General features: G+C 39.6%; 1 protein-coding gene across 1 annotated transcript; it reads right to left on the reverse strand.

The window, feature by feature from the left end:
* Positions 1-14,223: 14,223 nt before the first annotated feature.
* Positions 14,224-54,926, reverse strand: LOC126184864 (phosphoglucomutase). The gene is made up of 11 exons (XM_049927480.1): positions 54,561-54,926; positions 53,443-53,605; positions 51,262-51,380; positions 48,296-48,452; positions 48,023-48,213; positions 47,783-47,937; positions 37,061-37,171; positions 32,725-32,865; positions 28,063-28,246; positions 19,365-19,493; positions 14,224-14,409 (listed from the first exon to the last, which is right to left on the reverse strand). Exons 1-11 carry the CDS (start codon positions 54,801-54,803, stop codon positions 14,320-14,322), a joined length of 1,683 nt encoding a protein of 560 aa, XP_049783437.1. The 5' UTR covers positions 54,804-54,926; the 3' UTR covers positions 14,224-14,319.
* Positions 54,927-72,089: the final 17,163 nt, after the last annotated feature.

Consider the following 72,089-nt stretch of genomic DNA (forward strand, 5'->3'; position numbering starts at 1 on the left):
ACAGTTTCTTTCCATCCATTGTTGTTCTCATACCATTGCTTGGCAGTGCCCTCCAAATAGAAAAATATGTTAGCCAAACATATGGTGTCATCCCATTTGTTAAACTTTGCTATACGCTCATATACCTTCAGTCACTTGTTTGGATCTTGTCCATCGTCACCAGAGAACCCGGAAGGATGTCTCATGTGGTGGCACACACTTGCTGGTTCAGATTCATGTAAGAAATGTGATTCTTTCCAGATCAAAGTAGTGACCTTACCAAATGACAGTTCATTCATCTCACAGAAAGACAAACATTTGAGGATTGCTGTGTGTGCACGTAAAGGCTTGCAGAATGATACTTTGCTTGCTAAATCAAATGATAATGTTAGTTATAACATTTGACCTGATGAAAACTTCGCCTACACCCGTATTGTCAACAGGGGTACGCTACTACAAAACGCAAATGTGGACCTATTGCCTTGGTATTCATAACATAGGGAATGATGATGGTCACATGTTTCTTTGGAACAAGTTGATAGCATCTAGAGGTCCTCAGGAGATTGGCTCATATTTGTTGTACTATGTGAACCATTTTGTGAAGTCTTCCTGGTTAATTATGTACTCTGATCAGTGTGGAGGTCAAAATAGAAATATTAAACTCTCACTCATGTGCCAGTAAATAGTTTCCAATTTTATTTACATAGTAAATGAAATTGATCACAAATTTGTAGTCAGCGGTCATTCATATTTACCTTGTGATCAAGATTTTGGCGTGATTGAAAAACAAAAGTATTTTAAAAATCTTTACATTCTAGAACACTGGAATGAGATTATTGAGATTGCTAGGAAGAAAAAGCCTTTCAAATTAGTTCACATGGATAAAGATGAGTTTTTTTCAACAAAAATGCTTGAAAGGAATATTACAAACTGCAAAATATCGGTTGATCAAACCAAAGTAGAGTGGTTCAGGATCCAGTGGCTACGATTTGTGGAAAATCTGCCTTTTGATGTACTTTCTAAATATTCCAATGAAACGCATGACATATTTAATGAAGTCGATGTGTCCAAAATGACATCAACTCTTATAAAGGAGTTAGAACGGCTGTATCCAGAAGGTAATGCAATGAGTGAACTGAAGAAGAAAGATTTACTGAGTCTACTGGACTTAAGTTCACCATGATTTTTATAAGAACCTGACGACAGCTGTTGGCAAGCCTGCAAATATGTTGCCCGTATCGTATCTTGATACTGAAGATTATGATGTGCAATAACAGTTTCTGGAAACCTTCGTGGTTGTTGTAATTGCATCATTTCATTACACCATTTCTTAAAGCTTTTCAATGCTGTAAACAAACTATAGATCCTTTTCCTCTACAATAGTTTATAAAAAACAATAACTATTTGTATTCACACTATTTTGTAGCTATTTCAATGAATATGTTATATTTCATTCCTCATTTTATTTGCTTGTTCATTTGTTTCATATATATTACTTTACTTTCTTTTCCAATGTTGATGTTTTCATACTTGGATTGCAAAGTACACAATCTGAAATATGTTTGAATCCAAAAGTAAATGGAAATCCTTTTGTGAAAGAGGCTGTACACCTAATGCAAAAGTGGACTAACCCACATAAAAATTGGGAAATTTAGAGGTCAAGATGTAATTTGGTTGTATAATCCACTTATGAGACCTACAATACTGCTAGAAGCTAAAAGTTGTAACATACAATAACCGAGTAAAGAACAGAATATTGCCGCAGAAGAAGCTGAGTAGCACCGTGGTGTAGTGGATATGATACTAAGCTGCTACATCGAGGGTCGTGAGTTCAAAACTCACCTGGACTGTGCAATTTTAACTTCTATATTCGGTTTGAATACATTCTAGAAGTATCTACAAATGGCAAGAATCATTGTACTGGAATGTCCTGTAGCTGTATATATACCATGTGTGTTCTGGCCGGTGTCAGTTCACTCTGCACTCCTGTATGTGCAAGTGCTGAAAAACCTTCGTTAAGTAAAGTTTGTGTTCATCATTCATCTACTTACACCTTCATCTACGTGACAATATGTTTGCTAAATCCAGTATCTTTCTACCTTGATTATCACTGTTGGGGGAAGGTTGGGGTTAGTCCACTATTGGTCTCAGTGCCTCATATGCAGACTGAAGTGATGAATGAAAATTTCTACCAAGGCTGGGATTTGTCCCCACGTCTCCAGCTAACTAAGCAGATGTGCAAACCACTGGGCCACCCTGGCACTAAAAATATGATTTTGTGGTATCAAATACAAGATCCAGGTTGGTTGCTTGGTTGGTTTGTGGGAATAAAGGGACCAGACTGCGATGGTCATCGGTGCCACAAGATCCAGGATAAGGTATCAACAGAGAGTAACAGGGGCCATATCATATGTAATAGTGGGACTAATGTGATATTATCAGCACCAGGACACTCTGTTTCAGTCAGATCTGTGTGTGTTATGTGGCCATTTTATGACAAATGAGCACCCCATGAAATATGAATCTCAATCTGTGCTACGCGTGGGTGAGTCTGAATGACAGCTTTTGTGGGAAACATTTGTGGCATGTCACATTTTAGGCATGTTGGTTGGTTGGTTTAAAAGAGGGAGCAGGGACCAAACTACAAGGTCATTGGCCCCTTGTTCCTAATAAAACAATGTCACAAGAATAAAACAGACGAGACATATTTTTGTGGCGGCGTTCGTAGCGACAAACACTTCGCTGTAGAAACGGCTTACGAAGTCACCGCCACACTTTTAATAGCGGGCCGACCGTTCCGCTGGAACAGTGAACAGAAAGATGAAAACCCAAACACTCTGATTAAATAAAAGTCGGTACTTATCTTTATTAACGAAGATACAGAAACACAGTAGTGAACTCCGTGTCTACAGAAATCTGTCTAGTTCGAGTCGGAGTGGCTAGGTCAGCGTCGGCTGATAACAAACAACAACTCTGCTGTGATGAACACACAACTAACTAGCAAGTACACAAATCGGTGGTGAGTATACAACTGAGCGGCGAATACCGAACTGTCCTAGCGCTCGCGACTCCAGCGCTTAAGAAGCCAGAAGCCAGCGGTGGCGCGCGCAGACTTGCGGCGATTTCCTGTATCGCTGGCGCTGCTTATGCGGACGGCGTCCGGACTTTGATGCTGCCAACCTTTTTGGCAGCGGGCTTGGTTGGCATTACTGGCTAGGATATAACACATATAACACAAAATGGAAAGAAGGGAAAAACCATAGGAACGAAGGAAAGGCAACGAACACTAAAAGGAACAAAAGAGGACAAGAAAACAACAGAGAGACACTAGAAACAAGACAGTAAGACAAGAAAGCAGATTACAGTGGCTGGTCGACCACAAGAATAAAAAGGAAAACCAGCCACTCTGCAGCACATTAAAACCTCCACCCTAAAAGCACTAGGGTGGAGGACACAGAGGGACACAAGACATGCTAAAACTTTTATCAAATGATAAAACCCACCCTCACGAATAAAACGTAAAACTAAATCCGTCAATTGTCAGATAAAATAAGCGGCAATGAGTCTGGTAATCCAAGATTTCGTCGCTGGGCAGTCAAAGTGGGACAGTGCACCAGAATATGGGCCACTGTCAGCCGGGTGCTGCACCATCACTGAGGTGCGTCTTGACGGTGCAGGAGGTAACCATGGGTCGCCAAGCATAGCCAATGTGGAGCCAGCAGAGGACAACTGATTCCCTGCAAGAGGCCCGCATGGGAGACTTCCACACATTCATAGTCTTTGTAATGACACGCAGTTTGTTGTGTGTACTGTTATGCCAATCCGTCTCCCAAAGCCGAAAAACCCTGTGGTGTAAGTCAGAATGCAGGTCAGGTTCAGAGATGCCCATTGCCAGAAGCGTAGCCTGTTTGGCAAGTTTGTTGCCTGGGATGCCGATGTGTCCTGGGTTCCACACAAACACCACTGAATGACGGGACTAGTCCAGGGCATAGATGGACTTGTGGAAGGACGCCACCAAAGGATGTCGAGGGTAGTGCTGGTCGATAACTTGTAGGCTGCTCAAGGAGTCAGTACACAGAAGAACATGAGCGGATATACTGAAGTACATGAGATATGGCCACGAGCTGTGCTGTGAATACACTGCAAGGGCAAGGAATTCTGTTCAATATGGCCTCTGTGGGCAAAGGCGAAGCCAACATTACCATCAGCCATTAAGCGGTTGGTGTAAACCACTTCAGAGCCCCGGAACTCTTCGAGAATCGAAAGCAAGTGACAGCAGAGAGCTGCACGGTTAATGGAGTCCGTAGGGCCACATGAAAGGTCCAGGCGAAGCTTCAGCCTGCAGCTACACCACGGACATGTACGTGAATAGACCTTGAGGAGAGGTGGTAAAGGGAAGGACTCCAGTTCAGACTGAAGCGATCACACACGAACCACAATTGTTAGCCCTGACCTGGTTCTCCAATGTGGGAGGTGAACCACCATGGTTGGGAAAAGAAGACGGTAATTAGGATGTTCAGAAGAGCTATAAATGTGTGCAACATAACTGGCGAGCAGTTTTGCATGTCTAATCTTCAATGGAGATACTACACCAGTACGCTTATCATCGGACTCATCCTAAAAGCTCCTGTCGCTAGTCGAACTCCGCAATGGTGTAATGGGTCAAGCAAACGCAATGCTGAGGGCGCCGCCAAACCATAAATCACACTCCCATAGTCAAGGTGGGATTGAACAAGGTGTAGCAGCACTACTGTAGGAAAAGACAGTTTTGGTGCAGTACTTCGGAGCGCACAAGTTACAGTCAGGTGCGGGCCTGTTTACAGTGAGTTACGCTCACCAGGAGTTGCAAAGTAAAATAGACGCCACCAGAAAAAGTACACGCAACGGTTTGCATGGTGCAAGTTACAGGCAGAAAGGGCCCACTGGCCTACTTAGGTGTTATGAGTACGTGACTCGGAGTGGCGTGTTAGCAAAACAGAGGTGCACAGCTGCATATAAATAGGTGCCAGTTTTCTAATAAGGCATTCAAGTGTGGCAGCTCTCTCCTGGACGGTGGGGTGTGTCACACAACCAGCTACACACAGCAGCAGATGGGGTGCCAGCGTTCCAGTCCCTGGCAGATCACTGGTTCGACCCTCTGAGGCTGACGCAGGGTCCGTGGGCAGCCAGCGACGGGCCACTCCACGGCTCACTACCGATGGCAGTCGTCTTGGCTCCCGATATGCACTGGAGACATCCAGGGTGAGGGCAACAGATTCGGATGCCGGATCGTGGGCGCTTGTTGTCGCCGCATTCTCAGTCACACCGACGAGGTAGCGTGTCGCGGGTCGCCTTGCAGCGGGCGGTGCTGAGGCGGCAGAGTCGAAGTCCGCTGAATCAGCTGCCGGCGCATCCTGATGACGACGCAACTCCACTGCCGTACAAGGCCGACACACAGCAGTGCGTGCATGGGTCTCTGAGGCAGCCATTCTGCACCAAGCCGTTTCGCAGACAGCGAATTGGTGTCCTCAGCATTGCAGGACCCTGTGACGCAGACCAAGAGGAATGGGGGCGCTGTAGTTGGGTACAATAAATGACTTGGGAAGCTCAAACAAGTCTTAATACGGTGACTTCTACCTCTTCCTGCTACATTTGGTGTTGCTGTTACATTTGGTGGCAGAAGTTGCCGCTACAAAGGGCTCTGTAGAGCTACAGCAGCGTGGAGCAATCTGCACCCCAGTTGGTGTTGATCAGGCAGTGGGGGACGTTGAGGTGCAGCCAACACTTCCATTTAAGCCGACGAAAATGAGGAACCCAAGTCAAACGAGTGTTGAAAACCAGACCTAAGAATCAATATGTCTCCACTACAGTGAGTGGACCGTCATTAAGGTAAAGTGGTGGTTTCTGATGAATGGCATGCCACTGACAAAAGCATGACACAAGTCTTCAAGGGGGAAAACTGGAAGCCATGGACTAGAGCCCATGACTGCGCCTTGTGGATGGCTCCCTGTAGGCAACGCTCAACGACACCAGTACTGGTGGAGCAGTAGGAAATGCAGAAGTCGTCTGCATACAGAGAGGCTGAAACGGACAGCCCTACAGCTGCTGCTAGACCTTTAATGGCCACTAAAAATAGAGACACTCAATACAGATTCCTGCGGGACCCTATTCTCCTGAGTATGGGGGGAACTATGGGAGGCACCAACTTGGACATGGAAAGTACGGAGCGACAGGAAGTTTTCGATAAAAATCGGGAGCGGGCCCCGGAGACCACACTCATACAATGTGGCAGGGATATGATGTCACCAGGTTGTGTCGTATGGTTTACGTAAGTCAAAAAAGATGGCAACCAGCTGTTGGCTTCTGGAAAAGGCTGTTCGGATGGCAGACTCGAGGGACACAAGATTATCAATGGTAGAGCGACCATGGCGGAAGCCGCCCTGGCATGGAGCCAGTAGGCCCCATGACTCCAGGACCCAACTGCCGACACACTATACATTCCAGTAGCTTACAAAGAACGTTGGTGAGGCTGATGGGCTGATAGCTATTCACATCAAGCGTTTTTATACTGGGTTTGGGCACTGGAATGATGGTGCTCTCCCGCCATTGCGATTGAAAGACACCATTGCACCAGATCTGGTTGAAGATGATAAGGAGATGTCACTTGAAGTCATATGAGAGATATTTAATCGTCTGTGGACCCAATCTGTCCCAGGAGCTGTGTTGGGCCAACGTGCAAGGGCACTGAGGAGCTCCCACTCTGTAAATGGAGTGTTATAGGATTCACTGTGGCATGTAGTGAATGAGAGGACTTTCCCTTCCAGCCGCTGTTTGAGAGTGCAAAAGGCTGGGGGGTAATTCTCCAATGCAGAGACTCGAGGAAAGTGCTCAGCAATTGCATTTGCGTCAGTAGATAACACGCCATTTATGGGAACACCTGCTGGGATCTGGTACCTGAAAAGACGTTTGATCTTTGTGCAGACTTGGGAAGGTGACGTATGGCACCTAATGGTCGAGACATATCTCTCCCAACATTCCTGTTTCCGCCTTTTGATAAGCTGGTGGATGCGGGCAAGGAGCTGTTCAAAGGCTATGAGGTGCTCCAGGGAAGGGTGCCACTGTAAAGCTCGCCGACGCTCCTTAATTGCTTCATCGACTGCCGGAGACCACAAAGGGACTGTCTTATGCTGGGGGCACCCTAAAGAGCGAGGAATCACGTTTTCTGCCACAGAAACAATTGTTGTAGTCACCTGCTGAACCATGACATCGATGTTACCATGTGGGGGAGATTCAACGGTAATAGCAGAGGTGAAAGTTTCCCAGTCCGCCTTATTTAAAGCCCATCTGGGCAGGCGTCCTGTGCCTGACACCGGGGCAGTGACAGGAAGATGGGACAGTGGTCACTACCACACAGGTCGTCATGTACTCTCCAGTGGATAAAAATGGAAATGAGCGTTAGGCTTCTTTGGCCGGGAGGCCGCTTACGAGGCAGGTCCACCTGCCTTGGTGCAGGTCTTATTACATTCGACGCCACATTGGGCGACCTGCGTGCTGGATGAGGATGAAATAATGATGAAGACAACACAACACTCAGTCCCTGAGTGAAGAAAATCCCTGACCCAGCTGGGAATCAAACCTGGGCCCCCTTAGAATGGCAGTCCGTCATGCTGACCATTCAGCTATCGGGGCAGACTCCAGTGAATAGATGGGAGAAGTCCTGGGCTGCAAATTGATAAATCAATGGCCAAGTAACTGCCATGAGCCACACTGAAATGTGTGGCGGCCCCAGTATTTAAGAGGTAGAGGTTGAATTGAGACAGTAAAGTTTCGACATCTCTGCCTCGGCCAGTAAGGACGGTGCCACCCCACAAGGGGTTATGGGAATTAAAATCTCCCAGGAGGAGGAAAGGTTTAGGGAGCTGATCAATCAGTGCAGCTAATACATGCAGGGGGTACTGTACTGTCTGGAGGAAGATATACATTGCAGACAGTTATTTCTTGTGTCGTCCTTATTCTGACAGCCACAGCTTCAAGAGGGGTTTGAAGGGGCACAGTGTCGCTACAGTCTGAGTTTAGGACATAAATGCAAACTCCACCTGACACTCGATTATAGTTGCTACGGTTCCTGTAATGTCCCTTATAACTGTGGAGGGCAGGGATCCACATTGCCGGGAATCAGGTTTCCTGCAGGGCAATGCAGATAGCAGGTGTAAAGCTTAACAGTTGCCGTAGCTCAGTCAGGTGGTGGAAAAAACCGCCACAATTCCACTGGAGGATTACGTGTTCGTGAGACTGGGAAGGCATGGAACATTCAATGAGGCAGACGCCTCAGGGTCACCTGCTGCCACCGACTTATTGCCTGAGCAGTCTCTATCCATTGTGTCTGAGCGTCTGGTGAGATCTAGATCCTCAGCAGACGCCAGGATCTCCACTGCATCCTCAGAAGCAGAGCTTGTAGGTAGCGGTGGTGTGGGTGCCACTGCAATTTCCTTGGTCTTAGGGGTCTTCTTTTTTTATTTCTCTCACTGCTCCTTGGGTTTCCCTGGCTGGGAGTACTTCACTGATTCAGTCTGCGGGACTGAGGATGAGCATGAAGCCATATAACCAGCTGCTTTTGAGCTGCTCAGTCACTGGCGGGGGTCTTCCTTCCCAATAGCAGAAACCTGGGAAGGGAGTGACCCAAGGGACCCCTTCCTAGTGAGAGAAGCCGAAGATGACTTACACTTCTCCAGCTTAGAAGTGGGGACAGACGTCCCTGATGGTTGGGGGGGGGGGGGGGAGGGGGTGTTGCTCCCAAAGTAGGTGGTGCGGGAGCAACAGGGAGGGAAATGCCCCCCCCCCCCCCCCCCACCATCAAGGGGGCAGGTGTAGTCTTCCGGCTCTGAGAGGTTACTGGGGTTGGCAGAGCTGATGGGGCCAGAACTGTTGTAGCAGCGGCCTAAGATGATGTCATATGTACAGGATGTAGGCATTCAAATTTTCTCTTAGCCTCAGTGTAGGTCAGTCGGTCCAGCGTCTTGTTCTCCATGATTTTTCTTTATTTCTGGAGAATCCTGCAGTCTGGCGAGCAAGGCGAATGGTGCTCTCCATAGTTCACACAGATGGGAGGCGGGGCATATGGAGTATTGGGATGTGATGGGCGTGCGCAATCTTGACATGTGATGCTGGAGGTGCAGCCAAAAGACATATGGCCGAACTTCCAGCACTTAAAGCACCGCGTCAGGGGACGTATATAGGGCTTTATGTCACACCGGTAGACCATCGCCTTGACCTTCTCGGGCAATGTATCACCTCAAAGGCCAAGATGAAGGCACCGGTGGCAACCTGATTATCCCTCGGATCCCGGTGGACACGCCGGACGAAATGTACACCTCGGCACTCTAAATTGGCGCGCAGCTCATCGTCAGACTGCAAAAGAAGGTCCCTGTGAAATATGATACCCTGGACCATATTTAAGCTCTCATGGGGCGTGATGGTTACAGAAACATCCCCCAGCTTGTCACAAGCAAGTAGCACCCGTGAATGGGCAGAGGATGCTGTTTTGATCAAGACTGACCCAGATCTCATTTTGGACAATCCCTCCACCTCCCCAAACTTGTCCTCTAAATGCTCAACAAAAAACTGAAGCTTTGTCGTCATGAAAGACTTCCCATCTGCTCTCGAACATACAAGGTACTGGGGCGAATAAGATCCGCTGCCATCATTAGCCTGACATTCCTGCCATGGTGTGGCCAGGGAGGGGAACGACTTGGGGTCGTACTTCTGTGTGTTGAATTGAGCTCATGAATGCTTAGAGACTGCTGGTGGTTCACCACCAGCAATAAATGATGGACTACGCTTCATCACATGTCGTCTGCCCTGATGCCACACACTCCGACCAGGGGCCCTCCCCACGGGTGCCACCCAGCCACAGTGAAGGCCACTTGGCATTATGGCCATTGCCGGAAGACCCGATGCCCCAGGGCGATGGGCATCTACCCTTGGCATATGTGGAGAGTTATCAGCACAGGCATCAGCAGAGTGATCCCTGTGTGGTCAGGGGGCTACAACCAACAGGGTACATGGTGAACCCACCACAAAGGACTGGCTACCGTGCTGGATATCAGGCGCAAAGAAGTCCATGGTCATCGTTGACACAGGAAGTGACACTGCATAGTGCGTGGTGGAAAACACACCCAAGAAGGTGTCCTCACCCAAGAGATGGAGAATGAATGGGACTGATATGCGATGACGAGTAAGTGGGCTAAAGATCTCAATGGACGATGGACATGATGCACTATGTAAGACGCCCTTCCCCAATTGGCTTACTCTTTGGGAAAATTTTGAAGAATGGAGGTCAAACCCTACAGGAGACCATCACAAAGGCCGAAATATGTGAGACTCCTTTTAGTCGCCTCTTACGACAGGCAGGAATACTTCAGGCCTATTCTAACCCCCAGACCCGCAAGGGGGGGGGGGGGGGGGGTTAGGCATGTTGAGATGGTGTTCTGTCAATCAACTGTTGTGCTGAGCTGATCACGAGAACAAAGTTGTTTCCAGTTCTTCATACAAAACACTCACAATGGGATGGGAGGGCCATATGGGGGGTCAATACCTCCCACTGCTCCCTCTGGAGACCAGTGACTTGTAACAGCACTAAATACTTTAGATAATGTTTCTGATTGTGAAAAGAAAAAAAATGTTGAAAACATGTATTTAGCTAGCTAAAATTAGTAAGTTTAGAAATGTGGTACTCTTCATACAGACAGTGACTTGGTGTCAAGTTGCAGTTAAATTTCCAAATTAAATGAAGATTACCAAATTACGAGAGCATGCTGAAAAGTAATGCCTCAAAATCTTTTGCTCCATTCTCAATATCAGTTGAGGTATTACATGTGATGGATATTACTCAGTTAATTTTCCTGCTTCACTGACCAAAGTTGCAACCCCCTGCTGCCAGAGGGCTCCGCATTGGTGTGTAGTGTAACCATCAGTGCATGAGAAACAGTATGCTCTAACCGATTTCCTAACTTCAGAAAATGGGCCTCCAAATGAAAGCCATAAAAGAATGGAAGCTGTGTACGATGATTGTATCAACATCAGTAATATGACATTGGCTTGTTTGTGCTCAAATCGAGAAAACGGTGGTGCTAACCTCAATATGTGCGACAGCTCTGAATGGATGACCACTACGGCAACAGACAAGATTCATCGGAATCGGGTTGATGAACTTATGAGACAGAATTGTCAGATAATGCACATGCAGCTCTCAGGTAAGTGTGGCATATCACGAGATCATTTACAGGCCATTATTGCAGAACATGTGCATGGTGGGTGCCTCAAATGCTCACTCCTGAAAAACAAAGGAGAGTGGGCATCTGTCAACAATTTCTTTTGCATATTGAGCATGGAGCATGAGGGTGATGGGTTCCATAACAACATTGTGTCATGATGAAAGCTGGGTTCACCATTTTGATCCCAAAAACAAGATCATCAATGGAGTTACACCACAAATGATCACTGATTGGGGGAAAAAGATTGAATTCATGCTGGAAGGCACTAACATAAACTCTACAAGATACTGAGAGACCATCAGAAAACTGAAGCGCAAATTCGAGGTCATCCACGCACAAGTGCTGCAACAATCTGACACCTCGTGTTCACTGTCGTTGATCATCCTCCATACTGTCCTGACTTGGCCCTATCAGATTTTCCATCTGTTTCCAAAACTTAAAGAACATCTTTGAGGACTTCTCTTAAATAGTGATGAGGTTGTGGCTCTGTCAACAAAGTTATGCAGTGACAGTATCAACAAACTGGTGTCTCCCTGGGAGAAATGTATTCCTTGCCAGGCTGACTGTGTTGGGAAAGATGTAGAATGTCAATAAGTTTTCACAGAAATTCAGAATCATTTTTCTGCCCACCCTCATAATTAAAAATATTTTATTTGAAAGAACAAAAAATGCTACTTTGTCACATTAAAAGTCTGTGTTGCTTGGATCCTCCTTGGCATGCTGTCCACGAGGCAGTAGAAACATTGCTACTTCAGCCTGTCCCTAGATGGTAGGCTTGTGGTTTTCTGAGATGATCTGCTTCAAGTTTCATCCTGTTCTAAGTATGCTCAGGCCATTTCTTGCAAGCAGTTACTACTACTACTACTACTACTACTACTATGTTGTTATCATCATCCTATATTTGGCAGTGAAGAGAAGCAGACTCCACTAGTGGGGTGACGTTCTATTGCAGATGTGCCCTAGCCCACCCTCATGTACCATGTTGCTACAGAGGTTTGTTCTATTGTTAGCAATGGGTCAACACAGGCCTTCTTGCCGCCTCCAGAAAGACAGTGCACAGTTCTGTTACATTCTGTTTGAGATACTTGAGACCACAATTCGTAGGTGGCATCACCTTCTGATGCTGATTGCAGCCAACCATCACTTGACATATCTTCAGTATTTTGTGTTTCACAATAGGAGTTGATTGAATGCTGTAGCTGTGGCATATGCCAATTCTGGGTTAACAGTCCTTACTGTAAAGTCTAAGCTTCAAATTATCATTCGACGCCTGGTAACAGACTTAACATTGCACATAAGCTGTATTGTTCCATTCTAAACTGGAGATGCAGTGCGCTCTACCGAACTATTGACAATGCAGGTTTACTCCTGCCTCCATCGCACAGATGGCTTAATGCAGTGATCTCTTAAGATCATCTTTGAATTTCATCTGGCTGAACGTGACCGTTTCCTGAATTATGGACTCAAGTTGTTATAATTCTTCTCCCTTATGGGTTGCATGAGAAAGATCTCTGAGCAGATGGTCAAATGTTGCCTTATCTAGATCTTGGAATCCAGGAAGTTCCTCTGTCACTATCAGTTTGACTGCAAGATATATCACTCCACTAGTGGTAACATGGCCCTGTTGGAGACTGTTGCATGACCTAATTGTTTTTTTTTTTTTTTATCAGAAAGGCCTTTGATAGTATTTGGAAACAACATTCGCCAGTTACTTCATGACAGACTTCAAATTGTGTCTTTCCATTTTTATAGTCCTGCTATTTTAAACACAGAGACTACGATATCCTGTCTGACTGCTTTGATAAAGAGAATGGGATCCCTCTAGGCAGTGTTTAAAGTGTGACTTATTGAAATTGTTGTTGACGGTACAATGACCACGGTAAGCCGTCTTGTCCAGAGTTGCTTCTTTGAAGATGATTGGATCTGACAACTAGGAGGCTAAAAGAATGGGCAGAGAAGTTTTTTCTCAACTGAGCACAGTTACCACATTTAGGTTTCTTTTTGCTGGGGCAATTGTGGAAATTGGGAATTAATTTGTGCAAATAGTCCTTGAAAATAAATTTCAAATGTGAATTCTACAGCACTGTAATTGACACTCAAATTCAAGTAAATAAAAGGGTGTGCCCATATCTACTGCCACTCATTAAATAAATACAGCTTTCACCTTTACATGAGGAAGTACAGTACATCTCTAAAATGAGACAAATATATTTTTAGTTTCTTGTATAGATCATTACTTCCTTTGCATAATCACGAACATGTTGCCGTCTCTTCTGGTATTAACACTGGCATCACATGTGATTCTCATGCTGTGAAAACACAGAAGTTCCATTAAGATAAAATAGTAACTAAAATAACAGCTGTTAGGACACTGTTTACTTTATTTTGATGGCAGCATCTCCTAAGTTTAGATTTCAGAATATCTCGTTATGTACAACAAACGCTGCTTATGATCTTGACCTGAAAAATATGTATATCCTGTTAGCATTCACAAAGAGAAGTAGGTTACTGATAAATGAGCTTTTCTTGAAGATAATTGGCAAGGGATTGTTTGGCAGTCAAACAGGTGCCTCCTCCTAAAGTGAAAGTTTACTGCATGATTCACACTTTCTTAATTTGTTTTTGTGGGTACCGTGCAGAATAATAATTGAATAAGTAACACAGATGGACATTGTAATGGTTCCACATCAGCTGTTACACAGTCCCGAGTTCGAGTCTCGGTCGGGCACACAGTTTTAATCTGCCAGGAAGTTTCAGCTGTTGCACATATTTATATAGTTTTGCGCAATTGGTAATTTGTGGGCAACATGTCATAATACTGTATATCACACTAACTGCAGAAATGACAGTTCTGAAAATGGTCAAAATTGACCAACTGAGTGAAACTAAATTAAACACGTGTAAGCAACAACCAAGGTGGAACCATTACAATGCCCTTCAACAAATCTAAGGCTGTGGTACCAGACAGGAAGAAAATGATTATAACACCGTATTTTATGATAACAGCATACACAATATTTATTACTGTACAGACATTCCATACAAACATACATCACTGATAAAAACAACTTCAACAAATAATTTTCAATTATGTAATAACAGTAGGTTTGTCACGTCCAGTAAATTCTTGCAATCGAGCCAACTCCAAAGCGAGTGAGATAAGTGGCTTGAGGACAACCTGAAATCAAAATAAGAAACTATTATAAGGCAACAGCAGCAATGCTTTTAAAAGGACTACACTGAAGATATTAACACTGAGTGGATTCTGTTCCACTGTCACTCGTAGAAGACATACAATCTAAACTTTTATTAAAAACATTTTGTTGACTACCGTGAGGACAGAACTGACCCCATGATCCCCTTTAAGAAAGGATGTCTTATTTGTAATACAACTGGAGGGGAGGCCATATGTGACCTGAAACACACGACATGTTTCATTTAGAAGTGATCTCAATACAAGGTAGTAACAGTAGAGTCTTGATAGAGTTTTAGATTTTTACAGTTCTACTTGTTATCATTTTCTTGCTATCCTGTGCATATATTTGTGTTTATGCTGGTGTGGATGTGCAGGAAAATGAGTCCAATGACTTGTTACTGTGTTTTTCCTTTTTTGGCAAAATGTACTTTAAAACTGAAAGGGTGACTGCTTATTCAGTATTGTTATGAGTAGCATTAACTCACACAATTCTCACACCAAAAGTGAAACATTTCACAACATTTTCATTTTCACTGACATTGTTGAAAGACTCGTGGTTTGAAATAGATGATTCTGAACACTCAGGTGTGTGTTAAAATACAGTTGTTGACAATCATGATGTCAGTGGCACTGATTGTGATAGTAATGATAGAAACCTCTAGGTTTGGGTGCAGATGTCAATCTGTGGTCACGTGGGTACTGTATGATGTTAGTGGCAGACATGTGAAACAGATATTATAATAAAAGAAAACTTTGCATACAACAAGATGCTTCGAATCACTCTGTTTGCAATGTATTTTACAATAAGATGATTAATTTGGTTATGACTGAGGCCAACAGAAATACTACACAGAGGACAACCATGCAAGCCTAACCGCAGTGACTGTCACATTCTCGAATACAAATCACGTTTTGAATAACATTTTGGCAACAATAAAGAGATGAAATTACTGTGACGCTTTTCCAGTATTCGTATTTCACTGAGATGCCATTGTCAGCAAAATTTTTTTCACTAGACTGAGCTGCAAATTATCTGTATTCTGTTGGTGAAATGAAATGATTTTATTTATATTATTTCCAAGTATCTTGTTATTGTAATGAGACACAGCAGCGAATCATCAGAGTGCTTGTGGTACTAAACATGTTAAGCAATGTGCAATTAATATAAATGGTGGAAAGGCTTCCACGGTGATCCTCCAGATGCTCCAGTCACACCACTTAACAGTAATATTTCCATGGATCCATTTTAATGACTGTGCAGAGGGTTTCAGTGAGATTAAGTATGTATCAGCTAGCACAGTGCAAATTTTGCATTTGGAGCTTTTGATCCTTTCATAGTCATGGCATTATGTTGGTACAACTAATTCAGAAACAAAATGAATTGTTTTGAAAGCAATAATTTGATCTAGATACTTAGCAACAGTGGCTACCAATAGAAACCTTCTCATATAAAATTAGTGAATATGCCTCCCACTGCACCTACTGCCTGTGTAGTGTTCGGATTTGTTCTTACAGCACACAGATCAGGGAGGTTTGCAGTTAGTTGATATTATCACACTTAAACCAGTAACAGAGAGGTGGATATTTGGAAGCCTGTGGAAACATGCTTCATTCTGGTAGCTCAATATTAGAAGTCTTAACTAGTGATGGAATGCAGTTCTGCAAATTGGCCTTCATGTAAAGTATCAATTACGTGTCTTAATTTTGACTTAGGCTCATCCAACAAAAATGAAGTTAGATGCAAAATGAGTCCACTTGCAACACAGAAAATGCACACCATCATCAAATCACAACTGTAAAGCTGAGGTAGGATATGATATGGCGTAACAGGAGAAGGGTAAAATCACTGTCTGGTCATCTGTTTTAGGTTTTCTTTGGTAACTCAAAATCTCATAGGGTAAATGCCTTTCAATTTGTTGCTGTATCGGCAGCTGGTGTGTCAGCTTCGGTACTTGGATATTAATGTAACTTCTCATTTGGCATAATGAGGCTATGTGGAGCCCGTGCTATGTCATTACATACCAGGAGTGTCTTGTGTGGTAATTTAACCTGGGATTTCAATGTAAGTAATCAGTGAATCTAATTACTAGACTAAAGACATGACAATACCTTCCCCTCATCCATTTCCAATTGCTCTAGGGGCTCTCTGCAACACCTCACTGTTGGCACTAGTTCCTCAAAAGAAACCAGAGGAACTGGTATGCAAAGGATCTTGTGCCATCAAAACATCCCATCACTAAAGCAGCTAACATTTGAGCCTTCTTAAGGAGACCATTGACAACATAGGACACTGGCCATGGGAATTGTTTTGAACCCTTAAAAGTAACTGCATCTGTGTACCAAGTACACCTGGGAAAAAATTCCATTAAACATTCATGAACAAAAATGTGAAGATATAAATGGATAGCTGTTGAAGTGTTGAACTTCAAGAAGTCATGGAGAGAAGCTTTTGGAAAATCATTACTTTGTATTCATTTCTCAGAATCTTCAGAATGATGATTAAACATAAAAAGCTGGTACATACACTGCACACTGAAGGGGAGAAGGTATTGAAATGAAACTTCCCAGGTTGAGAGGGTATGTGATGTTATTTAAGTGATTACAAAATCGAGTCAAATGTATGAGTAACTTGATAGTATAAACTTATATATCAGTATGATGTTGCACCATCTATCACTGGATATATGCACCGACTCAGTTGGGAAGAGGGTCATAAAACCATTGTATCCTTTCCTAAAGCAATCTGGCCGACATTGGGTACTGCCACTGGGATAGAGCTGATACCTGATATGGTCCCACACATTCTATCAGGGACAGATCTTGCTGGCCATGTGAGTACCTCAACATCCACAGGCGACGACAGTTCATAGAGACATGTATTGTGTGGATGAGCATTACCCTGATGCAAAATATCACCACCTTACTTTTAGACGAGAATGCAGTATGTCCGTGGCATATCATCGAGCTGTCCTAGTTCCTGCATTCACTACCAACTGCGACCTGACAGCTTCCCCACACCACAGCACCAGGAGTAATACTGCTGTGCGATTCCGAAACAGAGCAAGAATGGGACCCCTCCCCAGATCGCCACCATACTCACCAACAACTCTCATCTGTGCTAGTGCAGAACTGATTCATGTGATGACATTTATAAGCTGTTCATGCTTCCTGGTCATGGCACTACTCCAAACACAGCCATTTTCATTGTGTTAACAGCAGTCTTTCTTGTTGTACTCTCCCATCGATGGTGCGGCATAACACAATTTTGCAGGGAGTTCATTATTTGTTCTAGGATGGCAGGCGTGCATGTGAAAGGACTATGGTATGCATGGTGCACAATATAGCTATGCACTTTAGGGTGGTCAGGTGTGGTCAACCAGAACCTTGCTGACGAGTAAGCCTGCTCCCACGTTGCTGTGAGACCACTCACATTCTGTCAGGGGCTGGTAACTCTGTCTCTCAATAGTATGCAGCATCTCCATTTCCTTCTCAGTGACCACTCTATATCTGACACTGTTCACACTCTTAGATATCCTACATGGACTGGTAACAACACTAAACACAAACAACACCAATGCACTTTGTTGGCCATTTTCATGTCACAGAGAATTGCAGGTCTTAGTCATTTATATACTCATGTACTCATCCAACATGATAGTTTTGTGCATCGCTTTTCAAATTAATATTCATTCTTATGCATAAATTATTTCACATCAGGGTTTGTGATACTGCAATGATTGAACATCGTAGCCCTTTTAAAACTGAGATATCAAACTTAGTGAAACTTAGAACTTTGAAGAAATCTGTATAGATGAGTGGGTTGTTGACAAATCTGAAAGCTCCTCACGAAGGAAAATTAGTAACAGAGGACATCATGAAAACGAGGAAATATATTCTGCTGTACTGTGCAATTCATTGCCTCTAATACCACTTAATAATTGACTCATAATGTATGTATCCTCACTGGAGTCCTTTTTCATGCTTTTATCAGGCGAAATTGGTTTACTATTTGTATAATCAAACCCATTTATGTCAACCACAAATGTAACATTAATTAAAACCTGCAGCTGCATAATAATGTAACTTAAGATACTTCATAATAATCCACACAGTTCTGGAAAACAAGTTGTGCGCCTGTAACTAATGTTTTAGGAAACAACTCTTCCACTACCACACTTTATTTATTAAGTCACAACTAGTTTCAAGGCTGAAGCCTCATTGTTAAGTTCTCATGCAAGTTGTTATGTTATATGGCATATATATCAGTCAGATCACAACTAACACATATTTCCTAACTAGTTAACAGCCAGACAAAAATCAATTTTTGTAACATCTATTTCTCCCTCTGTAAAAAAGAATTGTATTGTTTTGGTCATTTAGCTGTTTGAACTCAAGAACTCTTAATATTTTTTGCAATGCAGTTTTTTTTGTGGTTCACTGCTCTTTATTTACATGTTTAATAGTGTTGCAAAGAAATCTGTTACTACCACATTCACAATCACCTCAAATATCATTCAGACGATATTTTTTTACCATTTTCCAAAAATGAATGCTAAGAACACAGCTCTGTAGAAACTGTTGACAAAATAATTCATAATTTAAGGTACAGGTCTCTATAGTCTCAAGAACTGTATGTGTGTTTTATGTGAATAAATTGGAAGTAAAATCGGTTTTTCATGAATGACAGAAACATTACTCCAATCATCAATCTCCTTTTATTTATGAATTAAAGTCCAATAATTGCATTCTGAGATACTAATATATGTAAAATATTATGTATATTTCACTTTCTCTCTGTGCCTCATGAAATCATAAGAGATTCATTTAAAAAATAAATCATCTTTCTTTAATTCCATAATATGGCATACACAAAGCCAGAAAACATCTAATAAGAAGAAATTACAATAATTTACAAGTATAGTAAATATATTACTTACCTGAGGCTCTTCTGTGTATGCTTGTGGCTCATAGCTCTCAATATACACTCTAACAGTAGCACCACTACTGCCAGTACCACTAAGACGATACACTATACGTGACCCATCCTCGAAAAGAACACGGATTCCCTATGGAGACATCAACATACAATACATTATATCTCAGTGGAAGGAAAACTTGACTAATGTTAATAACTTATTTGTGAAAGTTATCAAATATTCATAATTACTAGGGACCTGAAAATTCACATTTGCTATAAATACAAACACAACGCATATTCTGCCTCAAAATGCAAATTTATGTATAACAAATGTTGTTTCATAGTTAACAGTATCCAGATGAACAATTTCATGAGGGATGGTTTGAAATTGCTTTATTTTCTCAATGTAAACATTGAAACAGTAATCAGTTTGTGATTACTGGTATAGCACAGCATCTGGAAAAGCCAAACAGGAAAAAGAATGTGTGTAGGAATGTGTCTCCAAAATAAACAGCACACCTCTACATGAACACAGAGAACACAAGTTATGCTCTGGAGCCACATCAAACAATGAGTGGGTACAAGTTGTGTATAGCAGTGCAGGACTCAGCTGTGGGACATACCACCATAGAACAATGAAATGCTCCTAGCTGAATGTTGTATTCTGAAAAATTACACCACTTTAATGTGGTAATTTTAGATTTTGAATATTTGAACTATTGTTGCACAAGGTAATGGTAGAGGTTGTGCCTGAACAACTTCATTTACAATGCTGTCAACCTTGGCAAGCAACTGTACGGTAGCCACTATCAATTGCTTTGTACGCTTGGCTTTTCTTCGCTCTGTGCATAGCTCATTTTCTTTTCTTATTCTAAAATGAGTAAAAACACTGATCTTGATCCATTGCAGATTTTGAGTATGACTCTCACAACACCAGAATGGATCAGCAATTCCTACAACCACGTCAGTTCTGCTTTCGCAGAAACAAAGAACATGGGTATAGGCTGGGTGCCCTGTCAGAAGGAGGTGGGGCTTGATCCCACACCCCTCAGGTGGTCAAAGTCATTTGTTTAAGCTCACGAACACCTGCCTTGTAGTATTGGTTGCAGTTTCCGTACTACAGCGACGAGGAAACATAACCCGTCAACGCATTTCGATTAAACCGAGAATCTTCCTGTAAAATGCAAATAGAGCTATTTCAATCCTGCTTCTACTTCAAGTACTAGTCAGTTCTATCTGTACCACTGTCAAGAATTGGTCATATGGTTCATAAAAGGGCTCTGCAGTATGCTTCTCAGAGCTTGCTTGCAACAGATTCGAAATCACTGTTCTGCAAATTTTGCAATTATCGCACTGGATGTGAAAAGAAAGATAACCGTTGAGAAAAACTTTAAATTAAAGAAACTTTGTTCACTGGTGAGAAAAAGCTGCTGCATCTCAACAGAAACAATTATCTGTTGAACACCTACTAAAGAAGAAAACAAGCAAAGACTAATGCAATTTTGTCATATGATGACATGATGGAGACCGTGGCTGTTGTTTGAAGACAAATGTTGATGGTGTTAGGACAGCAACCAGCCACAAATTTACTTTCAGTTCCTTTATTCAAAGGGTACCGTTACCGGTTTCGAATCATTGTGATTCATCTTCAGACAGTTTATACTGAGGTGACAAAATTCGTGAGATAGCGCTATGCACATGTACAGAAGGTGCATTGGTGAAGCTGTCATTAGTACTCAAGTGACTTATGTGAAAAGGTTTCCAACATAGATGGCTGTGCAATGGTAATAACATACTCTGAACACAGAATGGTTAGTAGGAGCTAGACACATGGGCATTCCATTTCAGAAATTGTTAGGATATTCAATATTCAGAGATCCACAGTGTCAAGAGTGTGCCGAGAATCCCAAATTTCAGGCATTACCTCTCACCATGGACAACACAGTGGCCGGTGGCCTTTACTTAACAACTGAGAGCAGCAGCATTTGCATAGAGTTGTTAGTGCTAACAGATGAGCAACACTGTGTGAAATGACTGCAGAAATCAGTGTGGGACGTACGATTAATGTATCCATTAGGACAGTGCGGAAAAAAATGTGGTGTTAATGGGCTATGACAGCAGACGATCAACATGAGTGCCTTTTCTAACAGCACAGCATCACCTGCAGTGCCTCTCCTCGGCTTGTGATCATATCTGTTGGACGCTAGATGACTGGAAAATCATGGTCTGATCAGATGAGTCCCAATTTCAGTTGGTAAGAGCAGATGGTAGGGTTCGAGTGTGACACAGACTCCATGAAGCCATGGACCAGAGTTTTCAACAAGGGACTGTGCAAACTGGTGGTAATTCCATAATGGTGTGGGATGTGTTTACATGGAATGAACTTGGTCCTCTGGTGCAACTAAACTGGTCATTGGCTGGAAATGGTTAAGTATGGCTACTTGGAGACCATTTGCAGCCATTAACGGACTTCGTTTCCAAACAATGATGTCATGTCATGGAGTTACAATTGGTGTGGAGAACGTTCTGGACAATTCAAGTGAATGATTTGCCTAACATGAATCCCATCAAACATTTATGTGGTATATTAGAAAGGTCAGTTTGTGCATGAAATCTTTGTGCATGAAATCCTTCATAGACAACACTTTCGCTATTAAGGACTGCCTAATGGTAAGGTGACCACTGGGGATAAGTGGGAAATCTGGGACCGAGTCTTGATCCAGCACAGATTTTCGTTGTTGTCATTCCATTATACACCTGATGGTTGTCCATATTCACAATTACAAATACATTTCACATATTTCATAACGGCTGTAGTCATCACAGGAATGTTCCTTTGGACATGCGCATGCATGTCCAAAGGAGCATTGCATTGAAATTCAGAATAACACAGGCACTTGTTTCAAGATTGTAAAACAGCATCCATTGTCGTTGTTGAAATTAAAGTGCTGCTCAAGCCATCATTGTGTATCAGTATCACCTAGCAAAATGCCTCACACATAGCCATGAGGTCATAGGGCAGTATTCATGGCATCTGCCTGGAGGACGCTTCCCACATTTTCAAGTCATAATGCAGGACTGTGCACAGATCCCACAGAAATACTTTTCACACACTGTCTGTGATCTTCCAAAACAATAGTTTTCACTCATGTGACCATGTTATCAGACCAGTTGCTGTGAAGGCAAAATTGTTTTCTTCTTTGAGTTTTCACACCCATGAATGCACATCCGTGACACTGTCACCACACATCTATCTCGACTGGCCATGAATTTCAACTGGTATCACACCTTGCAAGTGGAGAAAACGAATGATTACTCACTGTTCTTGTAATGGAAAAATCATTTGTGGTATTAAAGTCACTCCTCACTCACAGCCTAGAATCATATTTGCAGTACAGTGCTGCCATCTGTGTCTTTCACACACAAAAATGTCCATGTCGTTTAAGCAAAATTTAAGGTTTCACTCTGCTTCTGGTTTTGAGAAAGAAAGTCGGGGGACCTCAAAAGTTGAACACACCTGGTAGCGCATGCTCAGTAACTGAGTTCCTTCCTAAGTTGGTCAATTATTCTGTGTCCATTCATGTCTTGACCTGTTTAGTAGTAACCACTCCTATATAAAAAAGATGCCATGTAGTAAACTTGTAATTATATAGGACTTATATAATATATATAATATTATAGGATTTATTACTTGTGGTCCCAGCAAAATTGAACCTCCTGAAGGTAAGTGTTGGTCAGACCTTCTGTCTCTTTGTAATTTTAACACTTTTCTCAACTGAAGTATCACTTATTTTACCTCTGTAAATACTTCATATATGTGAAAAATGCCAAGTTGAACTGTGGTCCATATTCCTTATTAAATTTTAAGTTTCTCTGTTATTGGAGGAAACCATGATTGCACCAAAAGGACTATTGCCTAGTGAAGCCCATTGGTATCCAAATCAACCTCCCACTTGATTACAGATTTACATTTATTCCAAACAGTTAGAAGTTTGCTTTGAACTGGCACTACTCTTTACTGCTGAAATAATGTTGCTGCTACTGTTCTCAAGATTATGAACTTGACACTCAACTGAAAGGTTCTTAGCTATGATTTTATCTGCTTAAACTGTTACGTTAAATGATGAGTTACATTAGTATTCACGTGAAAAGAAAGAACATTTGTCTCGTGTCCAAGTTAATTCATTCATTAGGGAGCTGAAAATGTAGCATCATTTTTTTTTATAAATGATTAGATGTATAATTTTTAAAAGTTTGCCACATTATGTGCCTGAAGATGAAAAATTATTGTAAAAATAAAAGAACACTGACTGGAGATTATAAGAGAGAATAAATACTTTTTGTTCTTTACAGCAAGAGCTAACTTAGTGGAATATTTGCTTTTCCAAAACTTAACCAGTTTTTCCCCAGGATAGTCTTTGCTTATGTTGATGGTGCTAGGACAGCAACCAGCCACAAATCTACTTTCAGTTCCTTTATTCAAAGGGTACTGTTACTGGTTTCGAATCATGATTCATCCTCAGACGGTTTACACGCTTTCTTTATGACCCATGGTGCGTTTTTTACAGATTAATTGTTGTGAAACGTCGGTTTGGAGTGTTTGTTTTCATTACATTCTTCCAACAGATGTAAATGCATTTCCACTGCATTCTTATTGTTGCACAGGTAAATTGTTCTCACTGGACACTTTAGATTTGTCATTGAGAAGATTTCTACCACGCACATGTTTTGATACGTACATAGGTATGTATCAAAACATGGAGTGCGTGGTAGAAATCTTCTCAATGACAAATCTAAAGTGTCCAGTGAGAACAATTTACCTGTGCAACAATAAGAATGCAGTGGAAATGCATTTACATCTGTTGGAAGAATGTCATGAAAACAAACACTCCAAACCGACGTTTCACAACAATTAATCTGTAAAAAACGCACCATGGGTCATAAAGAAAGCGTGTAAACCGTCTGAGGATGAATCATGATTCGAAACCAGTAACAGTACCCTTTGAATAAAGGAACTGAAAGTAGATTTGTGGCTGGTTGCTGTCCTAGCACCATCAACATAAGCAAAGACTATCCTGGGGAAAAACTGGTTAAGTTTTGGAAAAGCAAATATTCCACTAAGTTAGCTCTTGCTGTAAAGAACAAAAAGTATTTATTCTCTCTTATAATCTCCAGTCAGTGTTCTTTTATTTTTACAATAATTTTTCATCTTCAGGCACATAATGTGGCAAACTTTTAAAAATTATACATCTAATCATTTATAAAAAAAAATGATGCTACATTTTCAGCTCCCTAATGAATGAATTAACTTGGACACGAGACAAATGTTCTTTCTTTTCACGTGAATACTAATGTAACTCATCATTTAACGTAACAGTTTAAGCAGATAAAATCATAGCTAAGAACCTTTCAGTTGAGTGTCAAGTTCATAATCTTGAGAACAGTAGCAGCAACATTATTTCAGCAGTAAAGAGTAGTGCCAGTTCAAAGCAAACTTCTAACTGTTTGGAATAAATGTAAATCTGTAATCAAGTGGGAGGTTGATTTGGATACCAATGGGCTTCACTAGGCAATAGTCCTTTTGGTGCAATCATGGTTTCCTCCAATAACAGAGAAACTTAAAATTTAATAAGGAATATGGACCACAGTTCAACTTGGCATTTTTCACATATATGAAGTATTTACAGAGGTAAAATAAGTGATACTTCAGTTGAGAAAAGTGTTAAAATTACAAAGAGACAGAAGGTCTGACCAACACTTACCTTCAGGAGGTTCAATTTTGCTGGGACCACAAGTAATAAATCCTATAATATTATATATATTATATAAGTCCTATATAATTACAAGTTTACTACATGGCATCTTTTTTATATAGGAGTGGTTACTACTAAACAGGTCAAGACATGAATGGACACAGAATAATTGACCAACTTAGGAAGGAACTCAGTTACTGAGCATGCGCTACCAGGTGTGTTCAACTTTTGAGGTCCCCCGACTTTCTTTCTCAAAACCAGAAGCAGAGTGAAACCTTCAATTTTGCTTAAACGACATGGACATTTTTGTGTGTGAAAGACACAGATGGCAGCACTGTACTGCAAATATGATTCTAGGCTGTGAGTGAGGAGTGACTTTAATACCACAAATGATTTTTCCATTACAAGAACAGTGAGTAATCATTCGTTTTCTCCACTTGCAAGGTGTGATACCAGTTGAAATTCATGGCCAGTCGAGATAGATGTGTGGTGACAGTGTCACGGATGTGCATTCATGGGTGTGAAAACTCAAAGAAGAAAACAATTTTGCCTTCACAGCAACTGGTCTGATAACATGGTCACATGAGTGAAAACTATTGTTTTGGAAGATCACAGACAGTGTGTGAAAAGTATTTCTGTGGGATCTGTGCACAGTCCTGCATTATGACTTGAAAATGTGGGAAGCGTCCTCCAGGCAGATGCCATGAATACTGCCCTATGACCTCATGGCTATGTGTGAGGCATTTTGCTAGGTGATACTGATACACAATGATGGCTTGAGCAGCACTTTAATTTCAACAACGACAATGGATGCTGTTTTACAATCTTGAAACAAGTGCCTGTGTTATTCTGAATTTCAATGCAATGCTCCTTTGGACATGCATGCGCATGTCCAAAGGAACATTCCTGTGATCACTACAGCCGTTATGAAATATGTGAAATGTATTTGTAATTGTGAATATGGACAACCATCAGGTGTATAATGGAATGACAACAACGAAAATCTGTGCTGGATCAAGACTCGGTCCCAGATTTCCCACTTATCCCCAGTGGTCACCTTACCATTAGGCAGTCCTTAATAGCGAAAGTGTTGTCTATGAAGGATTTCATGCACAAAGATTTCATGCACAAACTGACCTTTCTAATATACCACATAAATGTTTGATGGGATTCATGTTAGGCAAATCATTCACTTGAATTGTCCAGAACGTTCTCCACACCAATTGTAACTCCATGACATGACATCATTGTTTGGAAACGAAGTCCGTTAATGGCTGCAAATGGTCTCCAAGTAGCCATACTTAACCATTTCCAGCCAATGACCAGTTTAGTTGCACCAGAGGACCAAGTTCATTCCATGTAAACACATCCCACACCATTATGGAATTACCACCAGTTTGCACAGTCCCTTGTTGAAAACTCTGGTCCATGGCTTCATGGAGTCTGTGTCACACTCGAACCCTACCATCTGCTCTTACCAACTGAAATTGGGACTCATCTGATCAGACCATGATTTTCCAGTCATCTAGCGTCCAACAGATATGATCACAAGCCGAGGAGAGGCACTGCAGGTGATGCTGTGCTGTTAGAAAAGGCACTCATGTTGATCGTCTGCTGTCATAGCCCATTAACACCACATTTTTTTCCGCACTGTCCTAATGGATACATTAATCGTACGTCCCACACTGATTTCTGCAGTCATTTCACACAGTGTTGCTCATCTGTTAGCACTAACAACTCTATGCAAATGCTGCTGCTCTCAGTTGTTAAGTAAAGGCCACCGGCCACTGTGTTGTCCATGGTGAGAGGTAATGCCTGAAATTTGGGATTCTCGGCACACTCTTGACACTGTGGATCTCTGAATATTGAATATCCTAACAATTTCTGAAATGGAATGCCCATGTGTCTAGCTCCTACTAACCATTCTGTGTTCAGAGTATGTTATTACCATTGCACAGCCATCTATGTTGGAAACCTTTTCACATAAGTCACTTGAGTACTAATGACAGCTTCACCAATGCACCTTCTGTACATGTGCATAGCGCTATCTCACTAATTTTGTCACCTCAGTATAAAGTGTTCACCACCCTGAATCAAATCAGAAACCATGACTGAATAAAAACTTTACTAGACAGCAATGTTTGATCCATGAGCAGCTTAGTTTCTGCCTACTGTCCACACATATGACAACCCATAATCAGTTACCAGAGCCCTCATCAATTTCTAAATCTAGCAATAGCATATTTGAATTATTTCAGTTCATCAGTGTGTGAAATTGTCCTGGATCATCATCTGCAATTGGTTAATCAAAAGTGGAAAAATATTTTTTGAATGAGAAAGGTGGTGACTGCTCAAGGATTTCAGTCATGCTGTCACTTAGATTGATCATTTCGTGATGAATAAAGGTTTGATTATGGCCGCACGTGTTGGAATCAGTCATCTTGTAAAGGACTTGTGTAGCTGTGACTGCAAATAAATCGTGCAGAATACCAAGTACTGTTACTGTCTTCTTAGAGGATGAATATTCTGATGTAATGTAATGTAATAAAGTATCTGTGCACTGATGTTCCTCCATCACTTTTACTTCTAGCTGACAGTTTTCTTACAGCATATCTCTTTGGTTATGTCCGCAGCTGTAAGTAATACAACACATCACTATTTTCTACAGTTTCTTACCCTGTGAGTTTTACTGACATACAAAAATACGGGAATAAATAGTGGCAGTGCTTAACTCTTCCTACTCAGTCACAAAAAATAAAATATGGGTTGGAACATTTCAGCTTATCTTAGCAATATTACAAATGCTGAAGTCACTATGTGCATGTAATTGAGAGAACTGTATGAAATACAAAGAAGGGTAAAAATGGTAAGGTTACGTTTGAAAGCCAGTGATTGAAACTGGCAAGCACACATTTTTAAAGCTAAAGAGAGATATATAGTTATGTTTACACAACTTTTTATTACCTGTTTTGTTGCAACACTCCCATCAATTAAATCAGTGAACTGAAAATTGTCACCAAGTTTGACAACATATTTCCTTCCATTGGAGGAAAGTTCTTTGCCCTTGAAGGCTCCAGATGTAGCCAGGGCTTCTAATTCTGCCATCATTTTGTTGCAAGGATCACTTTCACAGTTTTCATAATCATACCTAAAAATAATTTAACATAAAAAGTAATGAAGACTGACTGACACACACACACACACACACACACACACACACACACACACCTAATTAAATTAAAACTATAATAATTTCATTCATATCATAAAAATTGTGTTAAAAATCATGTTGAAAATACACATTATCTAAAAAAACTAAAGTAATATGTCACATAAATGTGGCTGGCACAGCACTTAAAAAAAAAAAACTAAATGAGGCAGACCCCCAGCAAATATGTTAACATCCTATGTCATCAATTTAAGAACACCAGACCTAAAAAAAGCTTTTACAATTCTGTTGCACATCCTCACTTTAAATTAAGGTCATATTTCTTCGAAAAACCTGTGGTTGCTATTTTGTCTAAATACAGGATGACTTTTTCCACCGTGTACGAACTCTAGGGCTGATTGATGAGAGGATACAGAACAAAAAAGTTCTAGTGAACTTATTTCTGGAAATGCATGGGTTTCATGCTAGAGACCATTTATTGAGTCACTTTGTTACAGAGACTGTGGTCTAATACACGCTGTACCATGCAGCCACAGTTACAGTATGCATGGTTTCCTTCTAGAGGGTGGTACTGTTCCTCATACGTCACATCCTAGCACCCTCTCCTGCCATAGTAATTGGTAATATTGAGTCCGATTCAGTTACCTTGGTGGTTCACCTCACCTTGTAGTGGATGTGAGAAAGCACTGTACATGATAGTTGTGTATTTGAACCAAGAGCTGGCCGACATGGTGTTTACTTATGGAAAGGCAACTGGCAATGAGCAGCAGGCAGCAAGTTTGTATCACGAGACCTATCCATGCCGACCACAACTGCAGCATTCAATGTTAACAACAGTGTTTCACTGTTTGTCTGAGAGTGGGTCATTTCAGGAAACATGAAATCATGAAGGACTTACCTGAAGTGCTAAGACACCAGACTTGGAGGAAAACATGATTAACACTGTTGAAGGCAACCACAGTGTCAGTATCAGACAGTTGGTCCACCAGAAAAGTGTAAGACAGATGACCGTGTGGAACATTCTCCACAACAATTGTTACTACCCTTACTACTTGCCGGCCGGTGTGGCCGTGCGGTTCTAGGCGCTTCAGTCTGGAACCGCGTGACCGCTACGGTCGCTGGTTCGAATCCTGCCTCGGGCATGGAAGTGTGTGATGTTCTTAGGTTAGTTAGGTTTACGTAGTTCTAAGTTCTAGGGGACTGATGACCATAGATGTTGAGTCCCATAGTGCTCAGAGCCATTTGAACCTTACTACTTACAGTGTATGCAGGGCTTACTAGCGACAGACTTTCCACATCGGGAGTGCTTGTCACTGGTTTCTTAACCAGGTAACCATGATTCTGGGGTTTGTGTCATCCATCCTATTCACAAATCAGGCCACCGTTACATGGAGTGGTATCTTTAACTTTCATAACACAACAGTCATCTATGGGATAATATGGAGAACCCCTATGATATGGTGACAGAGAATCATCAGCATCGGTGCAGCCAGGATGTGTGGGCCAGCATAATTTGTGACCTTATTTTGGGAGCAGTCCTCCTTTCACGTTGCCTAACAGGCTGGAACTATCTGTGTTTCATGCAGGTGACTTTTGCCTCTCTTGCTGGAAAAGTGCCATTGAGGATTCGAAGGTTTATAAGGGTGCTATATGATGGTGCTACAGCCCACTTCGTCATTAATGTCCAGATGCATCTCAATCTTGTCTTCCCTGGTAGATGGATCCCTGGTCAATAGATCAGACAAGCGGGTCCAGTTGCATGGCCTGTTCATTCACCAGATCTCAATTCATGTGATTTTTGGTTATGGGGCTATCTCAAAAGTATTGTGTATGCAGAGCCCATTCCAGATGTGGAGACACTGGAGCAGCATGTTCATGCTCCCTTTGAACTGTTCGGATGCAGCCTGGCCAATGTGAACGTGTGAGGCAAAACATGCTACAGCGCATACACACATGCCTTTAGGCACATGGAAACCATGTTCAACACATACTGTAACTGTGGCTGCATGGAACAGTGTGTATTAGACCACAGTCTCTGTGACAATGTATAATGGAATAAATGGTCTCTAGCATGGAAACCATGCATTTCTGGACATAAGTTCATTAGACTTTTATGTTCCATATCCTCTTATCGATCAATCCCTATAGTTTGTACATGGTGAAAAAAATCACCCTGTATACGACATTCAGTTAAAATATGAACTGAACTGCTTAGTCAGTAACACTACAAGAACAACCTGCCATTTTATCCTCTTGTTAGAGGAGATGGTCATGTTTCATCAGGCATAAAAGTATAAGGAAAACTCCGCTCATCAAAACAGCTGAAAAAGGTAGGTTCAGAGGAAGAAACTTCATTTGCCGTCTCCAGCCAGTCATTCTCCCACATGAAGATGATTTTTAGGCACACACTCCCATTTCAGGAATCAGAGCAAAAGTTTCAATAGTTTTATCCACCAATGCGTTCATTCAGAGCATGTAATTCTGCGCTGTGGAATGAATCTTCTTTAAAAGTTGCGTACTGAAAACTACTGACCAACAGTCCCTTTGTCTCATACAATGTGGCACTCAAGAATACTGATCACAGTCAGAGCTGTTGCTTTTAAATGTTGTAGTCAAGTCAGTTTATCACTGCAATTAAATCCACAATATATCACAGAATTTTTAGAATTGTTCAAACGGCATTCATTCAGGAAAGCTTAAAACACTTTTATTAAAACTAACACACCTATTCCTGAGTCAAAAGTTACAACCTGTGTTCTCCGTAAACTTCTCTAACTTCACTGTCAGTTGTCACTGACAAATTTTTGTAAGAGTGATGGAAGAGGGGGCTTAAAACAGAAAAGTCATTTACAAATTAAAGGCAAGGCACAGGCTTCCTTTTGTCGGATATTATATACTTTGGACAAGGAAATACCATTTGTGGTACCGTCTACATACGTTACACCAGCATGTAGTATTGAAGACAGCCTCCTCAAAAACAAAAAATGTAACTATCGGACGGTTAATACATAATCAAGCATAATGTAAAGTGAGGAGTGAAACCTTCTGTGTTCATACTGATAATGCCTATCGAGATACTTGGATTTTAATGTCTAAATCAGGCAACAGTTCACCACTAACTCCAAGATATTTCTTATGATACCAGTGAAAGCAGCAACTGCTGGGGTTAGTATGAACCTTTCAAAGTTTAAGTGAGATTTAAAATTACTACTGCCAACAATCTAGAAATGTTCTAATCACTTATAAATATCAAAGAAAATTCCCTGTGCAGTGTTGCAACATGGTTTATTATTTCTTACTGACAGCAGGTGTTGTGTCTGGAACACCTACCTCTCTTTCTCTTAAGGTTGCAGGCTTTATTGCAAGTTATAGAAAACCCAAGAGGCATTCCATTATAAACATACTTCATAGATTTTAGAGTTCTTAGCAGTCCTTTGTGTGTAGAAGACAGATAATTTTGCAAATCTCTTCTCTTTGACAATGCAAGTATTATTCCACAAAATATGTGTTGTACCACTTTTTGTAATAGATTTTTCACCAAGAGGGCTCTGCTGTTGAATTCTCAATATGTGGAGTGTTAAAGCTTCATTACAGCCTACAACCCTAGTTCCTGGTAGTTTTTTCAGTTATTATGACCCATATTGAGTCCACAAAATGCATGAGAAATAATGATCAGCACAAGGCCTGGGCAACCTTAATACAACAAGAATACAGCAGGAGCCCCAAGGATTGTCTTTTACTGGTAGCAGGATTCCTAGGGATTGTCCACTACCAATTGTTTTGTATCAATAGCATCCACCTCATTGGTGTGCAGATCACCTTGTGGCTGAGATTTGTTTCATAGAAATCTTACATGTTCTTAGCGATTACACCAACGCTGTACACACAGTATTCCATCATCATGCTCTACTGTGGACACACAAGCATGTCAAAACCTTACACTGGTAGAGGCAATGGCCAGCACACAACTCAAAAACCCTGACTTCTTAAAGCTTAATGCAACTGCTGTGAAATTGAGAGAGGTATGAAATTTGCTCTCACTCCAAGTTACAGGTAATATTTTTCTTTCTTTCTTTCTTTCTTTCTTTCTTTCTTTCTTTCTTTCTTTTTTTAGCCTAAGAATGAAGAATTTTTTAAACTGAAACTGCACTATTAGTCACAACAACACTAAACACTACACCAACAAGTGAAAACTAAATTAAACATTGTATCTTGCAGTTGCGCATGTATCAAAGCAGGCATCACCACAAATAGCAATGTAATTTCCTAACTTGTCTACAAATATCAAAATAATGAAGTAAACTGGCATGTCTCACTAATTAATTCTAGCAGCACAAAATTCAACTACAGCTGAAGCATTTCTGCTTTATCAAAATGAACATTGAGCCGATAGTACAAAACTAAACCAGGCCAACCGACTTACTTATTACAGCATTATTATAATAAAAGAAGTTTACCGAGTAAAATAGTTTCGTCCATATGTTGCCCAGTGATCTTTTAGAATCTCTTCTACTGATTTTTTTAAATTTGCGATAACTGAAAGCCAGGCAAGAGCTGCCCACACCCCATCCTTCTCACGGATGTGGTCTGAGCCTGTCCTGAAACAAAGCAATAATTTGCTTTATAACTTATATTCTAGCAAAAACAGTAAAAACATACACAGGTCAGAATACTTTCTTTTATCCGAAAGTACACCCAAATTTTACTCCTGCCATGCATCCCTTATCATGCTAAAATCAATCCCAAAATTTACTCATCCATTGCAACAATGAAGTCCCCTTCAAAGTAACAAGACAATTGCAGTTTTAAATCCTTATACATAATAAATACTAATGACAAAGAGGAATACATACACAATATTTTGCAAACATCTGCTGCAGATTTGGAAGTATAGTTTTTAGTGTTTTAATCCTTTCTTCTTTTGTTCCTATCGCACATCCTTTACCCAGCCAATGTTGGCTCTGGATTGGTATGGTACTTCATCTATTTTTGCAGACCACCCACTTTAACCATATATAAACTATTATTATTATGGGATCATCACTCCCAAAGGGTTTTTTTAAAGCTACAGCCAGCTCCTCCGCATTATAAAATGTGATGTGTTACAAGATGTTTGCACATTGTGTATCTGAGGAGATAGCCCAATATTCACCTACGTGGATATGGAAAAACACCTAAAACACACACCCAGACTGGCCAGCTCTCCAATCCCCATCATTAATCTGCAGAGCCGATTTGATCTGGGACTAGTGCCCCTACCCATGTCCCAAAGCGAGCACTTTAATGCAATCGGCTATCTGAGCGGGTAGTGTTTTACTGTCTTCTGTTATTATTGAGCCTTTGACATATGAGAATTGTTCCCTGCAATTTGTACCATACTGTATCTTAAAATATTTGTATTTTTGATACTTGCAGAAAGAGGATATACATTTTCTCTCCCCTCAATCTTTTTTCACTTTTCAGAGGGCAGCAGATTATCACAGTTCTTACAATGAGGAGGCAATGTCAATCTTGCCTCATTATACTGCTCTTATCGAACTTGTTGGTCTATCTCCATTACTAGATAGAGGAAGTGCACAGTCACACATTCCACACATCATATAGCAACTGTTTGTAAGGCTACGCTGAGAGCAGTAGATATGTAGCTAAAGATCTCATGACTGAAATAGCCATTCTATAATAAATACTTCAACTGCTAACTTGCAATATCAGTATCAAATGATGCACCAGTTAATAAAATGGTAAGAGAGATCTTGCCTGGACATTTGTTATAAGGAAGTGGTCAGAGTATTTTCAAAAAGGAAGTGAGAAAATTAGGGTTCAACATCACATGAACGACAAAGTCATTACACTAGGGAGCAGCGGAAGCAGTGGCTCATGAGACAAGTGTAAAAGGTCCTCCCTCCACCTTTTCTCCACACTTCCTTTCAGCACACTTCAGTTATCACAAGCCGCAAGTCTTTTGTTCCTGTTGGTTGAGCCAAATCTGGCTAACTATACCACAGACAACGCTGTCTGGCACATTTCATTACAAGGTGCTCAATTTGAAATGCTATTTAAAATCAGCAGATAGCACACTGAAATAAAGATTTTATAGGCAGAAGCATGTAATGACTTATTAACAATTTATTATGGCTCCGAAACAACACAGCATTCTCGTTGATTTCAAAGGTATATTACATCCAGATATATTGTTACTGCCCATCTGTTAAATTATGAATCTCTTTCAGTTTCAATTCTTTGACCATTAAAGCATTACTCTGCTTTGCATGTTAGTTTTAACCTACTCTGTTGTTGTGGTCTTAAGTCCAAAGACTGGTTTGATGCAGCTCTCCATGCTATTCTATCCTGTGCAAGCCTCTTCATCTCCAAGTAACTACTGCGCCCTACATCCTTCTGAATCTGCTTAGTGTATTATCTCTCTCTCTCCCTCTACTATTTTTACCATCCACACTTCCCTCCAATACTAAATTGGTCATCCCTTGATGCCTCAGAACATGTCCTATCAACCAATCCATTCTTCTAGTAAAGTTATGGCACAAATACCTCTTCTCCCCAATGCTATTCAGTATCTCCTCATTAGTTACGTGAAATACCCATCTAATCTTCAGCATTTTTCTGTAGCACCATGTTTCAAAAGCTTCTATTTTCTTCTTGTCTACACTGTTTACCATCCATGTTTCACTTTGATATGTGGCTACACTCCATACAAATATTTTCAGAAAAGACTTCTTGACACATCTATACTCGACATTAACAACTTCCTCTTTCAGAAAAGCTTTTCTTGCCATTGCCAATCTACATTTTATATCCTCTCTATTTCGACCATCAGCAGTTATTTTGCTGCCCAAATAGCAAAACTCCTGTACTACTTTAAGTGTCTCATTTCCTAATTTAATTCCCTCAGCATCACCTGATTTAATTTGACTACATTCCATTGCCCTTGTTTTGCTTTTGTTGATGTTGATCTTGTATACTCCTTTCAAGATACTGTCCACTCCGTTCAACTGCTCTTCCACGTCCTTTGCTGTCTCTGACAGAAACTTTAAGGCTTTTATTTCTTCTCCCCGAATTTTAATTCCTACTCCAAATTCTTTCTTTGTTTCCTTTACTGCTTGCTCAACATAGAGATTTAATAACACCGGGGATCCCTGTCACACTCCCTTCTCAACCACTGCCTCCTTTCATGCCCCTTGACTCATAACTGCCATCTGATTTCTGTACGAGTTGTCAATAGCCTTTCGCTCCCTGTATTTTACACACCACCTTCAGAATTTGAAAGAGAGTATTCCAAAAAACATGGTCAAAACCTTTCTCTAATGCTATAAATGTAGGTTTGCCTTTCCTCAACCTATCTTCTAAGATGAGTTATAGGGTCGGTATTGCCTATTGTGTTCCTACATTTCTACGGAATCCAAAATGATCTTCCCCGAGATTGGCCTCTACTAGTTTTTCCGTATCTTACATGCGGAGGCCACGACATCGGGATCATGGATGCACTTTCTGGCACTATTTTGATTTAGCCAGGTCTCATCATCAACATAAATAATAGGGCAACAATGCTTTTCTTTTCTGATTTTGTGCATTTTTCTCTGAACAGTTACCCTAGTTGCTACAATACAAGATCTCTCCATCAGAATGTGTCTTCCATTGTTGTATTTTTGTATTCTAATAAAAAAGATCTCAATGGCGGCACCCTGTGAAAGTAATCTTGTCATATGAAGCATCTGCTATTTTTTGTCTTGTGGGATACTCACCACAGTTATGAAAATCAATATAGTGTGATGAAAAACTGTGCCTCTGGAAACTGTCCAAGTAAGTGACACTTTTTCTGCCACTAATATCTTTCCTCAGGGATTGAAACTTTACTTCCTGAACACAGGTTTCCACTGCCTGTGCTTCCGCAAATATTCTCTGTATGGTTTACAATGGAACACTGCCCACCTTCGCTGCTGCAGCCTGTGATGCCGACAAGATTTTGTACCTTCCGACACTGTCTTCAAGGTCACAAAGAAATTCATACGTCTTGTATATGGCTCCCTTTGCTTGGCTTTGTTAATTTTCAACCCCAATCATCTTAGATAACAAATTAAAACAACAGGACTATGTGATGAAAATCTCTACTCTCTTCACAAATGTACAGCATAAGTGAATGCTGGGTAGCAACAAATTTGCAAATGCAGCAGCATGAATGAAATGCAGTACTGCCTCATGAACCCTGTTAACAATAAGAGTTCATTTGGTACTCATTGCTTCTTATGATGCTACCCACATGGCAACCATGGCAACAGCGAGTGTGTTTTGCTGCTACCTTGTATAGTGATGGAACACAAGCTCAGATTGGGGGAAGGACAGGGAAGGACATTGGCCATGCAATTTTGAGGAAACCAACACAACATTTGAGATAAATAACAGAAAACATAAATCTGGATGGCTGGTCAGGGATTTGAACTGCCGTGCTTCTGAACACGAGTTCAGTGTCTTACCACTACGTATTTTGTCACGAATGATGAGATGTAAAGTAATAACTGGCTAGCAGATAATGCAGACATCCTAAACAGTCAAGGACAAAAATGTTATAGTGACAAAGTGACATGCACAAGAACAATAATCTTTTATGTCACGGTTTCCTCTAATATGCACCTGTGCGTATTTCTTTACTGCAGTCACAGGGCTATGTACCAAACAAATTTGCCCCCCCCCCCCTCCCCCCTCTTTCCCACCCATCCACTCTGTTTTAATATTCACATCCTGTTTCTCTTTAACATGTTTCAGAATTGGACAGTAACTTACCCAAAGCTTTCTTCGCCACACAGTGACAGTTTTCCAGCATCCATTAAGTTACCAAAGTACTTCCAACCAGTGGGGACCTCATAAACATCTTTACCCAACTTCTTGCCAACTCTGTAAAGATAAACAGTACATTCAGAATTGTGAACCACAAATGAAACTTCAATAGCACACTAACAGGGAAAAAATGGACTGGCATTCAAGATCTTTGATTTCAGATTACTTCAAATGTGGCCACAGAATCATCAAGCACTGCAGATAACACATATGCTAAATAATCATTTGACAAAAAAATTGCTTAGGCATCAAATTATTGTAGTTAGTCATAAACTGAGGCGATAACAGTAATCAAATACCTCCTAATGTCATGTAGGACCTCCTTTTCCCAGGAGTAGTGCAGCAACTCAATATGACATGAACTCAGCAAGTCACTGGAAGTCCCCTACAGAAATATTGGACCATGCTGCCTCTATAGGCATCCGTAATCATGAAAGCTTCAAACTGTCCAGAATGTTCTTCAAACTAGTCGTAAACAACTGTGGCCCAGTGACATGGCACATTGTCATACAAAAATATTCAAATATTCTATTGTTGTTTGGGAACATGAAATCCACAAATGGCTGCAAATGGCCTTCACGTAGCCGGACATAACAATTTCCAGTCAATGATTGGTTCAGATGGACCAGAGGATCAAGTCCATTACATGCAAACACAGCCCACACTATTATGGAGCCACCACCAGCTTGCACAATACCTTGCTGACAACTTGTGTCCATGGCGTCATGGAGTCTGTGGCACACTCTGACCTTACCATCTTCTCTTACAAACTGAAATTTGGACTCATCTGACCAGACTATAGTTTTCCAGTCTCTAGGGTCCAACCAGCATGGTCATGAGCACAAGAGAGTCACTGCAGGCAATGTCTTATTGTTAGCAAAGGCATTCATGTTAGTTGTCTGATGCCATAGCCCAAATTTCACTGCACTGTCCTAATGGATACGTTCATTGTACATCCCACACTGATTTCTGCAGTTACTTCACACAGTGCTGCTTGTCTGTTAGCTCTGAGAACTCTACATAAACACCACTGCTCTCTGTCATTAAGTGAAGACTGTCAGCCACTGCGTTGACTTTGGTGACAGGTAATGCCTGAAATTAGGTATTCTTGGCACACCCTTGACACTACAGATCTTGGAATAATGAATTCCCTAGTGATTTCTAAAATGTAATGTTCCATATTTCTAGCTCCAACTACAATTTTGCATTAAAAGTCTTAATTCCCGTTGTGCAGCCATACACTTTGGAAACTTTTTCACATGAGTCACTTGAGTACAAATGACAGCTCTGCCAATGTACTGCCCTTTTATACCTTGTGTACACGATACTATCATCATCTGTATACATGCATATCACTATCGCCAGACTTTTGTCACCTCAGTGTAATTCAAAATACATTTGTCTTCTAGGGTAGAATTTTATTAGTTATCCCACATAGAAGAATCTAGTCACTGTAATTTGTCATCTTTCAACAGCAAACTTGGATACAGATTAGTCTCCACAGTACTGAGGCAGTGTTGCTACATATGAAGGTTCCAGATGCATCCAACATGGGTGTTACTTTCAAGCGTGCTGTTACTGTAGATATGCATGTGCTACATGTGCAAAATGTGAATATAAGAGTAATGATAGTGAATAAAACTGCAAAGGAAATTAATCAAACAAACTGAAATCAGTGTGCAATGTGTATTTAGAAAAAACAGGATTAAAATTTATTTTTTTAAATAAAAAATGGAATCCTGAATCAATAGACAGGATGAGAAGGAAAAACTACAAAAAAATATCTACTAGGACTCTCAGTGTTTTGATATCCATTGAGTAAAATATACCTAGTTTATACCTTCACTTTTACTGCTTTTCAAAGTCATGTGGTATAAAATACCACAAAACAGATTAGTTTTATTCTGCTGATAAATGTGTCATTGTGACAGTAATCCTGCTCAGTACACGAACAACTGTTGAATTCAACAATGTTATTAAGTACCATTATCTGTCCAGTGAAAAAGATCTAGAACTCCCTATAGTTGAAATATCAAGACAAAACACAATTATTTGTGTGCACAGGTCACCAGATGGAGACAAAAAAGTATTTCACAACCACATGGAGGAACTTTTGGAAGAAATTCTCTCTCCCAATAAAAATATAATTGTATGTTGCGACTTCAATATTAATTTCTCAAAATCCAATAAATTCAAAGATGATTATTTAAAAAAAACAACAACCTCTGCAGACCACATTTTGTTAAATACACTCAAATCTGCCTATAACATACAAGTGGTAAACACAGGTTTTCCTGATCACTAAGCTCAAATTCTTACAATGAATGCTGCAGGAAACTCAAAAACTCAATAGAATAAGATGCACTGTTAGCAGTTTTCAATACAGAAAATGTGGGATATTTTTGTTTTCCCCTGAAGAGTAAAAACTGGAATGATGAACGAGGGCTGTTCGAACAGTAAAGTGACTTTTCAAATTGCACGCACAACGTACATTTGAATATCGATTTATTTTTTATTTTTTTGTTATGTTGGTACACATGTCCCAAACATATGTTCACAGTTTCAAGTGTACAGCATACTATGTTCGTTTTTTACAGATCGAAAAGCTGAATGTGTTTTAATGTGATCGGCAATTTTCAATTATTATAAAAAATGGAGCAAAGAATATGCATCAAATTTTGTGTGAAAAATGAAATCAAGTGCTCTAAAACACTTGAAACATTGACAGTGGCATATGGTGAGTCTGTTCTAAGTTTAAAAAAAAATGTTTACAAGTGCGACATGCTCTTTCAAGATGGCCAAGAAGATGCCAATGACGAACCTCGCTCTGGATGCACTGCACATCAACAACAGATGATAACATCGAAGCTGTGAAGAAAATTGGTTTGGAAAATCATTGAATTACCATAAGAGAAGTAGTTGAGGATGTTGGCATATTGGTCAGCTCGTGTTGTGCAATTTTTCCAGATGTTTTGGGCGTCAGATGTGTGTCAGCGAAGTTTGTTCCAGAACTTCTCGATTTTGATCACAAGAACCATCGCATAAGCATAACTCAGCAGCTATTGAATGACGTCAATGATGATCCTGATTTGCTCAAGAGGGTCATAACTGGTTCGAAACACGGGTTTACAGTTATAACGTCAAAATCAAAGCCCAATCGTCCCAATGGAAGCATCCTGGAGAGGCAAGACCGAAAAAAGCACACCAAGTTTGATCAAATGTCAAAGATTTACTCACTGTTTTTTCCCCAATTACCGTGGCATAGTGTATCATGAATTTTGCCTCAAGGTCATACGGTCAATAAGGAGTATTAACTTGATGTGTGCCGTTTGTGAGAAGCAATATGCAAAAAATGTCCGGAATCATGGAAAAAAAATTCACGGCTTTTGCACCGTGACAATGCACCTGTTCATTCATCGTTGCTTGTGAGGGAGTTTTTGGCCAAAGGCAACATGACAATCGTGCCTCACCCATCATATTCACCAGATTTGGCTCTCTGCTTCCTGTTACCAAAACTGAAGAGACGTATGAAAGGACAAATATTTTCAATGATTGAGGAAATAAAAACTGTATCACTGGAAGTACTCAATGCTGTACCAAAAAGTGCTTATGAGAAGTGTTTTGAGGATTGAAAGAAGCGTTGGCACAAGTGTATTGTATCTGAGGGGATTACTTTGAAGGGGACAACATGAACATTGATGAATAAATAAATATTTCTCCATAAAAATATAGTTGCCTTATTTTTTGAATACACCTCGCATACAACTGTCATGATACCAATGAAAAATATGGTAAGTTTATGGCCATATTTAAGCCATTTTTTTAAAAAATAGCTTTGCCCAGGAAAACAACAATTAACTCTGTTCAAAAAACAAACAAGTTGATTACGAAAGGGATAAGAATATCACATCAAAATAAGAGGAGACTGTATGAGTACTCCAAGAAAAATACTAGTCCTGATATTGCTACCTATTTCAAAAGATAGAAACAAATACTAACACAATTTACTTCAAAAGCAACAAAAACTACAAAATGATAAAATAATGTGTAATCCCAAGAATAAAACTACAGCAACTTGGCAAATTATAAGAAGAGAAACAGCTGCAAGGTCAGTTAATCATAGTAATTTACAGCTGATTATGAGTAACAAAAAGCTAACTGATCCCAAACATGTGGCTACCACATTCAACCATTATTTCTCAAACAAAGCACAGCAGCTGATAAATACACATCATGACAAACAGCAAGACAGTGGACAGTAAATTCAGATCAAAAAATTCGAGCAAATACATTATTATGTATCCAGAGACACCAGAGGAATTGATAAATTAATTAAAGAATTGTATAATAAATATTCTGTGGGTGCTGATGAGATATCAGTTGCTATCACCAAAGGTAGTGCAACATTTATTGTAGAGTCACTAGCAGACATAGTGAATACATCATTTGAGAGTGGTGGATTTGCAAATAGTCTCAAAACTGCAAAAGTAACACCTCTGCATAAGCAGAGTAAAAAATATGAAATTTCCAATTATAGGCCAATTTCAGTTTTGTCAGTCTTCAACAAAATTAGGGAAAAAAGTTCCTTAGAAGATAAATCTTCTTAAATAAAGAAATGTTGATAAATGACCCACAACATGTGTTCAGAAATGGAAATTCAACCCAGTCAGCAAACTGACATTTTAAATGAAATATTAAAAGCAGTAGATGATAACATGTATATGGAATATATCTTGATCTCAGTAAAGCCTTTGATGCTACTGATCATGAAATTCTCTTGTGTAAGTTAATTTATGGAATTAAATGCCACTCTGAAAGATGGATACAATCCTACCTCAATAATCAACGAAAAATTACAGAAGTAAAATAAAAAGAGAATGAAACATAAAAAAAATTTCTTGTTTTTGCGGGAAAAAATAAAGTCTGAAGTCCCCAAGGGTCAGTGCTAAGACCTGTCCTATTTCTGCTTTATATCAATGACTTGGTTGATATGATGGAACCATAGTACTCCTTACAGACAATGCAAATATTTTAATTAAATCACACAGTGAGGAAAATCTGCAAGAAACTGCAACATCGGTTATGAAAAGCATAGCACAGTGATTCAAGACCAATAGGCTCATCGTAAACTTTGAAAAAATGTGGTAGATGACTTTCAGACCACGTAAAATTTCAATCCTGCAAACCTTTTTTTCATCACTAAAGGAAAAAACGTCTCAAATGTCAGTCATACAAAATGTTTAGGCATGCATATTCAGTAGGATTTGAAGTGGGAGATGCATCTTACCAATCTAAATAAAAAGCTGAATACACTAATGTATGCTCTTAGGATCCTCATTCAAAATATAAAATGCTCATCAGTGGTGACACTATACTATGGTAGAATGCACTGATCATCCAGAACATTACAACCACTGACCTACAATCGATATAAAACTGTCCAGACGATAGCTGCATCACCTGGTGAGGAATGACTGCTACTCAGACACATGCACGGTGCACGCAATATCAGTGAGCATACTGCCCATGTATAGAATGGGGAAGGCATGCGATCTGAGATCAACCAAGGGCAGATTGTGATGGCCCATAGGCTTGGCACGAGCATTTCATAAACTGCACAACTTGACTACTTATCTGATGTTCAAGGAGTGCTGTGGTGTCTTCAACATGTGGTGAAACCAAGGTGGAACCCGCCAAGACGCTATGGCATTGGACAGCCACTCCTCATTACAGATGTCAAACTTCTTTTCTGATTGCATTCTAGTCACTGTGTCTAAAGTCTAACAATTTCTCATTGACTATGATTCCCTATGTTCTCAACAAAGAATTCGATACACGGCATGTCCAAAGTAAGTCACTTGTTTATGGCTCATTAGTTACAGTTTTTACATAAGTTCAGGTGCCGCTGCTCCTATAGTCATTATTATTTAATCACTCAATAATAAAGTTATCAGTAACATTATTATTAACATAATTAGAGATGAAGATCTAAAATTAGTACATAAGTAATATGTAAACCTGATAAGGATCTCATTTGCCTTTTCTCAAGCACACCCTTCACATTTGTTAAATTGGTAATATAGTTGCCATAGAAATATAATAAGGGTAACAGAAAGAAACTAAAATAATAAATCTGGATTGTCTCACTAGCTCCTCCTTACTTAATAGAGGGCATGGCATAAATTCTTCCTAAAAATGAGATTAGACAAAGCAACCTCCCCCCCCCCCATTCTCTCTCTCTCTCTCTCTCTCTCTCTCTCTCTCTCTCTCTCTCACACACACACACACACACACACACACACACACACACACACACACACACACACCTATATCTATACTCCAGAAGCCATCTTAAAATGTGTGTTGAAGAATACTTTTGGTACCACTATCATTTACCCACTTCTACACTGCCTCACAAAAAATGTGAAGCACCAAAAACGCATGGTCAGATGTCAGTGTAACTTCATACATGTACGCACCATTGGTGGGTATGTAACTTATTATAGTTGCTACTCTCTGTGACAGGTAGAATGGTCACCAGAGTGCATTAGTGTTGTTACCAGGCTTGGTAGGGTATATATGGGACGTGAACAGCATCACTGAGTGATCAATGTGAAGGACATGGAGAGGCCACACACTCATATGTGGCAGTGTTATTAGAACCTTACAGTGTTTCAAAGGGGTCTCATTGTGGACTATTAACCCTTTGGCTGGTACAGACATACTTGCAACAAGCTGAGCTGAATGCTGTGTTGTTATCACCCAATCTACCTGTGCTAAGTAGCATGTAGCTGGGCTTCTTGCCTGACTGACGCTATCCTGTCTTGGCCTGTACTGAATATTTCTGGAGTGCTATCTGCAATGTCTCCTGTCACTAAGATTTGTCACCACCAAGAGGAATATAATTGTGGATGTAAAAATTAGTTTCTGACTTTGAGGGCTGTCAGCAATTTAACTGTTATTAAAAAACCACAGATTTAAAACCTGCTTTTTTCTCCAATGGTTTCTTATGCCATTTTGATAGCCCATTCTGACTGTTATGTGTCACTTTCAATATAAATCCGTAGTTCTGTGTTCCTTCATAACTATACATCAATAATACCTTCTGTACTGCATGTGCTATTTGCTCCAATAAACAAAGAAATGAACACATTTGGTTTTAGTTACGCTGATATTTTTGAATCATATGCTGATGGTTACTTTCTGTACATGTGCAGATTTTACTATTTTGTTACATCTGAGGGATGAAAGCCATCAATGACACAGTTCTCTTTTGTGGCGTTTTGTGGTTAAGATCATCCTGTCACTTCGCATGGCGAACAAAATACACTAACCATCTGTGACATCATTCTCATGTATTGGCATTCATTCTAAACTACATTAAAAACTTTTATTGTATCATGAGATTATTTAATAGTCTCATGGAAAATTTTTCACTAGATTAACTGAGTTCTTAATCACTGGAGGAGGACACATTGCAAGTCTGTAATAAGTACAATATGTAAACAGTGCATCTATGGAACAGCTCTCATCCTGTTACGAAATTTGGCAATGCATTTCTTAAATTTCTGGTAACTTCTTGTCTATTGGAAATGGATAGCATACTTCTCTGTCATGCAGTTAGTAATATTTCATAACTTTAATGTAGGTTTCAGACTCAGGCTTACATAATCCACAATGTTCGCCCTTTCTTGTGTGTTTTCTGGCACCACCCTTCGTCCATTGACTGCCACAAAGGACATGGTGCGTATGAGCCTGGACTGATTATGGAAACATATGAAAACAGTGTTTTGTGTACAGCTATGCAAGAAAATTTTCAAGGCACTGGAAATCAAGGTGTATGAATATTTTTTGTTGGTATATGAATAGGGCAATATCTGTAATAAATGATCATTTATTATTTTTGTGTGTCTGAAGCGATGTGTGCTGCATTTTTAATTTCATGCACTTCACAAAAGAAATAGACATCACAGCACTTCAAACTTACAGTCTGTGTAATTGTCAGCACACAGTATCTTACATGAAGAATGACAGAATCTTGGATCACAGTCTAACTGACAGTCAAGCCCTGAAGGCAAATCATCAAATGTACAATATGCAGTTGAAACTTATTTTCTTTTTTCCAAGGAAATGTATCATGTAAACCGTGACATCTACAACTATTTTGACACTGACTAATTCATCCTCACTGCTGCTCATCAGTAGCTCCATGATCTGTTCCTCAGTGAAATAGTCAACAAGAAAACACTGTAATACCAATCCTGATGAATAATAACAACAACCAAAGTCTGGTGTGTGCTTAAATGCATCAACAGCACATAGGTCCCAGAGCTGTGACATGACTATACCTGTCACTAGCGCTCGGAGGGTGGCAACGTCAATAGTGCTCAAGGAAAACCCGGAGGCCATGCTTAAACTTATCAACAGTACCCTGGGGAGCACAGGTGCCTGTCAAGTTAACTCATCAATGGAAAGCAAAGGATTTTAACCATTAATGCAAGGATGTTGACCTGCAGCAAAATTCCACTGTTTGCTGTCAACTTCTTTGGATGTTTTCTTCAGGTAGTATTATATGTGTGATGAGATGATGCTCACAGGGAGTAAACTATTTTGGCCATAGTCTATCCATCTTGGATGAATTTATAATAAACGAGTGCTGCCCAACAAAACAGTAGCTGCACTTTTCTTTTGCTTTTGACAATGCAAAATCCCACATCTTTTGACAAATTATTATGTTCTATTTAACAAATCCTTTGTCTCACTTTAGAGCTGTAGAGGACTGTCAGGTTTCATCATAGTTTTCATAAAGTTCATATCTATGTCTGCTACTGCAAAGGGATTGTTTGCCATTTAAGTTTTTTGTTCAGTAAACTACATTGTTGGAAACCTGTGTTAAATAAATCTGATGCATTTTCAAAATATTATCCTGAATGCTTTGAACACTCCCATGTGATACACATAAGTGAGATGCAACCTCAATGAATCTTTTATCATCTGTCTGCCTGGATGATTTTATGACTAGAGTCAATATTTCGGTCACAGATAAAGTAGAAAGATGGCTGTACAGCTACAATCTTTGTGCCAGTGTAACATTTGAGGAATTTTTATTAATTAATTTCTGTAGGCTCCTTTCAATATCCTCCGTATAGTGGTTTCTGTAGCAGTATACTGAATATGATGATCTCATACTGTTTAGTAAAAGACATTCCAAAATACGATGATGCAAAAATGCTATGCTATGGCACTGATTACTGGGTTGCTTTCATCTGCACAGTACTCAAAATCACCGCTGCAATCCAAGAGTTACTGATTTGAAGAGTATGAAATCCCAGTTGGTGATCATCCTATCACAATTTGTACACTAAGTTTCATGAACTTTTTGATTTTTACTATATATGCTCTGTGGGTGTCCCCATCACAACATATCAGTACAAAATACATTTTCAAGTGTTCAGTTGTGCTACAGATTCTATTTATGACAATATTTCAAAGACTGCCACAGTAATAATCTTCTGGTGCTCAAAATGATTATTTTGATGTGCTCACTGTCTGGGCTCCAACCAGACTCATGGTTTGTCATTTCTGGTGGGTTAATACGTAGTTGAAATCACATTTTTAAAAAATTTATACAAATTTCTTACATTAATGTGAAAATTATTATATATTTTATTCAAGATCCAAAAATAAGAGTTAGTTTTATATTTCTGAGCTCTTAGTAAGCAAAGTACAAAAGTGACAGTCAAGTGCAGTCTAGTTTTATCACTCTGTATTAAAAAATGAAGAAAACAAAAATTGTTCTGTTATAGTCCCATATGAGCTCTATTCCAACTTTATATACTTCCACAGTCCAGTATTAACACAAATTGGACTTAATATAGTACAATGGAAACCTACAGCAAGAAGAACTGAACTTTAATTAGAAACCAAAGGTATCTCAAGGCCGTGTTATTTCTCACAGGAGTAAGACATCATTGGCAGTATAATTAAAATTATTTCACCGAACTATTATACTGGCAGAAAAAGTGACTTCAACAGGAAAATAGACCAATTATAATATTCTTCATCAAATCCCTGAAATCCCTACAGTATCAGCCACTTCAAACAACAGCTGTCAGTGTTGAGAAAATCTATTCTGTGGATGTGATTACCTTCCACTTTCCCTAGGGGCAGATGCTTACAAAAACAACTGTAGCAGCAAACAAGTGAACAAAAGCATAAGGTTCTTCCTGCACTCTGAACTGAATATCCTCATACACATCTTATCCTCACTAAAGTACAGTATGGAAACTACACAATAACCACACATTGTACAAAATTTTCTATTTGCAAGGTATTGTTTGTAATAACAGAACTAATCTCCTGTCAAATAAGTCAGAAAGAACACTGTTCCTTCTCATAGCTCTCAGTATCAAGGTTGAAAACAAAATTGCTAATATTGTTTATTTTTATGGTCTACTTTTTTTAAGATATCTAACACCGATTCTCACTGTACACCTTTAACAGTCTACATGAATGTGAACTGTAGTAAAAAATAGCAATAAAAACTGTAATAAATAATAGCAACAAAGACATTATCCTGGAAATCTAAAACTGCACAGTTATGACATGAGACTTCACATTATGCTATGAACAGAAATTTGTGCAGTATAAACATAGCTTAGTGATTACCTGTCAACTGCTGCTCCAGTTGGCATACTTCTTGCAAATCCCTTCACACCAGTGCGCTTGAAATAAGGTATACATTCTAAGTTGGCAGCTAATACAGCAAGGGAGTCTGAAGGTGTAACAAAACATGCTTTTTTCCCAAGAATCATGTTACGGTCCTAAAAAAATTATAAGTCACAGTTACTGGTAAAGTACATGTTGATATATACACTCAAAATTTCAGGATAGCTATATGGTACTTACCCCATCACCATCAAATGCAGCTCCAAAATCATATTCTCCTGCTTTCATAGCATTCACCAAATCAGCAGCATAAGTAAGATTAGGATCAGGATGATGCCCACCAAAATCTTCTAAGGGAACTGCATTCACTACACTATCTGCAGGTGCTCCAAGTTCTTTTACAAATATCTGCCTAGCATATGGTCCAGTAACTAGAAAAAAATCATAAGAAAATAAGCTTACCACAAACTCTTTCCACATAAAGGTACAGAACAGAGAACTTAATCACCATACCTCCATGTAAACAGTTGATGAGAATGCTGAAGGGCTTCCCAGTACTGTCACCTTTAATCAGTGCTCTCAAGGCAGAGAAATCAAAAATTTCTTTCATATAGGTAACATAATGCTCAACAGAATCTATCACTTCAACTTCAAACTTTTGGTTGTCAACCTGTGAAAAATATAAGTAAACATTACTAACAAAGAGGTACAAAACAATAGTCCAAAATGTTAAACTCCCAAAAATCAGCATATTGTCGATTAATATTGTTCTATGACCTTGTGACACTGGTACAGTGAATTTGCAAATAAAAATAAACAAACAATTTTCCTGTCGAATAATATAGCTCCTCCAATCATTCAGATACAAAACATTCTGGGACACTATCTGACAAATACAGGTAATCCCCAGTACTCATTAAGACATTCTGCAAAACACTTTTTTCCATGTGTATGCACCATTCCTTTTACATTTTTGGTGCTAGTATTTGTCTGTTCTTATATTGTATGTACTTTTTCAGTTCTTCATCCTTAATACATCTGACATCCTTTGTAAACAATTTTATGTATACAGGGTGAATTAGCTAAAACTTGCACTGTGGATATTGCAAAATGGAAAGTGCTATTCATGTGCAGTTTTCACAGAAAGGATTGATAGTCAGGGGCCTGTACTGTTATCCAGTAAACAGAGTGCAATAACACTTATAAAGTGTATTTTTTGTGCAAGCAAACGCTTTTTAAATGGAACAATGCCTACTGACATTAACAAACTAAATGTAGGGTAAATTAGAATGTCAGTGGCGTTTGATGCAGAAGTCTAGAGAAAGTTGTTTATGAGGCATTGTATTGTGTAAAGTTTCCACACTGACACTTGTACAATACCTGTGGTGGCACACACTGAAAGTCAATACTAGTGCATACACTAGCTACGTGAATTTTGACCACTAACAAGACAACTGGTTGTATTCAAAATGAACACTGGCAGCGGCAATACAAATTTCCAGTCTGATACGAAATGACTGCTGCACACGTGCTAGCATTTTAGTTGAGACGTCTGAGCAGGTTCTGGTAGTACATCAGTTTTCAGATTTCCCACAGAAAAACATATGGGAATTCTAAGTCTGTCATCTCTCTACTTATATTACACTGTGGCATTTGTTGCTGACAATACTGACATACTCAGGATGGAAAATGAATGCATTTTGATAACAACTTCCTTAAGCATTGTACAGAAGACTGTGCATTATTCAGCAGAACTGACAAAACTGAATAATAAACCCCAGATCTTTAAATCTATCTTGAAAGGTTTCCTTGTGGCATGGGTTTTTTTGTTGTACAAGGGTTCCCCACAGTAGTTGGAAACATTTCTCTGTAATTTATTAATATACTTCCTCTCATTCTTCCATGTTTTTTTAATTCTTTAGTTTCTCTCTTTTATTAATTTTATAATTAGCATTCTTAAAGAATGTACTGACTCATTCCATGATTAAGTAACATTGGCTCACATGGCCGCACTGAACCCGACAAATAAATAAATAAATAAATAAACAAAAGTGTCAAAAATGCTAATCCATCTTCATTGTCAGATACTACACGAGAGGCAATAGCACATAACCAACAGGTTTACAGTTAAAATTTCAGAGGCATATGTTCCAAGAGGAGACAAGGCACATATTACCTCCCCACACATCTCTCAAAATGATGGTACTATCCGAGTACTGTGATCTAATTTTGAGGGTAGCTGACGGTAGTTCTTCCTGCATACCATTAATGAATGGAAATGCTAGAAAGAAGAAATGATAGTAGTATACACAGTACCATCCCCCCCCCCCTTCCCCACACACACAAAAACAATAATGTGGTTCATAGCATAGGGTCTAGTTAATGCAGACCAGACTACTAAATAAACTGCATTGGCTATACAGTCAATGTCTGCCTACAACAAAGCTGCAAATGGCAAGAAAGACAGCAAAATCTGTTTAGACAAGGAAGAAGTTTCTTTGTAACTAACTGATAACTTAAGTTTTAATTACTAGAGTAAACAACATGATGATAAAGTACTATCTGTGAATTTATCGTAAATATGGAAGTGTCATCTACTGTATATCACATATGATAAAATAAACATTACTATGCTGATGATATTTCTTTTAAAACATCATCTAGTTCGATAATTTTGATGTTTTGAAGCATGATGGACAAAATTTATTAATCCATCATGCTACTGGTAATCCCATCTTTTCTTAGAGATAAATACTATAATTTTTATTAACAATAGAAATGGCAGTCCACAGAACTTCCACTCTGCCCACTGAAAATAAGAGTATTGCTTACTTTAGAAGGACAAACTAGAATGCTACGAATAAAAAAAAACACTTCTGTGCTAATAAAACATTGTACTACCATGACAGTATAAAGTTTCTAATGGCTGAGGTGCATAACACTTTTACTAATAGTTTTTTAAAAAATTATCATATTTTTAACAGAAACATTACTTAGCTGTGTGTGCATTTATGCAAAACGGCATACAACAACTTAAATCACAGCAAAACCAATGAAACATTCTTTTTGTGCTAATTTCACACAAAAACTATGCATTTTCAGTGTTTTTGATTTTCAAGTACAGCTCAGTGAACAAGGAAACTTCTTCATGAAATACAATACAGTTAAAATGTTGTAACTAATCAAATTCTGGCACAGTGCAAATTATCTGGAGTTTGGAAATAGATGATTAGCTACACCAGTGTTTTGATGGCCAAATTTTATTTCAGTGAAATGTGAATGAAAGAACACAGTATAGTAAAAAACTTTTAAAATTATGTATAACCATGGCATGAACAATTACAAAGGCAATTATACTGTTCATAAATTTAGACTTCTGGGGTGAGTGGTAACTTCAACACTTGTGATAATTTTATATAAATGTGTTACTAATTGCCATGCAATGAAAAATCATGCACAGAAGTAAAGTAATAACTTACTGTGAAAGCCTGACTTCCACATTTTGAAATGTCAACCTTCAAGTTTGGGACAATACTGTATGAGCTTAAAGTTTTTGAAAGCTCAAAAATTGCATTTGTTACACCATCTGGTGCTGGCCCTGTAGACATAAGGAAATATGTGAATGAAACATTACTAAAAAATCTACTTTTCAGCTAGTTAAATAATTTGGATGAACAAGATCATAATATATGGAAAAAAACAGGGGTGTTGTACACCAAGTTCTAACTATAAGCAAAATCACATGTCAGTCACATACCCAAGACTAGACAAAAAACACATTCATGCACATACAAAACAGCAAAAATTTTGTACATATAACACAACATAAAGCTCTCATTTATGGTCTATGTCTTGGACTGTTGATCATTCAAGAGATACTACTTGATAAATATTACTAACTATAATCACTCATTTTTAAGGATATGGACAGAGGCAAAAAATGAAAACTGGAACCACCGAAAGATGGTAGACTTTTTTCTTGTTACACAAGCCATAACATTATCCCCTCACAAACACACAACATTCAAAGGCAATTTCTGAATCAAAAGCTATGCATAATCTTTCCCAAACTGTATTTGACATTGCTCTTACCCACTTTGTACAACTGAGCAGAAATGCTAATCATTTGCATATCTAAACACACACTGGAACACTTCTAAGCCAATTACATGCTTGCTGCATGCCACCTTCATGGTGCTGCAATTTTAATGGCCAACAGTGTACATAACTGCAATGGAGAAGTCTAGAGTATCACTTTCTTCAGTTAAAAAATAATATAACTGGCAGATATTAGAGATGAAATATGGTAACTTTGAGGACCAGCTGACTTACATGCAAGTATGTGTGTTTCAAAACCATATAAATAAATAAAAATGTAATAAATGCAAGGTACATGACACTTTATGGGAAAATAAATTTGAAATTAAGTTTTATGTTAAACTTACTGGGAATTTCACCAGATGCTGAAACCATGCTGACCCTCAATTTTATGACAACAGTGTATTAGACAATTCCTACTCATAATCTTGATTTTGGTGTCACACAGAGTAATGCAGTTGTTAACATTCAGTGTGTGCAATTGTTAACATTCAGTTCATATTTTATAAACTTCTGTTTACAAGTACACTAACTTAAATCACAATGTAAAACAAGAAAAGTTGTATAAGGTAATAGAAAAACTGAAATTAATGTTTTTAGTGTTTCGGGAGGAAAGAGTCACGAGTAATTCTTATCATGGAAGCAAGTAGTTTTCAAAATCACTGATATGGAAACAGTCTCCGCCAGTCCATTTTTATAAAGATGGTTGCACGACCTCAGCTGTTCAATATAAAATGTAGAATTAAAACACCTTCAGCTGTCTAAATTTCCAGCTGCTGCTTTATTTTTATTTTGACTGGACCAGAGATGGGATTCTTCCTACCTGTAAGTGAGGGGCTTGAAGGTGGCATAATGTCACGCTGAAATTGGTTGTTCAAATAAAATAACCACCAGAAATTTAGATAGCTAAAGGTGTTTTGGTTCGGCATCTGACATATGTTTCAAATGGAGAGTTGTTTTATGTATATTTAAAGTCCAGAGCCAATTTGCCACAAGGTAACTGACAAATAGTGCCCCATGACATACGGTTTTCTTTTTTTTTCCCAATTAAAAAAATGGAAAAACAAGGTAATTTGTTACTCTGACTGCAAGGATACCCTGCCTGAAGTGTGCTTCATCTATGTAATGAAGAGGTTTTAGGGCAAAAATATGTCTATTTCCTCATTCTGTGCATGACCTCTATGATTCTCTTTGCTGGAATAGCTGGGGAACACACAGGTAAACAACAGAACAACATGTGCCATGAATGACACAAACACAAAGACGGGAAAAAATTTATAACAATTGATTAACAAACCCTATAAAATGTGTGTATAACACAAGTATATCAAGGCAGTGTGTGTGATCTGTCAGACTGGGCAAATGTGGGTACTGAATGGATACTCAGCCAGACAGTAAAGATGTCAGTGGTTCTTCAAGTCATGGGGCAAAATCACAGTGGATCTGAAGGCAATATATTTACATAAAATCTTTTGGTAGAAAGCACTATGTTTGGCCTCTTAGATACACACAACTCAGACTGCCCATAGTCTGTCAACAACAACCATAAACTACATTCTTACCTCCATTTGATACGTTGAACTTTATTCCAAAATCCTTATCTGGTCCACCAGGGTTGTGACTGGCAGTGAGAATAATGGCCCCTGTTGCTTTGTGTGTCCTAATGAGAGCAGAAACTGCTGGTGTGGATAAAATACCATTTTGTCCAACAAAGAGCTTTGAAACCTAAAACAAAATTGATCAACATTGTGTCAATAAAATCGTTTAAAAACCTGAATCTTATTAAACATTAGTAATGCAATATAAACACCTTGATTTCTGCAGATCAATGAGCATATCAATAAATACGGAAACATACCAGCAATCTCAGCCATGTAAAATTTTTTACTCATTTATATGACAGTAAATTGATGTGAACTTGTGCTGACTGCTGGTACATTAGTTCTGGTGGACATGCTTTGACAGTAAATTGTTATTCTTGTCAAGGCATCAACAGTTACTCTGCCCAAGTTCAATACCTTTCAGAATTAACCATCAATGATTATAACTGTATTTAGAATACCAGATGTCAGCACTGCTTTTGTGCATCCCCCAATACTGTCATGGGTCATGGTTACAACATAGTTCACTAGCATTTTCTTTATGAAATTATGCAGTATTTCGTTACAATGTATTTGGAATGACCTGATGATCAGAGCAGCATGTGAAATTCTGAACACAAATGAAGTTCCCACCACTGATTACAATGTACCTCTCATGAATTTCGTACTTTTGTTCTGGTCCATTACGCCTAAATGTCTGCAGTAATATTACTGCAGAACGCTTATAATTTTAACTTTAATAATCAAATTTCAGTAATCTGATTTCAATAGATTACATTGTTGGTTCTCACCCATCCTAGACACACAACAGAAACAGCATTCAAACAGGAGGGAAAAAAATGTGACGCTGTCACGTTATTAGAACGTATAAAATGTTGGCTACTGAAATAACAAATCGAAAACATAGCTCAATACATAACATATACGCTCACTGACAGTAGACTTTCTCGCCTAAATACCACTCATCTGCGAATTCCATGGTCGAGCATAATTCTTAATTACAGTAATGTCATTGTGAGCATGCAGTAAACATGACATACCACATGTATCACCGGTGCACTGTTTAATCTGCTACGCACCTTATTTGCTGCACAGATTTTGATGATCTTGTCAACAGCTTCTTTACAATAATACCTCCCATCTCCTCCAACGATTAACGTGGAACCTTGTAGTTTGTCGCCCAGGGAATTAAGAATACTCTGCACAAAATTTTCTGTATAATTTGGTTGCTGAAAAACTTTGACAGCTTTACGTAAACCACTTGTTCCCGGCTTCTGGTCGCCGAAAGCATTTGTTTTCACATTTTCCACATTTAACGACATCTCTGACCGCTAACCACCTTCACACTTTCACACTTACCGGGGCTCCCTCAAGTGCCTATATATACGCTCTCTCACACATACTTATAGCAGACACACACACAGTTTCTTATCTCATTGCGAAGGGCGTTTGAAGGTGATTTACCAGAGTTTGCACTAGAGGACGCGGACTGGTTCTTAATGCGAGTCTCTTCACGTTCAAAATTGCACGAATATCACAAAAAGTTGCGCCATGAAATCTTAGCAGAAATTCCGGTGCGGTATAATGTCAAGTCAGTTTGAACAACGCTTGGAGTCGTACTCTCGTGAATTCATACATCAAGGAGATATTGCTCTCACCAACGGGTGTACCAGAATAATGTGTGGTTATATTCTGAATTCTTTTTTTGTGTAAACAGCACGTTGATAAAGAAACTTGAAACTCACAACCTTGTGAAAATCTGACGAGCTTTCGAATTCAGCGGCATGCGCGTCAGAGTCGCTGACTATTATCTCAAGCAGCTTCCCAGTATCATGAAAGTGGGTGACATCCCTTTAACTTTACTTCCGCAGAAAAATTCCAAGTGAACAATGGGAACGGAATCCGACATTTTCACATCAGTAGCCAACAACCCACGGAGTGAAGCAGGTCCGCAGCTCGCGGTCGTGCGGTAGCGTTCCCGCGCCCTGGTTCGATCCCCGGTGGGGTTAGGGATTTTCTCTGCCTCGTGATGACAGGGTGTTGTGTGCTGTCCTTCGGTTAGTTAGGTTTAAGTAGTTGTAAGTTCTAGGGGACTGATGACCATCGATGTTAAGTCCCATAGTGCTCAGAGCTATTTGAACCACTTTTTTTTTTTTTTTTTTTTTGAGAGAAGCAGACAAAAATTGAAAAGAAAAATATATTAGGCTTGTTCCGCAATACCCGGTATCTAAAATTACCTAACGGACTTTTTATAGGTGTTTTATGCGATTAACGGTTTTGTTGTCCCTCTCTCACATACTGGGGTTGGACATAAAATATTGAACCACTGTGAGAAACGCATGAATGAGCATAGCCTAAATTCAGATGGTAGCCAAGCGTGCAGGTGGCGTTGTCATAATTTACTACGAATGGCACCTGTGCAATGTTCTCGAAACGTTGCAAGTGTCAGTCGTGGCCATATCACGCACTGTATCTAAGATTTATACTGTATGCAGAGAAAGTGGAAAAACATAATGTGATAAGTTACAACGCGGACGAAAGCTTATGTTGAACGATTACGACAGAGGTCATTGAAGAGAAAACAAGAGAATGGCAGTTGCAAAATTCACTGTAGCACTCGCGAACCGTCTAACACCAAAACAACACGAACGGAGCTTCATAAGCAGGAAATTGCAGGGCAAGCTGGATTTCCAAATCCACTCATCGGTGATGCTATTTCTCATATGGGAGAAACATCGTGCCAAAACCATAAAACCTGGACTATGGAACAATGGAAAACTGTCATTTGATCAAATAAGTCTTGTTTCACAGTCTCCAACTTCTGGCTTAGGTTGCGCCCCAAGAGTGAAACACAATGTAGGTTTGGTGTTGATCTGAGCAGCCATATCATGGTATTCCAGGGGCCTCAAGAAAATGGTTCAAATGGCTCTGAGCACTATCGGACTTTTCTTCTAAGGTCATCAGTCCCCTAGAACTTAGAACTACTCAAACCGAACCAACCTAAGCACATCACACACATCCATGCCCGGGGCAGGATTCGAACCCGCGACTGTAGCGTTCGCGCGGTTCTAGACTGTAGCGCCTAGAACCGCTCGACCATCTAGGCCGGCCAAGGGCCTCACTTTTACTCTGCAAGGTCGCATTAGTACTAATGACTATACGACATCTTTGGCTGATAATCTCCGTCCCGTGGTATGATGTTTATTCCCCAGTGATACTAACGTGTTACAAGATGACAGAGACCTTGCTCGCACAGCTCACATAGTCCAGGATTGGTTTTGCGAGCACAAGGATGAATTGTCGAATATTATTGAGCCTTTGTTGTCTACTCTTGTTGTTGGTTGGCAGCCCTGCAGCCAGGCGACTAGCGCGAGTTTTGGTGTTCTCGTAAAGATAAGTCATTTTAGATTATAAAACATATATTTTAGTACTGATTACGTGGTAAATAGGTGAATTAGTGTGCCTTTTAAGTGTACCATTAAAGGTTTCATTTTTCTTTACGTAATATAGCAGAAAACGCGAAAAGATCGTACAGTCTTATTTTCTGTTTACGTTTTTGCCGCAGCAAATCTATAGAATTTCGTTTAGTTGTTCCTTGCTTTCTCCAGCAATTTAACTTAGAGTATCTCTTCATTACGTAACTAGCATTTCCGTAAAGTAGTGTAAATTTCAAGTTGTTGTTTCAGAAACTTTGCACTGTTGTTTTCGTTTACGCACAGTTGCGTATAGGCCGAATTTGTGGAACCATATTTTCGTGTTTATCTGTAATTTAACTGATTTATTCTTAATAAACTAGTACGTTTATCATGAGTGAAAAGTGCTTGACTTGCCTTAGAATTGTTAGGTCGGAGCTTTGGTGTGATGGGTGCTGTAGTTTTTTCCATGTGGTTCACTGTAGTGGCGTGGGAATAGGGGAAGTAAATGAGACTCATCAATGGTTTTGTAGGATTGCCACATCCATCAGGAACTGTCATAACTTTAAGAACATAAACATTCATAAATTTTGCCCAGAACAGCATATGGAAGCATGTGCAACAGAAGTAGAATTTCACAAAAAAAATCCTTCATAATATAGGTGTATATCAAGTACCTACAGGTAACTTTAATCTGTTTGTAATCCACCTTGAAGCTGTACTGGCCCATTTAACAACCAAAAACAAAGAAATAGTGGTTGCTGGTGATTTCAATGTAGATTTCCTTAAAGACTTAACCAATAAGAACTTATTTGAGTTAGTAACACTATCATTCAACTTAATTCCCACAGTAAAGTTCCCCACTAGGATAGCCAATTGCTCATAAACAGCAATTGATAATATCTTTATAGAAAAGTTCAATAAACAAAATTATATTACAAAACCAATAGTCAATGGTCTCAGACCATGACATGCAGTTCCTTCTGTTAAATGTTAATACTGAACAGGATATAAAATCTGTTAAATCTGAGCTCAAGAGGGTAATCAATAAGCCAAAAATTGATTATTTTAGGACACTCCTCAGAGACATTCACTGGACTGATGTTTACAGTGCTCATGGCATGAATGAAAAATATAACACTTTTGCTAATAAAGTGCTTACCTTATTCGAACACTGTTTTTCCCCGAAAACTTACCAAGGTTAGAACAGAGTCTACAAAGAAGCCATGAATTACTCAAGGAATAGGGGTATTTTGTAAAACGAAAAGAAAACTGTGTCTGTCAATCGGAAACACTTATGATGTTGATGCTATAGCACATTACAAGAAATACTGCAAAATATTAAAGAGTGCAATATGGATATCAAAGCAAATATATTACAAGGAAAATATAGTCATATCAGATAACAAAATAAAGACAATATGGGAAGGAGGAGACCGGTAGAACCAGACATGAAGAGGAACAAATAGCATTAAGAGTAAATGATACATTGGTGACAGATGTGTACAGTGATGCAGAACTTTTAAACAAACATTTTATAACTGTTACTGAAAAGATGGGGTTGTCAGGCTTGGTAGATGCTGCTATGGAATACCTCAGACCAGACATTTCAAGTAACTTCCATAATATGAATTTGACCCTCACTACCCCTGCAGAAATAATGTCTATCATAAAATCTTTAAAATCAAAAACATGTAGTGGGTATGATGAAATATCAACAAAGTTAATTAAAGAATGTGATTCTGAGTCAAGTAACATATTAAGCTATGTGTGTAACGAGTCGTTTATCAGTGGAATATTTCCTGAATGGCTGAAATATGCTGAAGTTAAGCCACTGTTTAAGAAGGGAGATAAAGAAATAGCATCAAATTTCCATCCAATTTCACTGTTGCGAACATTCTCAAAAATTTTAGAAAAAGTAATGTACAGTTGGCTTTATAACCATCTTATCTCAAATAACATACTGTCAAAGTCACAGTTTGGATTTCTAAATGGTTCTGATATTGAGAAGGGTATCTACACTTACAGTGAAAATGTGCGTAATTCATGAGACAAAAATTTCAGGCAACTGGTATATTTTATGATCTGTCAAAGGCATTTGACTGTGAAAAACACAATATCTTTTTAAGTAAATTAGAATATTATAGTGTAACAGGAAATGCTGCAAAATGGTTCAAATCTTATATCTCTGGCAGGAAACAAAGGGTGTTATTACGAAAGAGACATGTATCAAGCTATCAGGCATCATACAACTGGGAACTAATTACATGTGGGGTCCCACAAGGTTGCATTTTGGCGCCCTTACTTTTTCTTGTGTATATCAATGACCTTTCATCAGTAACATTACATTTGCCAATGACACAAATATTGCAATAAATAGCAAATCAAGTGTAGTCTTAAAAATATCAGCTAATAAAATATTTGTGAACATTAATCACTGACTCCTAGCCAATTCTTTATCACTAAACTTTGAAAAAAAAAAAAAAAAACACACTACATGCAGTTCAGAACTTGTAAGGTGTGTCCCACAAGCATATGCCTAACATACAATAACAAGCAGATAGAACAAGTGGACAGTGTTAAATTCTTGGGATTACAGCTAGGTAATAAATTCAACTGGGAGGAGCACACCACATAACTGCTGAAGTGTCTTAACAAATCTCTATTTGCAATGCGAATTGTGTCAGACATACGGGATATAAAAATGAAAAAGCTGGCATACTATGCTTACTTTCATTCCATAATGTCATATGGGATTATTTTTTGGGGTAATTCATCAAGTCAAGCTAAAGTTTTCTGGGCACAAAAACGTGCAGTAAGTTATATGTGGTGTGAACTCGAGAACATCCTGCAGAAGCCTGTTTAGGGATCTAGGGATACTAACTACTGCTTCTCAATATATTTATTCATTAATGAAATATGTCAGTAAAAATATATCACTTTTTCACACCAGCAGCTCAATTCATGGAATCAATACTAGAAATAAGAATAATCTTCACAAGGATTTAAAGTCACTTAGTCTTGTACGAAAAGGTGTGCATTATTCAGGAACACACATTTTCAATAACTTGCCAGCAGCAATTAAAAGCTTAACAACCAATGAAATTCAGTTTAAGAGAAGCCTAAGGGATTTATTGGTGGCCAACTCCTTCTACTCCATTGATGAATTTCTCAGTAGAACCAACTGATTGTGTGAGTACAATATAACTTCTGCACCATTGCAGTGCAGTAATGTGTTCCCCCTCCATCTTCTCTCCTCCCCATCCACATTGCCCTTTCTAGGCAATTGTGCTATGACATCATTAAAAATGGAATCAATGAAATCACTTGTGTTCTGTGGGGAGTACAAAAAGAAAAATGTGAGTGTATGCATTATTCTGCTGTTTATTACCAAATTACTGGAAAAATATAAATATTTATTAGCAGTTACACTGTTTAATATTTTTTACATCATGTGTTTGTTCCCAGAGTATGAATTCTGGTTTTTACAATGAGTATATGTTAATTTAAGTCCCTATTACCGCAAAATTACGTGTAGGTGTGCATTTATAGTTACAAAGATCTAATGGCAGCGGAAAAAGTATGGTGGGCTATGATGTCACAAGACTAGCGTGGAAAAAATGGCGGCGTAAGAAAAGATCATTTGAGCTCACCAAGTTTATGGTACTTCACCCTTTATGTGTAAGAGAACTATCTGCACAAAATTCAAACTAACCTAATTACACTGCAAGCTTGCCTGATTGAGTTTTAGTGACTGATGGCGGATGACTGTGGCTGTGGAAGAAAAATGGCAATGGAAAAATGATGACAGATTGACGGCAAACAGTGGTAGACTGATGGCGGACTGTGACAAACTGTGGTGGTCTGTTCATGGCTATGGCGTCATAAGATGGCTGTGGAAAATAAATGGCTGGTTGGTTGCTGGCTTATCCCACGTCTACATTTGTGCTCTGTACACAATCAGGTAGTTATAGTACTTAATCAGAGTGCAGTAAACGTGTCAGCATGAAATTTCAAAATGTAATAATCCACTTACAGTGGTTGGAAAAAATGAGTACAACCTAGCAGATAGCATCACTCATGTTCTATATATTGTGGACTGACCCACAATTACACTAAAGAATCATGTATTACGCTAAATACACTTATTTATTCCCTATGATCAGACATACTAACCGGATCAGATAATTTTGCATTTCAAAATGTAGTAGCCCAATTATATGTAGAAAGAAAGAAATCTGTCTCTGCTAAAATAAGACACCAGTATGACATTAAAAAATACATATTACACTATTTAATGGGGGTGTTTTTTTAACAATTTCAGTCACAATTTAAGCTGAGAATATGGGTCATTCTGTGTATATTGTTGTATACATGGAAGAACCGTGGAGATACTAAAAGGTTTCGGATAGATTATATAATGGTAAGACAGAGATTTAGGAACCAGGTTTTAAATTGTAAGACATTTTCAGGGGCAGATGTGGACTCTGACCACAATCTATTGGTTATGAACTGTAGATTAAAACTGAAGAAACTGCAAAAGGTGGGAATTTAAGGGAATGGGACCTGGATAAACTAAAAGAACCAGAGGTTGTACAGAGTTTCAGGGAGAGCCTAAGGGAACAATTGACAGGAATGGGGGAAAGAAATACAGTAGAAGAAGAATGGGTAGCTTTGAGGGGTGAAATAGTGAAGGCAGCAGAGGATCAAGTAGGTAAAAAGACAAGGGCTAGTAGAAATCCATGGATAATAGAAGAGATACTGAATTTAATTGATGAAAGGAGAAAATATAAAAATGCAGTAAATGAAGCAGGCAAAAAGGAATACAAACGTCTCAAAAATGAGATCGACAGGAAGTGCAAAATGGCTAAGCAGGGATGGCTAGAGGACAAATGTAAGGATGTAAAGGCTTATCTCATGAGGGGCAAGATAGATACTGCCTACAGGAAAATTAAAGAGACCTTTGGAGAAAAGAGAACCACTTGCATGAATATCAAGAGCTCAGATGGAAACCCAGTTCTAAGCAAAGAAGGGAAAGCAGAAAGGTGGAAGGAGTATATAGAGGGTCTATACAGGGGCGATGTTCTTGAGCACAATATTATGGAAATGGAAGAGGATGTAGATGAAAATGAAATGGGAGATATGATGCTGTGTGAAGAGTTTGACAGAGCACTGAAAGACCTAATTCGAAACAAGGTACCGGGAGTAGACAACATTCCATTAGAACTACTGGCAGCCTTGGGAGAGCCAGTCCTGACAAAACTCTACCATCTGGTGAGCAAGATGTATGAGACAGGCGAAATTCCCTCAGACTTCAAGAAGAATATAATAATTCCAATCGCAAAGAAAGCAGGTGTTAACAGATGTGAAAATTACCAAACTATCAGTTTAATAAGTCACGGCAGCAAAATACTAACGCAAATTCTTTACAGACGAATGGAAAAACTGGTAGAAGCCGACCTCGGGGAATACCAGTTTGGATTCCGTAGAAATGTTGGAACACGTGAGGCAATACTGACCCTACGACATATCTTAGAAGAAAGATTAAGGAAAAGCAAACCTACATTTCTAGCATTTGTAGTGTTAGAGAAAGCTTTTGACAATGTTGACTGGAATACTCTCTTTCAAATTCTGAAGGTGTCAGGGGTAAAACACAGGGAGCGAAAGGCTATTTACAATTTGTACAGAAAGCAATTTTTGCATCCCACTGAAAATGATATTGGGCTTTTCAGAGGATTATAAAAATATTATTTTAAATGCTCGTCATGAACTGGTGCTGATTCGTAACAGACAAGATGTTAACTGTATTATCACAGATAAAGCAGATACCAAGTCAAAAATAGTGTTGGAGAAAATGTACTGGGAGATGCCGCACGTTCAAGTGTCCGAAAGGCAACAAATATCACTATGGAATATTTTAAAAAATGATGACAGTCTAAGTCTGGCTTTTCGTCACTGGGCTCTGATTGAGTGTATGGCACCAGAAATTAGCTCATGGACATGGCAAATTAAATTTAATACAGCTCTTGAAACGGCCAAGTATGTAATAATGTCTTTTCAGTCAAACAGAAATTCGATTACTACTGATTCAAGTGTATTTGACAAAAGTCATATTTTCCCAACGATCACGAATTCTGTCTTGTCAATCAGAAGGGGATTTTTCCGCATGAGTATGTGAATAACGACTCTGTTTTACACGAAGATCGTTTGCCCTCAATTGAAAATTTTAAAAGACTCTTAACAGATGAAACGATAACAGATGCAGAATATCAAAGAGCGTGTAATGTTTGGAATACATTTAATTGTAAGACACTTGGAGAATATTCCGATTTATATTTAAAAATTGATGTTCTACTCCTTGCTGATGTGTTTGAAAACTTTCGCAGTCTTTTCTGTGATACATATGAACTAGACCCAGCACATTATATTACCTCACCTGGTTTAGCATGGGACGCTTTACTGAAAACTACTAAAGTAGAATTACAGCTTATTACTGACACCTCAATGCCAAGTGGGGCAATGTATGGTTATGGAAGAGGATTAGATGGTTCATACCTTATAGTCATTTGAGCACCAGTGTACAGCATTGCAAGATATAATTCATCTCACTCAGTCTGTGTAAACTGCACTTTAGCACCATGTCCAACATTCTCATCAAATCAAAACTCCGCACAGTCGTAGTAATCGGGTGACTACACCAGTAAGCACACTTAAGGGATGTAGTTAAGATGCTCTACAGTTATGATTTCTTTGTTTTGCTGAAGTACTGCCTATTGTCCCTGCTAATATTAGCTGATTAAACGAATATATTAAACGAATATCGAATAAGCCCACAAAATCATTTTATTTCGTAACAGGAAAGAAAACCAATGCCTTCCATCACATTACAGGTATGATGCGCAGTATTTGGCTCTGCTGACTGCGGTTACAAATTGCAATACCTGGCTGAGCTGAGGTCAGTGGTGGTTGACAGTAAGATGGCTGCCAGCATCAAGCCACAGTGCTGTAGTGAGTATCTAGGAAGGATGCGTGCTGTGGCCACTATTCCACTCAAGTGACATGGAACACACACGGTTGGTGGGGACATGTGTTCTGCGATCTGACTTCCCAAAATAAAGACGTGTTTGCTACATGTCCTACACTGGACGGCAGAGACTAACAGTGTATGTGTTTGGTTATCAAACTATTTTTGGACTGTAATAACAATACATAGTTGTTGTTGTTGTGGTCTTCAGTCCTGAGACTGGTTTGATGCAGCTCTCTATGCTACTCTATCCTGTGCAAGCTTCTTCATCTCCCAGTACCTACTGCAGCCTATATCCTTCTGAATCTGCTTAGTGTATTCATCTCTTGGTCTCCCTCTACGATTTTTACCCTCCACGCTGCCCTCCAATACTAAATTGGTAATCCCTTGATGCTTCAGAATATGCCCTACCAACCGATCCCTTCTTCTAGTCAAGTTGTGCCACAAACTCCTCTTCTCCCCAATTCTATTCAGTACCTCCTCATTAGTTATGTGATCTACCCATCTAATCTTCAACATTCTTCTGTAGCACCGCATTTCGAAAGCTTCTATTCTCTTCTTGTCTAAACTATTTATCGTCCACGTTTCACTTCCATATATGGCCGCACTCCATACAAATACTTTCAGAAACGACTTCCTGACACTTAAATCAATACTCGATGTTAACAAATTTCTCTTCATCAGAAACGCTTTCCTTGCTATTGCCAGTCTACATTTTATATCCTTTCTACTTCGACCATCATCAGTTATTTTGCTCCCCAAATAGAAAAACTCCTTTACTTCTTTAAGTGTCTCATTTCCTAATCTAATTCCCTCAGCATCATCCGACTTAATTCGACTACATTCCATTATCCTCGTTTTGCTTTTGTTGATGTTCATCTTATACCCTCCTTTCAAGACACTGTCCATTCCGTTCAACTGCTCTTCCAAGTCCTTTACTGTCTCTGACAGAATTACAATGTCATCGGCGAACCTCAAAGTTTTTATTTCTTCTCCATGGATTTTAATGCCTACTCCGAACTTTTCTTTTGTTTCCTTTACTGCTTGATCAATATAGAGATTGAATAGCATCGGGGAGAGGCTACAGCCCTGTTCCCTTCCCAACCACTGCTTCCCTTTCATACCCCTCGACTCTTATAACTGCCATCTGGTTTCTGTACAAATTGTAAATAGCCTTTCGCTCCATGTATTTTACCCCTGCCACCTTCAGAATTTGAAAGAGAGTATTCCAGTCAACATTGTCAAAAGCTTTCTCTAACTCTACAAATGCTAGAAACGTAGGTTTGCTTTTCCTTAATCTTTCTTCTAAGATACGTCGTAGGGTCAGTATTGCCTCACATGTTCCAACATTTCTACGGAATCCAAACTGATATTCCCCGAGGTCGGCTCCTACCAGTTTTTCCATTCCCCCTCACACTCCCTATCCCCCTTTTCAGACAACTGTGCTAATAAATCACTTGTGTTCTGTGAAGGGTACAGAAAAAAAGTGAGCGTGTGCATTATCCTCCTGATTTATAGCTGAGTCCCAATTATGGCATGGCTAAATAGCTGGCACTCATACACTGTTTAACGAGCATCATAATAATACTGACATATAAGTGACAGCATGCTTGGTATCATATACTTAAGTAATGAGCTATAATCATGTAGCGCAACTACAAACAAAAAACACAGACGCTTTTTTCACACCTATGCAGTCAAGTGGGACTTAGTAAGTTTCACAGCACCGATGTAGAATGTGACCAGATGTGAGATAAAGAGACAAATGTTAAGGACCAGATGAGATTGTGCCAGAAGAGTTAAAGTTTTAACATGGAAAATCCTATGATACTTAGAATAATCAAGATTATGTACTAAAGCACTCCATATTCAGGCCACGAGAGACCTGCCAGCACCATCCGACCACCGTGTCATCCTCGGTGGAAGATGCGGATAGGGGGGGGGGGGGGGGGCGTGGGATCAGCACACCGCTCTCTCTGTCGTAAGATGGTATTCTTGACCGAGGCCGCTACTATTCGGTCAAATAGGTGCTCAGTTGGCATCACGAGGCTGAGTGTACCCCGAAAAATGGCAACAGCGCATGGCGGCCAGGATGGTCACCCATCCCAGTGCCGACCACGCCCGACAGCGCTTAACTTCGGTGATCTCACGGGAACCGGTAATGAAGATTATGTGAAAAAGTTAAATTATGAATTTGCGTCAGTGGGTGGTGAAGTAGATTTAGTCACTGCCTGTACTGTGGCACTCAGCGATGGCTAATGTGGAAGATCAGAGATGAAAAAGAGTATTGCTGTGGCTAATAATGACAAAATATTGGAGAGGAATTCCATCTCATGACTAAATAGTTGACACTCAGGAAGCTACATATCACACCACTGTAATTTCATTCACAAAAACGTTAACCAGAAAACACATCTTTATTTAAGGAAGACATGTGCAAGCATTCATTTCACATAGCAGAGTGTGTAGTAACTGTAGTAGCTGCACAATGACAGCAGTTGCAGCAGCAGACCTTACTTCTCAGGTGTCTGCTGTAGGTGTGGCGAGGCTTGTACTGTGGTGTGGTCCCTCCACCCTATCCACCCTCGCCCCACCACCCCTCCCACTTGCAGGCAGAAAAGAGCGGTCGCAACACCATAATTATGTGTGCATTTGCCACTGCAGCAGCTGTCACCTAATTATTGCCTACAGTTGTAGGTCACCTGGTGATGCTTCTTGGGTCAGCCAGCTAGTGTTATCACCCAATGCACAAAACAATAAACCATCCATGCTTAGCTGACAGCTGGCTGCCACAGCTCCAGATTGGCAGGAATAGACTATGACAGGCTAGAAGTGTTCCAAATTACCACACGATATGGTACAACACCCCATGAAAGCCTATAATAAATATTCTGCTCTGATGGACTTTTGGTACTGTCCATCAGCTCTCCAGATGTTTCTCACTTGTCTCATATGTACAGCAGGCTTTGCAGCCTATAATAAATTATTTTAGTGTGACAGATCTCTGGTACAACCCATTAGCTCCCCAAATGTTTCTTTTAGTTATTTCACAACTGTCTCAACAGGCAGGTGTTTTTGCTAATGATCCATGAACATGTTGTAACAAGTAGACACAGATATGAAATTGCCCACCACACTCAGGGAAATGTATAAATAGTGGGTCTGGAACTTGAAATCGTTCTAGTTCCAGTCTGCAATACTGTTAACCTGAGACACCTACAATGAGAATACTGTCATCATCATCATCATCATGTAACAGTTCAGAGAGCAAGCGCCAATGCCCATCTGTTTCATGACGATGGTCAGCAACATACATTTGATCTTCCATATCAGTACTGATATTTTCTCTTTCCAGTTCTATTGTGTGTGTGTGTGTGTGTGTGTGTGTGTTTGTTCATTATGTGGAAATAATTATGTTGTTGTTGTTGCAGCATTCATCCCTCAAATGTTACTTGAACTTGAACAGCAATTTAAAGCTGGGCAATGTCATAATGAACGTACATTGCATTCAAATATAGATTTTTTTATGTGTTGAGCAAGACAGTATTTATGAACCTGTTTTCGTGTGTTATTGGTGAAGGTGTGTGTGCAATGATGTCTCCCCTCATGGGTGATGATACTGAGGAATATTGTGAACAGCAATGTGGGTTTGGACTAGTGTGGAGAAAACAGCTCCAGTAACTGACTGCTCCAAAATTTTAAATGATGAAGCCAGTCTACAGCAATTTAAAGATGAGCAATGTCATACTGAACGTACATTGCATTTAAATATAGATAATCATCATCTTCATCATGTAACAGTACAGAGAGCAAGCATCAATGCCCATCTGGTGATTTATCCATCACACATCAGTTTTATGATGATGATCAACAACAAAAATTTGACCTTCCATATCAGTACTAATATTGAAGATGCTCCTTGGATGAGAGTGTTTAATCTGTCCACACATATACATGTTTGATTGTGTGCTTCTGAGTGTGTCTGCTTGTAACTTGTAAATCATTATTTTTGTTTCAGAAATACCAAATCCCATGAGATTACATATGGGACAATACATGAGAGGTAACCAGTGTCCATTCCCCAGTGATGATGATGTATACCAAAGTCGTGACAGACATGTAATCTGCCATACCTGACTGGGTAGAGGTTGTGGCTGATGATCTTGGGATAACAATATCAGAGTGGTGCGATACAGATATCGATATTACTTAGGCAAGAGGCAAAGAAATTTATTATTTACACATGCATATATATCAACAATGTGTTTTGGACTCTAATACTAATGTATCTCGTTCTTTGTTCTTACAAGCGTGTTAAATCATCCAGAAGCAGACTTGAGTTGCAATCACCACGACCTGCTCCATCATTGCAGTTAACACTGGCACATCTGCTTTGACCCATCCAGCTAATTCCCCATGGCCAGCATGTTTGCTGTGACTTCGGCCATCTGCCAGCACAGGGGGCTGACCCGCCAATGTCCTGGACCATCCCACTCACCACAGCCATCAACCTCAGTGCTGACAGTCATAGAACTAATCTAGCTAACAGCAGCGTCCTGTCCTGTCCTATCCATAAAGTAAGCATGCACAAGGTTAGTAGCATGCCACCTATAAATTACTCAATGGTTGCAGGTGTATTTGAAGATTGGACACGTTTGCTTGTATGGATAGTCCTACTGCTGGATACAGAGGTCCGACCCATTTCCTGATTGCCTGTCTACACATTCTGGAAAGGGAGCTCTCCCAAATCGCTAGTGATGTGTGATATCCCACCATTAAGTGTGGTGCATATTATACTGTGAACTGACGTACCCCCAAAACAGTCTGGTGATATTGGAGAGAAGCTCATTGTCTATATTTGGGAGAAGAAATTGTGTGATATAGCAGGGTACGTCAGTTTCCGAGTTGTTTCGAACTTTTACATTGAATGGCACACTGGGCCATTTTCCTGAGTTCCACAAAACAGACTTAAGCAAGTACTTCACCTCAATGTTCATTCACATGTTTCTGTCCATGAAATGGGGGGGGGGGGGGGTCCAGCTATATCCAGATTCCACAGAATATAGCCAAGGAAAAGATCATTACTAACATGCAAAATCTTGAGAGTGATGTTTGTTCCATATGGTTAGACCTCGATATTCACTCACATGTTTTGATCCATTAAATTTGGGGTCCAGCTATATCCAACTTCTACGGAATATAGCCAACAGAAGGGCCATTATTAATGTACAGAATCTTGATAATGAGTGTAATGGTCAATCCTGGTTTGTGAGAGAAATTACAAGAAAGATCCATAGTGTCCAGGTAGGTACCATGTGGATAGTAATATTCGTTTAATTTGATGGTATTGATTTACTCGTTAAACTTCAGGACATACTTAAATTTGAGATGCAGAATACTGATATATCAGTTCACATTTATGACCTGAACAAAAGGAAGCCAGATGATAATGGTAAAGTTACGAATAAGGTTGTTGGACTCCTTCATTAATCTGATTTCGCTGGTCAGCATAAGATGCATGTAGATTCGCTTGTATTCTCAGAGGGAGAAAATGAACGCTACTGCTGGATCAAAATATATCCACACTCCTATTCTCCCAATGGATTAGGCTTAATGGTGCAAAGCATTTTTGCCCCAGATATCTGAACTCCTTTATTTTGGTTGAACGTTTAGCAAAGGTCCTACCCATTACAGATTGCTCTTCTCAGAAACCTGCACATGTCAAAATGCCCACAGAGGAAAGTAAAGTTTTAAAATTTAAGAATGCCAACTACCAGGATTGTTGTGCCTTTGTAGTGTATGCTGACTGAGTGCCTCCTTGCTCCCGTAACATGCTATGAGGGTGACACCACAGCCTCACATATGAAGTTGTGTGAGCATATGACTCTCACCACAGTCATTTTGACTCATACATTGAAGATAATCCTGTGAGATGGTTGCACACTGAGCCTGAAAAACTTGGATGGGATGTTGACTAGCTTTCAGCACCAACGTCCCCATGACCAAATTGAAGGATAATGATGCAGTTGTATTTCATATTTGTGAGCTGTCATTAGACAGAAATGTGGAAACTCCATGTAGGGACCACTGTCATCTTTTGGGAAGTTACACAGCCAGTCCACATTGCATGCAATCTGAATTTGCAGTTAAGACACACACCCTTCATCTTCCACAGTTTGAGAGGGTATGATACTCAGTTTATGTTTGAGCAATTGGCTGATTTCACCTTGGACAATGACTATGACAGTGCCCTGCTTAAGTGTGTTGAGAAACACATCTCATTCTCCATGCGAATGGCACCAATAAATACGCTCCATTGCCTAGACTTGGTACGTTTTATGCATGCACCACTTCAGAAACTTGTTGAAACAATGCATCAGGATTACATGCACATTTCTTGAGGTGCCCATCCTTATGATGTAAAGTTTCAGTTCATGAAGAAGGAAGGGGTATTCTCATTCGAATATCTGGTTTCGATGGGGAGACTCAATGGAATCACATTGCCTGGCATAACCACATGTACCAGTAACCTTACAGGCAGTGTCAAACTCATGTGGATTATGGGTAGGTGGCGGATGCTTGACAGGATTTCAGTACCTCTAATTTAAGATAGTATGCAAGACTTTACATTGACATAGAGTGTACTTGTTTGCAGATTTTCGAGAAATTCTGGAGTGAGTGCATGACCACGTATTCTCTGGGCCCTACCGTCTATTACTCTGCACTAGGGCTTACCGGTGCGCCAATGAAGTTTCCGCTTTTCTGTCTAACAGCAATTCATAAATACGAAACTTAACTGCATTCTTGTATCAATAGTTATTTTCCTTCGATTTGGTCAGGGGGATGTTGACGCTGTAAAACCTATCAACATCCCACGCAAGTTTTTAAAGCTCAGAGGCCAACCACCTCACAGGATTAACCCCAATGCATGAATCGAAATGACTGCAATTAGAGTCATATGTGCATACAATCAAATGCTGCGGCATATGGTACATGTCAGTCTGTGATGGTGATATGTGAAGCTGTGGGATCACTCTCATAGCGTGTCACAGGATGAAGGAGGCACTCAAAGTCAGCATACGTTACAAAGGCAAAACAGTCCTGATGGTGGGCATTCTCAAATTTTAAGAATTTATTTTCCTCTGTGACCATTTTGACATGTACCAGTTCCTGTGAAGAGCAGTCTATTAGATGCTTTGCTAAACGATTGCTCAAAATAAAGAAATTCAGACATCTAGGCCAGATATGCTTTACATCACTGTGGCTACTCCACTGGGAGAAAATGAGTTTGGACATGTTCTTGAGCCAGCAGCAGTGATGATTTTCTCCCTCTGAGAATAGAAGCAAATCAACATGCATCTTATGGTGACTGCTGAAATCAGGTAAGTGAAGGGGTCTAACAACCTTGTCGTGACTTTAACATTATCATCTGGCTGCACGTAAGCCTATCTTCACAATGACCCAAAGGAACCATCTGGTGCCACCAGTTACACAAGAATGTATATCAAGCCTTAGTGCATTTGTAAGCTGTTTAATTGAATTGCTCAGTACTATAGATGCCCCTCATGAAAGGTCTACACTGGCGGCAGCTTCCCCTAGCTGGAATGCTTTCCCACTAAGTTCCATCACAGGTCGCAAAAGGTCAATTTTGGTGTGATGTTGATGGAAAAAGCCCAACCCCACGATCATGCTCTAACCCTCACTTACATGGGGCGCTACCTCTACGCACTGCTTACATTGAACTGCCCCTATATGAAAACTTGCTTCCAATGACCCCAGTGGACTTACATTTCGTCTCTCATCTCATGCAATCTATAGCATGGTGGATTCCATCCCTTGCGACCCATTAGGTCTGTACTGGCTACTGGGACATGCGCCCTGTGCCCAACAGAAAGTTATACTTTTTGACCCCTACAACACCTAATACTGCATATTCTGCCTCTACATATGTACACACTGCATCTAATTCTAATGGGAACACCTTCAGTGGACTTTGCATTCCCTCTTGTGTTTAACAGCTGCTTGTTTCCTCCCTGTCCACCTCATTACCGTTACCAAAATTTCGTCGCTGATACAGGTTGCCTCTATCCCACTGAGGCTGCCAGCACTGCCTCTGCACATACCCTACATACCCACATTTGTCACACCTTTACCCCTTATTCACACGTGAT

The sequence above is a fragment of the Schistocerca cancellata genome, chromosome 4, assembly GCF_023864275.1.
Source record: "Schistocerca cancellata isolate TAMUIC-IGC-003103 chromosome 4, iqSchCanc2.1, whole genome shotgun sequence".
Lineage (NCBI taxonomy): Eukaryota > Metazoa > Arthropoda > Insecta > Orthoptera > Acrididae > Schistocerca > Schistocerca cancellata.

Excerpts from the sequence above, each read along its gene's own strand:
- LOC126184864 (XM_049927480.1), bottom strand. The coding sequence starts at position 54,803 with ATGTCGTTAAATGTGGAAAATGTGAAAACAAATGCTTTCGGCGACCAG. Across the intron at positions 51,381-53,442 it reads GTTCAACGTATCAAATGGAG|GGCCAGCACCAGATGGTGTA; the intron begins GTAAGAATGTAG and ends TTATGTCTACAG. Across the intron at positions 48,214-48,295 it reads CATCAACTGTTTACATGGAG|TTACTGGACCATATGCTAGG; the intron begins GTATGGTGATTA and ends ATTTTTTTCTAG.